Source organism: Anolis carolinensis, unplaced genomic scaffold, assembly GCF_035594765.1.
Source record: "Anolis carolinensis isolate JA03-04 unplaced genomic scaffold, rAnoCar3.1.pri scaffold_8, whole genome shotgun sequence".
Classification (NCBI taxonomy): Eukaryota; Metazoa; Chordata; class Lepidosauria; order Squamata; family Dactyloidae; genus Anolis; species Anolis carolinensis.
Genome location: NW_026943819.1, coordinates 30,597,807 through 30,658,754, shown reverse-complemented (window position 1 = coordinate 30,658,754; position 60,948 = coordinate 30,597,807). Strand labels below are relative to the sequence as shown.

The following is a 60,948-nucleotide window of genomic DNA, read 5'->3' as shown; positions in this document are numbered from 1 at the left end:
TTCTCCCTGAGCAGCTCTGCGTCAGAAGCATTTGCAAGCTGCTTTTCCTCGTACAGTCTCCGAACTTCAGAGACGAAAGAGCAGGCCGACATGCGGTGCACCCACACTGTGGAATTAACGCCTCCTGAAACCGCTTTGACGACCCTGGATCAATGCCGTGGCATCCTAGGCGGTGCAGGTTGGCTCAGGACCACGGAGGACTACAAAGTTATGAATAACTTTTCAGTAACTTTAAAGCATAGGTTCTTTTTATTGCAATTTCAGTGTGAGAGGTATATCAGAATTTTACAGAACAGCATTTAGATATACAGACTAGAAGTGTGCACGAAAATGTAGGAAATGTAGGTACCGCTTTATGCGGGGAGGCTAATTTAACTAATTTACGACACCATAAAAATTTCCAGCAGCATGCGAAAGAATGAGGAAGTACTCCATCAAGGACTCAGTGTCACAAGTGGACAATGAAGCGGCAGCTCCCCCTGTGGCCGGAATCGAGTATACTCTCATGAAGGCTGGAAAATGTTAAATTGCCTCTGTGTCTGTCTATATGTTGTATGTCTAATGACAGTGAATGTTTACCATGTCTATGTTTATTGTAATCCGCCCTGAGTCCCCTTTGAGGTGAGAAGAAAGGGCGGAATATAAATACTGGAAATAAATAAATAAAATTTAATTACAATTCAGTAAGCAGGCAGTTAATCGTTGCAGGCCTTAATATTTTAATACTGTCTTCAAGAAACTGATTAAAATATGAAAAAAAATAATGCGTATTGAATTGCTTCTTCTGTCAAATTTGTTGTATAACATGATGTTTTGGTGCTTAATTTGTAAAATCATAACCTAATTTGATGTTAAATAGGTTTTTCCTTAATCCCTCCTTATTATCCAAGATATTCGCTTATCCAAGCTTCTGCCGGCCTGTTTAGCTTGGATAAGTGAGACTCTACTGTATTAGGTTTCATTCATTCATCCCTTCCCTTCCATTCATTCATACCCACAGATATTAAAATCCACATTAATCAAATCTGCAAAATCAAAATACAAGCAATGATAAAATATAAAACATCAAAGGACAAAAACAAAAACCAATAATAAAATATACACAATAGGTGAAAAAACACAACACAGAATTAAAACATCAAATTAAAAACAATGAGGTTGCAATAGTGGATAAGCAAGGTGCACATTGTGAGTAACAAATTCGTAAATAGATAAAGTGCATTAGAATCATTTAAGGTCACATTAGGTAGAGAGGAGTCTTGAATAATATCAAGCCATCAGGAATCAGGGGAAGATGATTCAAGTTAACATCAGATTTAAAAGTAAAGAAGGGATTATGGGGGGGGAGGGGGATGACTTTGAAGGTATTTGGAGAAAATTTCTAGAAAAATTATTGGAAAGAGAAGACGGGAATTTACCTCTAAATGAAGAATTGAACTTTTGGCAGGACTTTAAAAGAAGAGATGGCTCTGGAGAAGAGGAGCACAGGGGTGAATGTAAATAAAAGGGGGAAATGTATAGAATATGCTTATATAACAATAAAATTAATAACAACAATAAAAAAGATGCACCCAGGGAAGAGGCAAGGTGAGCCCCGGCTGGTTTTGCCGCCTTTGCGATGCTCTCGTTCGGCCTGAAAGTCCTTGGCATTGGCTCGGAGAGAAGCAGAAGCAGCTTCACACCTGGATGTTTTGGAAACGGGAGGAAGCTGCAATCTGGACGCCTTCCATTGAGGCCGATGAACGGGCTCCCAGTCCAGGAAAACACAGGTGTCTGGGCTGAACACAACTGCCTCCAGTTCTGGGCAAAGCGGCTCAAGAAGGAGACGGGCATGGTGGAAACTATATATATCTCTAATCTGTATAAAAGATTTGCAAATTCATATATAAAATTAATGTATATAGATAGATACACATACAGTAGAGTCTCACTTATCCAACACTCACTTATCCAAGCTTCTGGATAATCCAAGCCATTTTTGTAGTCAATGTTTTCAATATATCATGATATTTTGGTGCTAAATTCATAAATACAGTAATTACAACATAACATTACTGCATATTGAACTAGTTTTCTGTCAAATTAAGCACCAAAACATGAAGTTTTGGTGCTTAATTTGCAAAATCATAAGCTAATTTGATGTTTAATAGGCTTTTCCTTAATCCCTCCTTATTATCCAAGATATTCACTTATCCAAGCTTCTGCCGGCCCGTTTAGCTTGGATAAGTGAGACTACACTGTATAAAGGTACTTAGAGATTGCAAAAGCTTGCAAAGGGTTAATGCCTATATATCTGTAGGAGAGTTTAACAAATATTTCAGAGGAAAATGCTTTCATAAAATTAATGAATATATATTTTTCTTCTTCCTGACTTGCAAGGGTGTCTTTCTCTTTTCAAAACATTCCCTTGATTAAGAGTGAGGGAGGCTTTGCAAAAGAAAACACACTCATAAGGGAGGAGAAGAGAGAAATAGATTACATATTGCAAGCAATAGCCTGCAGGCTTTGCAAAAGAAAACACACTCACAAGGGAGGAGAAGAGAGAAATAGATCACATATTGCAAGCAATAGCCTGCAGGCTCTGTTGCCAGCCTTGACCTTGACCCGATTATAAGCCAAGGGAGGCTTTTTCAGCTCATAAATAAAGGCTGAAAAACTCGGCTTATCTTCGAGTATATACGGTAAGTAAGTAAGTAAAGTATGTACTCATTGGAAATGCCATTGGTGAGGTCTAGATTAGTCATTGAAGGGGTCATTGGCCATTGGTAAGATCTTAGCTTGATTGCTCATTGATAAGGTCTTGGTTTCTCATCAGAAATGTCATTGATGAGATCATTGGTGACCGGTAAGGTCTTAAGTTGATTGGTCATTGATAGGGTTTTGAGTACTCATTGGAAATGTCATTGATGAGATAGATCATTGGTCACTGGTAAGGTCTTAGCTTGATTCACAAGGCCTAGATTAGTCATTGGAAATATCATTGGTGAGTTTATTGGTTATTGGTAAGGTCATAGATGAAGTCATTGGTCTTCACTTTGTAAGGAGAATTGCTGAGGCATGCAACTCAGAGGAAATTCCACTTTCAGAGTCAAAATGGGAACGAGGGAAGAAATAGTCCCCTTAAATTTGAGTTTGATGCTTATCTGGCATTAAAACTGTTGGGAATCATCCTGGAGGACTCAAGTCTAGATGTAGTTGGATAGATGATAGAATTAGATTGAGGGAATCCTTTCCCTGTTTCCAAAGCATGCCTAGACAGGCTTTAGTGTGTTTCACTCTATCCCTTACTTTGAAGTTAGTAGAAATGTGAATCTTCAGGGAAACTAACTTCTCATTGGTCAGAATGTTTTATGGCCCCAATAACTGGACCATGAGGTTGGAACCATTTTGGTTCCTTCTTCTCCCTTTGTTCTTCTAGCTAACAAGAAGCATCTTGCAGCCTCTCCTGGCAAAATGTAACTATTTAGATGTTTGTTATTTTTCCTTTCTTATTTTTCCTTAGAAACCAGTCTAGAGTAGACTAGACAGCTCCCAAGCCTTTCTATCTACAATGGAGTTCTTTTTACCTGAATAAACACTTTTTGAACTTTTACTGAGACTCTGCAGTCCACTGCAATCCTAAATGGTCAAAGGCTTCTCTTTGCTCGCCCCATGTAAGTAAGTGTTGCATTTGAAAACTTTGCTTTTGCTACTCTGCTGATTTTTGGTGGAATCTCCCCCAGAGAGGGTTAAATTGAGTCTAACCGCTCAGAGATTAACACAACAAAAACTCAATCTTTTCTTTTTCAGAACGCTCTCACCCCTCCCGCTTGGCCCAGGAAGGTGTTGACAGCGGCATTTTCGTCCCTTGTTTGGGGAATGATCTGGAAGGTGGATCCAGGATGAAGTCACCGTGCCTCCCGTCTATTGCATTTAATTAGATCCAATACAATTAGCTCACAAGGAAAGAGCCACAACACACACACCCAGTGGTGATATGTTTCGCTTAGGTGGCAATCTGAGATGACTTTAATCAACCGCTTAACAAAACGCCGGCCAATATTTGCTGTGAGTTCCCCAAGAAAAAAGCAAAGTGCATTAGGAGGCTCTCCTGCTGATTGGGAACGGCTTCCAAACGATGCTTCTCCAGCGCTCGCCATTACCAAACAGCCCAAAACGGCGAACAAGCAATATAGGAAATAAATAGCCAAAGAGTACAGTGAGCAATCTGTTTGCAAGGAAACACATTTCCTCCAGCACTTTGGAGACTGAGACGGCCTGAAATGCTTTGACATCCTCCTTTTTTCATTGAAGATCACTGACCTAATCTATAGGCATTACTGGGATTCGGCTTCCACGGCATTTTGGCAATGCATTGAGTTAGTTAGGAATTTGAGTTTTGCATTTGCTTGCTCTGGGAAGCTTTGGAAGTGGGGAGCTGAGTGGGGAGCTGTTCACCCACAAATATTGTGAGTTTGGGGGTTGGACTGCAGGGACGATGGGAAATGTAGTCTGACAGCATCATTCTCATCCCATTGGAAGGTCCTGATTGATGGGTAGCTGTTGGCAAAACCCTATGGTTGGAAGGCAATCAGGCTCGGACACAAGGGATTGCCAATGAGGATGATGATGAGGATGATGATGATGATGATGATGCAGGAAGACACAATCCAAGCCCTCCGACAGATGGCCAGGCAGCCTCCAGAGAAAGAGGCGCTACCAGACTTCCAAGCCATCTACCGTATAAACTCGAGTATAAGCCGACCTGAATATAAGCCGAGGCACCTAATTTTACCACAAAAAAACTGAGAAAACAATGACTCTGGTATAAGCCCAGATACCAATAAAATTACATTACCATATATACTCGAGTATAAGCCAACCCGAATATAAGCCGAGGCACCTAATTTTACCACAAAAAACTGGGAAAACATTGACTCTGGTATAAGCCCAGATACCAATAAAATTACATTACCATATATACTCGAGTATAAGCCAACCCGAATATAAGCCAAGGCACCTAATTTTATCGCACACACAAAAAAAACCTGGGGAAACACTGACTCCGGAATAAGCCCAGATACCAATAAAATTACATTACCATATATACTCGAGTATAAGCCGACCCGAATATAAGCCGAGGCACCTAATTTTACCACAAAAAACTGGGAAAACATTGACTTCAGTATAAGCCAAGATACCAATAAAATTACATTAATTGAGGCCTCAGTAGTTTAAATGTTTTTTAATCTTTACATCAAACTGTAATTTAAGATATGACTGTTCAACTCTCATTAAATCATCATTTTCATCTTCTTCAATGTCAATGTGCTTATGTATCCCTACCAGTATTCAAATTTGGGCGTATCGGGCATTTGTGCCAAATTTGGGTCCAGTGAATGAAAATACATCCTGCATATCAGATAATTTACATTATGATCCATAACAGGAGCAAAATGAGAGTGATGACGTAGTAACGAAAATAATGTTGTGCTTGGGGGTCACCACAGCACGAGGAACTGGGTCAAGGAGTGGCGGCCTCAGGAAGGCTGAGGACCACGGCCTTAAAGGCTTGTGTCGCGTTATAGGAGCTGGCGTGCCTTTTGTGGTCTGCTGTTTTGCTGAAAATAGCCGGCCCAACAATGAAAAGGTTTATTGTTATTTTTTCCCCTTCTCTTTTGTGGAAAGGGAAGGAGTGCCGCTCGAGACTGAATGCCTGGCCAACTTGTTTGAAGTCCTTGACAAGAAGACATCGCTTCTCCCGCGATTTAAGTTCTCATGACAACAGACGTGGGGTATTTTTATCTCCCTGTTTAGTGCCGAGAGAGAGAGAGAGAGAGAGAGAGAGAGAGAGAGAGAGAGAGAGAGAGAGAGAGAGAGGCCAAGCAGTTGCAGAAAGATCCATAGGATAGAATCATAGAGTTGGAAGAGACCTCATGGGCCATCCAGTCCAACCCCATTCTGCCAAGAAGCAAGAAATCGCATTCAAAGCACCCCCGACAGATGGCCATCCAGCCTCTGCTTAAAAGTCTCCAAGAAAGGAGCCTCCACCACAGTCTGGGGCAGAGAGTTCCACTGCCAAACAGCTCTTCTCACAGTGAGGAAGTTCTTCCACATGTTCAGGTGGCACAGCTGGCTAATAACCAGCTGCAATAAATCACTACTGACTGAGAGGTCATGAGTTCGAAGCTTGGGTCAGGTTAAGCCTCCAACCATTAAATAGCCTGGCTTGCTATTTCCCTATGCAGCCTCAAAGACAGTTGCATCTGTCAACTATGAAATTTAGGTATGCTTTATACAGGGAGGCTAATTTAACTAATTTACAACACCATAAAACTTCCAGCAGCACATGGAAAGGAATGAGGAAGTACAGCACTCGGTGTCACTAGTGGATGGTGAAGCAACAGCTCCCCCTGTGGCCGGAATCGAGCATACCCTCATGAAGCTGGAAATGTTAAATTGCCTCTGTGTGTGTGTGTCTATACTGTATGTTGTTTGTCTGTTGTTTGCCATATATATGTTCATTGTAATCCGCCCTGAGTCCCCTTTGGGTGTTGAGAAGGGCGGAATATAAATACTGTAAATAATTAATTAGAAATTTCCTGTCATTTGAAGCCATTGCTCCATTGCGTCCTGGTCTCCAGGGCAGCAGAAAGGAAGCTCCCTCCCTCCTCCCCTCAGGATAACAGAAAAGCATCAGCATGCAATGTAAAATATGCAAACTCAATAATATATAATGCATTTCAATCCGTACTATAATGGCAGTGTAGATGGGGCCTTTGGGTCGCCCCAAACTGGAAAAGATTTGAAGGCTCACAACGACAACAAAGGAAGAAGCGATGCGTTTGAGTCAAGCATATCCTTTCCCAAGCTTTGCTGCCGACACCTTGGGATGGAAACGAACGGAATTATTATATTTTTGTGAAGCAGATGAAACAGCACTAAATGCGCAAAGGGAGCGTCGTGGCTCTTTGTCCGCTGGGCTCCGAGGAGGGAGATGAAATGTCTTTTTGGAAACCCTTCAGGGCTCCGGACCGGTATCGCCGAGAAACAGGCCTCGCCTCCAGCCGAGCCTGAAGGCGGTCCAAAGGCATCCGGATTGTAATCGTTCGCAGGCAGACACAGAAGGCAGCCGGCCGGCCGGCCGGCCAGTGGGGCAAGAGGCGGGCAACGTGCCCACGTCAGAGCTTGGAAAACCATCCTGGGAAAGGCTGCCTTCATCTCTGCATCTCCAGCAAAAGGCAGGAGATCATCGTCACTGATGGCAGATGGGCTTAGGGAAGAATACGAAGCCATGGCTGCCGGTCAGAGTTGGCAATACTGGCCTAGATGGAATAAAGATCCAAATGGACCCAATAAAAATCCTATTTTGCATTTATTTAAATACTGGCCTACATAGAACAAGGATATGAATGGAGCTAAGGCAATTATTTTGCATTTATTTGGATGGGAAAACATGACAGTAGATTAGGGAAGAATATGAAGCCATGGCTGCCAGTCAGAGTTGGCAATACCGGCCTAGACGGAATAAAGATCCAAATGGACCCAAGACAATATCCTATTTTGCATTTATTTAAACGCAAAATATAGCAGACCAATATAGCAGATTCGTTTAGGGAAGATCCCAAAGCCAAGGCTGCTGCTCATGCTTTTCCAGGGTGAAGAAACCCATTGTTAGGTGCCCTGAGCCTCTTTTAAGGGAGAAAAAGCAGTGTATTATGATGATGATGATGATGATGATTATTATTATTATTATTATTATTTAATGGCATTCTAGCCAGGAGGACTTTCTATATTTCTGCATTTTCCTAATCCAAGACCAGCTAATGAATAAAGATATCCCATATTCAGAGGAGAGAGCTGTGGCCTCGTGGGCAAAGTGTGGCCTTCCAGCTGTGGAAGAGCTGCAGATCCCAGCATTCTTCACATTGCAGGACGATAGGAGTTGCAGTCCATTTGGAGAGATGGCTGTTGCTTCGCCTCCAAAGACTTGCATGGGATGCAAGAGACGGACACGGAGAAGGGCAATTAAATGGTTCCCCAACACAATTAATTGTGTTGGCTCCTGTGGTTGTTGTCGTCCTCCTCCTTCTCCGTATTGGCCTCCCTGGTTGCTCCAGCAATGTAATTAACACATTGAAATGAATAGGAGCTTATGGCAAAGAGCTGGCTTGCAACCAGAGTCCAGAGGCAGGCTAGGAAACATCTGCTAGGAAAACACAGAGCGGTTTAATTACATATACAGTATATGCGTATCTATACATATATATCTATATACGAGGGATATCCGGAAAGTAGATTACGTTTTGGAATTAAAAATGAACAAAGTATAGGAGAAAACATTTACCGTATGCAGTTGAAAGCCACACCCAAATACCACTTCTCAACATAGTCGCCATTCAAATCTAGGCACTTATCATATTGATCAATGAGCTTGGCAACTCCTTCCCCACAAAACTCTGCCGCTTGTGTCCTCAACCAGCCAGTCACCCCTTTCCGCAGCTGCGCATCGTTGGCAAAACGCTGCGTTGAGGACACAAGCGGCAGAGTTTTGTGGGGAAGGAGTTGCCAAGCTAATTCATCGCTATGATAAATGCCTAGATTTGAATGGCGATATGTTGAGAAGTGGTATTTGGGTGTGGCTTTCAACTGCATATGGTAAATGTTTTCTCCTATACGTTTTGAAGGCGCAAGCGGCAGAGTTTTGTGGGGAAGGAGTTGCCTAGCTCATTAATCGCTATGATAAGTGCCTAGATTTGAATGGTGACTATGTTGAGAAGTGGTATTTGGGTGTGGCTTTCAACTGCATATGGTAAATGTTTTCTCCTATACGTTTTGAAGGCGCAAGCGGCAGAGTTTTGTGGGGAAGGAGTTGCCTAGCTCATTCATCGCTATGATAAATGCCTAGATTTGAATGGCGACTGTGTTGAGAAGTGATATTTGGGTGTAGCTTTCAACTGCATATGGTAAATGTTTTCTCCTATACTTTCTTCATTTTTAATTCCAAAACGTAATCTACTTTCTGGATAACCCTCATATATATAATTCATTATTTGGCAGGAGCTTCCATGTCAATGGAGCAGTGAATCCACTCCGGGTATTGGACCAAGCCTTCAAAGGCATGCATCCAAAGCAATAAACTTATTAGGATTCAGCCCTTTGGACGGGGCCCCCAGTGACACAGTGGGTTAAACTGCTGACCTGAAAGTTGCCAGTTCGAATCCATCCTGGGGAGAACGTGGATGAGCTCCCATCCGTCAGCTCCAGCTCCATGCAGGGACATGAGAGAAGTCTCCCACAAAGATGGTCAAAACATCAAAACATCCAGGCAGCGTCCCCTGGGCAACATCCTTGCAGACGGCCAATTCTCTCACACCAGAAGTTCCTCTAGTCATTCCTGACATGAAAAAAAGCACTTTGCATGGTAAACAATGAATCAACACAGATAATATATTAACTTTCAAGGCTCAATTACCTTGTTAGGAGAGGTTTTGGATGACTGCCCATTGGGAAAGTCATTGGGGTTTCTTCTGTCGTGCAAAGGCTCATCCACACTGCAGAGTTAATGCGGTTTGACGCCCCTTGGGATCCAGACTTTGCATCCCTGACAGGGACAAGTTTTGCAGGATCCGGTTCTTCCTCCTCCTCCTCCTCCCACGTTTTCCTCTTGCCATTAATATGCCTAAATTAATTACTCGTAGACCATCAGCCTTCTGGTGTAATGAGATGGACGTTGACGAATCCCTTCAGCCGGCCGTTCAAAACGGAGGGTTTTTTTAGGGCAGAAAATCAGTTTAGAGGGAAGCAATTGAGAGGGCCAGCCATCAAGACAAAGGAAGTCGGCGGAAATCGAGGAGGAAATGGACACAATGGCTGTTCACCAGCATTTCTCATCAGTTTTATTGGTTTTCAGCATGCTCTTCTGATAAATGCTTAATTCTGTTTGAACGTTTGCATGCGTGCTTTGGATTTTAATCTACAGGTTGTATGTGTTTTTAGGGTTCGCTGCTTTGAGTCTCCTTTGGGAGAGAAGAAGCAGAATAGAAGTACATAGCAGTGGGAAAATATTATTATTATTATTATTATTATTATTAGAAGAAGAAGAAGAAGAATATAAATACATTGAATCTGGATGTTATTATCATTATTATGCAGAATATAAATTCATAGAAACTGGATATATTAATATTAAGCCCCTGGTGGCACAGCGGGTTAAACTGTTGAGCTGCTGAACTTGCTGACCAAAAGGTCGGTGGTTCGAATTGGGAGAGTGGAGGGAGCTCCCGCTGTTAGCCCCAGCTTCTGCCAACCTAGCAGTTCAAAAACATGCAAATATGAGTAGATCAATAGGTCCATTCCAACGGGAAGGTAACGGCGCTCCATGCAGTCATGCCTTGGAGGTGTCTGCGGACAACGCCGGCTCTTTGACTTAGAAATGGAGAGGAGCACCAACCCCCAGAGTGTGAGTAGGTCAATAGGTACTGCTCTGGCAGGAAGGTAACGGCACTCCATGCAGTCATGCCAGTGGCCCGTCTCCTGTTCCGTGGTCTGTTCTTACTGTGGCCACTTGGTCTTTATACAGATTTCTCAGGAGACAGACAAGGTGACTTGGTCTCCCCAGACCACCAAGAACATGCCACAGTTTATTATGATCCACACAGTCGAAGGCTTTAGAATAGTCAATAAAGCAGAAATAGATGTTTTTCTGAAAATCCCTGGCTTCCTCCATTATCCACCGGATATTGGCAATTTGGTCTCTCGTTCCTCTGCTTTTTCTAAACCCAGCTTGTATATTGGTATACTTTAAATTGTGTACTAAAGCTTTTCTTTTAAGTCGCTTTGAGTCCCCTTTGTGTAAATAAAGCGGGGTATACATATAACAACAACAACAACAACCAGGGACTGAAAGCAGACATTGCATTTGGATTAAATGCAATCTCTTTTTCTCACTTTGAAGAAAGGAAATGCCCTTTTGCAATCACATGGCTGCAATGCTGCAAAGAGAAATCCTCCTGTATTTCCTGCCAAGGTCCCTTCAGGGCCTCACCTGCGCCAAATGAATGGGAATTGCCTCCAACAACAGGTGAGCTCCGGCTCTTGAGGTGGACGAAGCAGGTGCAGGAATCAGTGATCCAGGCTGGAAATCTCCCTTGCAAAGAAAGCAAACGGAGGGCTTCATGGAGCAAGCGGTGAAACAAATGAGTTGCAGAAGCCTGTTCAGCCCATGATAAACACTGAAGGTAAGCCTTTCATTGCAAAGGTGTATCTGGCAGAATTGTTCCTACTGTTTGTATTTAATTCTGTTTTGGTGTCTGCATATTTTAAATTCTTCTTGGTTGGTGTTGGCCTTGTGTTGGCTTCCTTCTTAACAGCTGTAAACATTTCCTTACCTTGATGTAAGCATTTCTCTTATCACTGTCACAGTTCTTATCACAGTTTACCAGACAGGTCAACTATTTCAGGTCTCATTAACAGGTTTTGATTGCAATTCAGCAAGCAGGCAGTTTGTCATTGCAGGCCTTAATCTTTTTGAATGTGTCTTCAAAATTATTAGCTCTCATTCATTCCTCTTCCATACAGTTCCATTCAAACAATACATACAGTAGAGTCTCACTTATCCAACACTCACTTATCCAATGTTCTGGATTTTTATAGTCAATGTTTTCAATACATCGTAATATTTTGGTTCTAAATTCGTAAATACAGTAATTACAACATAACATTACTGCGTATCGAACTACGTTTTCTGTCAAATTTGTTGTATAACATGATGTTTTGGTGCGTAATTTGTAAATTAAGCACCCCTGTTGTGTGAGAAGGGCGGGATATAAATATTGTAATAAATAAATAAAATAAAATCATAACCTAATTTGATGTTTAATAGGCTTTTCCTTAATCCCTCCTTATTATCCAACATATTCGCTTATCCAATGTTCTTCCGGCCCGTTTATGTTGGATAAGTGAGACTCTACTGTAATATCAAATCAGTACTTCGCATTTTTGTCACATTGCTTCTGTTAAGACTGCCCATCTTCATTACAATTCTTGTTCCTGTGACCATTTCCTCTTTGATGTATATAGCAACAGGGTTTATTCCCATCCCAAGTTGTTCTTTCACAAATATGCAGCAATTTATCAGCTACCTCATGTTTGAATATTCATACCGTGCACTTTGTCCAGTCCGTTTTTTATAACTTTTCTGTGTTTTAGTCATATTTATTAATGTCTGCTATTTTACCTGTATATGTTAATGTTTGATTTTTATAATTGCACTTGTTTTTGTTTATTTGATGTGTTTTTATCTGGGCTCGACCCTTGTAAGCGGCCCCGAGTCCCTTCGGGCAGATGGAGGCGGGGTATAAAAATAAAATAATAATAATAATAATTATTATTATTATTATTATAAATGCACACACCTTTCTTGCCTCCTCCTTCGCCCAGTGCGCGCCTTCCAGTGCTTAGCTTGTGCTTTTTATCACTGTATTTAAAATATGCATTGATTGATTTATTTAATTCATAATTAATTATTAAGGGGTGCTTTGCTTGTGCTTTTGGTGCACAAAAGCAGAAGGGGGTTGGACTAGATGGCCCAAGGGGTCTCTTCCAATCCTCTTTATTATTATTATTATTATTATTATTATTATTATTATTGACAGGAGGACACAGTATAACACAGCAAACGAGATGTCTATGCTGGATTTCATATCACAAAATCACAAGTTGAACACTTCCCAAGCATTTAGGATTGTGTGATGATTTATTATTATTATTATTATTATTATTATTAGCGGTATTATTATTGTTGGGTAATGTTTAAATTTTTATAATTGTGCATGTCTCTTATCTATTGTTGTGTTTTATATTGCTATTGTTTTTATTTGGGCTTGGCCCCATGTAAGCCGCCCTGAGTCCCCTTTGGGGAGATAGACGCGGGGTATAAAAATTATTATTATTATTATTATTATTATTATTATTATTATTATTATTATTATTATCCAAGGGTGCTTGGATTATGTTTTGGTGCACAAAGGCAGAAGAGGTTGAAGTAGATGGCCCAATGGGTCTTTTCCAACCCTGTGTATTACAGTATTGTTGTTGTTGTTGTTGGGTGGCTATCTGCCAGGGGTGCTTTGATTGCGTTTTGGTGCACAAACGCAGAAGGGGGTTGGACTAAATGGCCCAAGGGGTCTCTTCCAACCCTCTTTATTATTTTTATAATGATGATGATCATGATTAACATTGAGGCTATATTTATTCCCATTTTGTTTTTTCAAAAATAAACTTCAAAATAAGATCTGTGCAGTGTGCATAGGAATGGTCTTTGGACCATAATAAAATGTCAATTGATGGATATTATGATTATTATTGACCTCCGGAGGCTTTGTTTCCAAATATGAAGAGGAAATGAGCAGGGCCCGTGGTGCCTGGCGTGGCGTGGCGTGGCGTGGCTGGCCTTCTTTCTCTTTCCCATCTGCTCCTGTGAGCAACCTCCTTTCTTCTCGCCACAAAGAGGCCGCCGGCATTTTAATTAAGGCATTCCTCGTTTGCCTTTTTCTCCCCCTCTCTCTTCATCTTCCAAACAATGGCGGAGGGAAGGGGACGGTTGCCGGAACAAAAGGCCCAGCGTGGCATTAAAAGGGATGCAGATCATTCTGTCTCTGCAATAAAAGGCTTGCAAGCTGCTTCCCCACATCATACGTTTTGGGCCTCTAGCTATCTATATCTCCACATCTATCTTCTACGAGGGTTGAATGAACTGCGGCAGGTCCTGGCTTGTTCAGTAGACTCTCCTCTATAGTTAGTTCCATGTGGCAGGAAACCTTAGCATTGAACGGTTGTGTTGTTAAAGTGCAAAGTATGGAATCCCGCTCAGACAGGGAAGCCTTAGCATTGAACGGTTGTGTTGTTAAAGTGCAAAGTATGGAATCCCGCTCAGACAGGGAAGCCTTAGCATTGAACGGTTGTGTTGTTAAAGTGCAAAGTATGGAATCCCGCTCAGACAGGGAAGCCTTAGCATTGAACGGTTGTGTTGTTAAAGTGCAAAGTATGGAATCCCGCTCAGACAGGGAAGCCTTAGCATTGAACGGTTGTGTTGTTAAAGTGCAAAGTATGGAATCCCGCTCAGACAGGGAAGCCTTAGCATTGAACGGTTGTGTTGTTAAAGTGCAAAGTATGGAACCCTGTTCAAACGGTCAGTCAATGCAACTTAAGCAACGTGCAGTCACTGAATTCTTGACAGCAGAAGGTATCACCCCAAAGGAGATTCATCCGAGAATGCAAGCTGTTTGTGGTGATTGTGTTGATGTGAGTCCTGTGCGTCGTTGGGCGAGTAAGTTTAAAGATGTTGAGGTGGGAATATCTGACTTGCATGAGAAACAAAGAGTTGGATGTCCTGTGACAGCAACCACTGAGTTTCACAAGCAAAAGGTGGACAGATTGATTCAGGATGATCGTTGTATCACTCAGAGTATTTCAAGCCTAATTGGCATTTCACAAGAACGTGTGGGTCACATGATTGCTTTGCTTGGCCATTGGAAGATCTGTGCACGATGGGTCCTGTGAGACGCCAGTTGCGGAAACAGAGTGTCGACTTCTTCCGTGACGGCTTCAGAAAACTTGTTCATAGTTGGCAGAAATGTATCCAATTGCCTGGTGATGATGTGGAAAAGTGAATAGTGGTAGATAAAGAGCACGTTCTAAGGGTTATTTCTGCGTTTGATTTATTAAAATATTCCCATCCAAACCCAAGTAACAAAGGTGGAGGCATTACTTTTCATTCAATCCTCATATACACATAATAAAAACGAAAAGCTTCTTTGTCTCGCCAGGCACACGGATCCACAGGCAGCCACTGGCCAGTACCAATATCTGCTTAATGGGACTCAGTATCCGCGCTTCGGGTTTCGCTATCTGCAGCCAGTTCAAATTGCTGTATTTCATATGTCACAGCATAGGAGGAATGCTGGAAATAACACGTGTGTATATATCTGTCTACAGATATATGCGTTTGGCAGGGGAACGTAAATCCCATCTCTGACAATTAAGTTGTAAAACGTAGTTATGTCGTCAGAGACAGTTTATTTTCCCCTGCCAAATGCATACATCTGTACATATATGCACATATACACACATGTGTACATACACACATACATATAGACACACAGGCATATACAGACATGTACATATACGCACATATACCTATAGACACACACAGACGTATACACATATACATATATTCACAGAGACCTATACATATATACGCACATGTCGCTATATATATATGCATATTTACACACATATATGCACACATATATACACATACACAGATAGATGTACACACACATACATACCATCTTGTGAGGTTTGCTGGAAACCAGGCAAGGGAGGTCCAGAGAAGGAAAGGACTCTTGCCTGGTGGGGGCAGGTGTGGATGTTGCCATTGGCCTCCTTGATTAGCATTGAATGGCCTTGCAGCTTCAAAGCCTAGCTGCTTCCTGCAGGAGGAGGGAATCATAAAATCATAGAGTCATAAAGTTGGAAGGGACCTCACGGGCCATCCAGTCCAATCCTTTGTTGGGAGGTCTTAGCTGGCCCTGATTGTTTCCTGTCTGTGAAAACAGTGGAATTCCAGACAGGAAACGATCAGGGCCAGTTAACGCCTCCCAACAAAGGATTCCCCAAGGCAGCAACCAGCCAGGCTTTGAAGCTGCAAAGCCATTCAATGTTATGATGTGCACTTTGCTATTCTACTATTACAACCTCACTGTTTTTAAATTCTGTGTTTTTAATAAGTGTGTTTTTATTCTTTTTGGTTAATGTGCAAATATTACAATTGGTGCATGTTATTGTTTATTGATGTATTGTATATTATTGTTTTGTATTTGATATTTCTGTGAGCTGCCCCGAGTCCCCTCCGGGGGAGATGGAGGCGGGATACAAATGAACTTATTATTATTATTATTATTATTATTATTATTATTATTATTATTATTATTAATCAAGTCGTCCAGTTGCAACATTCACACTTGCCTCCAGCGGACCAGAGTTCTTTCTTTCTTTCTTTCTTTCTCTTTCTTTCTTTTTCTTTTCTTTCTTTTTCTTTCTCTCTCTTTCTTTCTCTTTCTTTCTTTCTTTCTCTTTCTTTCTTTCTCTTTCTTTTTCTTTCTTTCTTTCTTTCTCTTTCTTTCTTTCTTTCTTTCTTTTTCTTTTCTTTCTTTCTTTTTCTTTCTTTCTCTTTCTTTCTTTCTTTCTTTCTTTCTTTCTTTCTCCCTCCCTCCCTCCCTCCCTCCCTCCCTGGACATTATTATTCCACAGATACTTCCTTAGTTTTCCAACAGACCTACAACCTCTGAGGATGGCTGCCATAGATGTGGGCGAAACGTCAGGAGAGAATGCTTCTTGGGACATGAACAGAGCGCGGAAAACTCCGAGTGAGAGTGGGCGGGGCTTGCGGCGGAGGGGGCGTGTCCTGCCCTTCCCGTTCCCTGTGCCTGTGCCTGTGTCTGCGCGGGGTCTTAGTGCCCGTCGGTGCCTCCGCCTCCGCCTTGGCCGCCATGGGCTGGAGGGGCCTCCGCGCCGCCGCCGCCTCCCCCGCCTACTTCTGCCTCAAGTTCTCCCTCTCGGCCTACGCCACGCTCTTCGCGGTAGGTAGAGGGAGGAAGAGGAAGAGGAAGAGGAAGGAGGGAGGGAGGGGCAGGGAGAAAGAGAAAGAAGGAGGGAGAGAGGAAGAAAGGGAAGGAAGGAAGGAGAGTCAGAGACAAACAGGAAGGAAGGAAGGATAGGCAGGGTGAGAAGAGAGGCAGGAAGAAAGAAGGAGGGAAGAGGAAGAAAGAGAAAGGAGGGAAGGAAGGAAGGAAGGAAGGCAGAGAGAAAGAAAGGGAGGGAAGGAAGGAAGGAAACAAGAGGCAAAGAGAAAGGAAGAGGGAGGGAGGGTGGAAGAAAGGCAGAGAGAAAGGAGGAAGGAAACAAGAGGCAAAGAGAAAGAAAGGGAGGAAGAAAGGCAGAGAAAGGAAGAGGAAGAGAGGAAGAGAGGAGGGGCAGGGAGAAAGAGAAAGAAGGAGGGAGGGAAGGAAGGAAGGATAGGCAGGGAGGGGAGGGGAGGAAAGAGGCAGGGAGAAAGAGAAAGAAAGAAAGAAAGAAAGAAAGAGGGAGGGAAGGAAGGCAGAAGGAAAGGAGGAGGGAGAGAGGAAGAAAGGAGGGGCAGAGAGAAAAACAAAAAGAACGAGGGAGGGAGGGAAGAAAGATAGGAAGGGGCAGAGGAAAAGGAAGGAGGGGGGGAGGAAGGAAGGGCAGAGAGAGAGAGAGGAGAGAGAAAGGGAGGGTGGGAGGGAAGAAAGGCAGCCAGAGGAGTGAAAGAAGGAAGGGAGGAAAGGCAGAGAGAAAGGAAGGAAGGAAGGAAGGGAGAAAGAACCAAGAAAGAGAAAAATGGAGGGAAGAAAGGCAGAGCAAGAGGAGGGAAGAAGAAAGGAAGGAGAGGCAGAAAGAGAGAGAGAGGGTGATGGAAGAAAGGAAAGAAGGAAGGAGAGGCAAAGAGAAAGAGAAAGGGAGGGAGGGAGTGAAGGAAGGAAGCAAAGGCAGAGAGGAAGGGCGGGGTCCTTGAGCCAAGGCTACCGTGTGTGTGTTGTTGCCAGAACCCTGGGAGTTGCAGTTTGCAAGGCCCGCCTCCTTCCCTGCCAAAGAGGGTCGGCAGATGGGCCGAACTACCAGGATGCCATGTAATTATCTGCCCCCCCATTTCTCCAACACTGGTTGAAACTGCGCTAAAAGGTCAGTGTAGACGTGCCCAAATAGTAGGACCAGGTTGTATTCATATTACAATATAAAAACACAATGTCTTTATAGCAGGCACGGGCAAACTTCAGCCCTCCCTCCAGCCGGTAGGCTGTTAGGAATTGTGGGAGTTGGAGTCCAAAACACCTGGAGGGAGGGCTGAAGTTTGCCCGTGCCTGCTTCCTAATGAACTTAACCTGAGGTTGATTCCAGACTCTGAAAGGAGCTGTCCAAGGTCTGTTTCTGCTCCAAGTTTGGGGAAAATGAACAGGTTGCAAGGAAAGCAGGCGTCTGTCTGATCACTCGAGTCTCCTTGTGGAGAGAAAAAGCAGGGCATAAATAATAATAATAATAATAATAATAATAATAATAATAATAATATTTATCATGTCAGAAGCGAACTGAGAGTACAATTGTAATGTACAGTAGAGTCTCACTTATCCAAGCCTCTGGATAATCCAAGGCATTTTTGTAGTCAATGTTTTCAATATATTTTGGTGCTAAATTCGTAAATACAGTAATCACAACATAACATTACTGCGTATTGAACTACTTTTTCTGTCAAATTTGTTGTATAACATGATGTTTTGGTGCTTAAATTGTAAAATCATCACCTAATTTGATGTTTAATAGGCTTTTCCTTAATCCCTCCTTATTATCCAAGATATTCGCTTATCCAAGCTTCTGCCGGCCCGTTTAGCTTGGATACGTGAGACTCTACTGTATTTAAAAACACAAAGTTTAAAAACTGGGCAATTGACCAGTAGCTGGCCCCTTGGAATGAGTGCCTTTATCAGCCACGGATTGAGGTTCCGGGATTTAGCCTGCCACTTTTGGACTCTCGCTTGCTGAGGTGTTCCTGCGAGTATTTCTGTGGATCATAGAAAACTATTTCTTGATTTAAGGCATTGACATGCTGGTTGATACCAGAACAGGATGGGCCGGAGATGTCACTGCCTTGGTCTTTTCATGGCTGTTATTTCTAGCTCCCCTTCTTGCTTGATGGTCAAGCAGTGCTTCTGGTCAGTCAGGGCACGGTCCAGAGTGGCTCCCAGGTGTTTTGTTGTGCTGCGATGATGCTCCAGTGGGATTCCTTCCCAGGCCGCCGTCCTCATATGCCGGCCTTTCTCCCTCTGTGTTGTTGCAGCTGATTGGCCTTGTGGTCCTGTGCGTGGGCATTTACGCCGAGGTGGAGCGGCAGAAGCACCGGACGCTGGAGGGGCTCTTCCTGGCCCCGGCCATCCTCCTCCTCCTCCTGGGCCTCACCATGTTCGCCGTCTCCTTCGTCGGGATGGTGGGCTCCCTCCGCGACAACCGCACCATGCTCAAGACCGTAAGGGCAACACACACACGCATGCACACACGCATGCACACACATGGCCCCTTTGGGCTGTAGCCCTGGCTGGGAAATCTTGGCCTAAGAGGGTGAGGGTGATGAGACCAGACACTCGGGCCTGTGTTATTATGGCGGGCGGCACATGAGCCAACAGTGTGATGCAGCAGCAAAACAGGCCAATGTGGTTCTAGCCTGCATCAAGGAGTATTGTGTCTACGGAAGTCTCTCTCTCTCTCTCTCTCTCTCTATATATATATATATATATATATATATCCTGTGCAAAAGGGATGTGGATGTCTCGGGAGACTCCAAGCTACGCATGAGCCAACAGTGTGATGCAGCAGCAAAACAGGCCAATGCGATTCTAGCCTGCATCAAGGAGTATTGTGTCTAGGGAAGTCTATATATATATATATCCTGTGCAAAAGGGATGTGGATGTCTCGGGAGACTCCAAGCTACGCATGAGCCAACAGTGTGATGCAGCAGCGAAACAGGCCAATGCGATTCTAGCCTGCATCAAGGAGTATTGTGTCTAGGGAAGTCATTTTATATATATATACATATATATATCCTGTGCAAAAGGGATGTGGATGTCTCGGGAGACTCCAAGCTACACATGAGCCAACAGTGTGATGCAGCAGCGAAACAGGCCAATGCGATTCTAGCCTGCATCAAGGAGTATTGTGTCTAGGGAAGTCTACACACACACACACACACATATATGTAGTCTGTGCAAAAGGGATCTAGGAGTTTTATTAGCAGACCCCAAGATGAACATGAGCCAACAGAGTGATGCAGCAGCAAAACAGGCCAATGCGATTCTAGCCTGCATCAAGGAGTATTGTGTCTAGGGAAGTCTACACACACACATACAGTAGAGTCTCACTAATAATAATAATAATAATAATAATAATAACTTTATTTTTATACCCCGCCTCCATCTCCCCGAAGGGGACTCAGGGCGGCTTACATGGGGCCAAGCCCGAATAAAAACAGTAGCAGTATAAAACACAGCAATAGACAACAACTTGCACAATAAAAAAAATAAAAAATAAAAATAAAACATTAGCCAATAAAAAACAAGAACTAATAAAAACATGGATTAAAACTGAGAGATTGTAAAAGTAGACTGGGTAAAGTGCACCATATAAATATTGTAGACACAAGGTGACTGATAAAGTGCTGCAAATTCTGGAAGCGCAAATTGGGATGGGAATAGACCCTGTGTCTATATCGAGTTGACAAAGGTAAAAGGTGCAAACCGGTACAAGAATGGTCACAGATTCAGATTGCTTCTGGATGAGCAATCTTTATCTAAAGGCTTGAGTAAAGAGCCAGGTTTTCAAGCTCTTTCTGAATGCTACCAGGGTGGGGGCTTGCCTGATTTCCCTGGGGAGCGAGTTCCAGAGCCGGGAAGGGGGCCACCACGGAGAAGGAAGGCCCTCTCTCTCGTCCCCACCAACCGTGCTTGTGACGGAGGTGGGAGCGAGAGGAGGGCCTCCCCCGACGAACGAAGAGATCGTGCAGGTTCGTAGGGGGAGAGGCGATCACTAAGGTAGGAGGGTCCCAAACCGTTCAGGGCTTTGTAGGTGATCACGTGCACCTTGAATTGGGTCCGGAAGGTGAACGGCAGCCAGTGGAGCTCCTTAAGCAGGAGGGTTGACCGCTCCCTATAATTTGCTCCAGTTAGAAGCAAGGCTGCCGAACGTTGAACTAGTTGGAGTTTCCGGGCCGTCTTCAAGGGCAGCCCCACGTAGAGTGCATTGCAATAGTCCAGTCTCACTAATCCAAGCCTCGCTTATCCAAGCCTCTGGATAATCCAAGCCATTTTTGTAGTCAATGTTTTCAATATATCGTGATATTTTGGTGCTAAATTCATAAATACAGTAATTACAACATAACATTACTGCGTATTGAACTACTTTTTCTGTCAAATTTGTTGTATAACATGATGTTTTGGTGCTTAATTTGTAAAATCATAACTAATTTGATGTTTAATAGGCTTTTCCTTAATCCCTCCTTATTATCCAAGATATTCGCTTATCCAAGCTTCTGCTGGCCCGTTTAGCTTGGATAAGTGAGACTCTACTGTATATATATGTAGTCTGTGCAAAAGGGATCTAGGAGTTTTATTAGCAGACCCCAAGCTACGCATGAGCCAACAGTGTGATGCAGCAGCAAAACAGGCCAATGCGATTCTAGACTGCATCACGGAGTATTGTGTCTAGGGAAGTCATCATCATCACATATATATATGTGCAAAAGGGATGTAGATGTCTCAGGAGACTCCAAGCTACGCATGAGCCAACAGTGTGATGCAGCAGCGAAACAGGCCAATGCGATTCTAGCCTGCATCAAGGAGTATTTCCCCCGTGTTGCTGCTCTTTCCCCCTTTGTCCTTGCTCCCCTTTGAGTGACACGGGGGAAATCTGTATTTCAAAAGGATATTTAATCAGGTCTTCTCCGCTCCACCGATGGCCCTTTTTGGCATTTCAGCTTCTTGGAATATTCTGCCTGGGTTTCCTTACAGTAATGTGAGATGAAAGGGACGCGAACCCTTCCCAAATATGAATATGGATTTATTGTAATGATTCCAAATGTGGCTGAAACGCCTTCTGTGTCGGAAGCCCCTCTTTAATTCATTTTCTGCCTAAAACCCAGAGATTTGGGGTAAATAGCTTTGCTTCAGGGAACATATTACTAACCTAATTTCATAGTGTTTATATATATATATATATATATATATATATATATATATATATATATATAAAATTTATTTCTCTTTTGCTATTCATCAGCAACCACCAAATCAAATTGAAACCTTGGTATGTTTGAGCTAAACAGTTCATCTAGCAAAAGGCATTGATCAATAATGGGTGCATTTCCCTCTATTTGTTTACCATATATACTCGAGTATAAGCCGACCCGAATATAAGCCGAGAAAATATACTGTATATACTCGAGTATAAGCCTAGTTTTTCAGCCCTTTTTTTAAGACTGAAAAAGCCCCCCTCAGCTTATACTCAGGTGAGGGTCCTGGTTGGCTTATATTTGGGTCAGCTTATACTCGAGAATATATGGCACATTTATTATTTTTCTCTATTATTATTGGTATTATTACATTTATTATTTTTCTCTATTATTGTTGCTACTATTACATTTATTTTACTCTATTATTATTATTATTAAGAATGCATTTATTATTTCACTCTGATTTTATTATTATTGCATTTATTATTTTACTCTATTTATTATTACATGTATTATTTTCCTGTATTTATTATTATTATTATTATTATTATTACATGTATTATTTTACTCTATTATTATTAAAATATTGAAAAAGATGAGAATAATGATTTGATCAGAGTCGGACAGTCTTATCTTAAATTTGAGCTTTATATAAATATTCAAAAACATTTAACCTACTGATGCCTCAGTTAATGTAATTTTTTTGGTATCTATTTTTATTTCTGAAATTTACCACCCTTGGCTTATACTTGAGTCAATGTTTTCCCAGGTTTTTTGTGGTAAAATTAGGTGCCTCGGCTTATATTCGGGTCGGCTTATACTCGAGTATATACGGTATCTGGGTTGTTGCGAGTTTTCCAGACTGTCTGGCCATGTTCCAGCAGCATTCTCTCCTGACATTTCACCCACATCTATGGCAGGCATCCTCAGAGGTTGTGAGGTCCGTTGGAAACTAGGCAAGTGCTATATACGAGGGTTGAATGAAAAGTAATGTCTCCACCTTCGTTACTTGGGTTTGGATGGGACTATTTTAATAAATCAAACGCAAAAATAATCCTTAGAATGTTGCCACTGGCCAGCTTGATTAGCATTGAATGGCTTTGTAGCTTCAAAGCCTGGCTGCTTCCTACCTGGGGGGAATGCTTTGTTCAGAGGTGTTAGTTGATTGATTCATGTGCAGAATTTGTCTGTTTTCAGAGTGTTTGTCCTCGGCAGAATCCTGCTTTCAGTTGCGTTGTTTACGTTTGTTGGTGTCTCTGGGGAAGTCGCAGATCTTCAGGTTGACAGCCCATGCATTTTGCATAGGATTTTGTTTTGTGCGAGGAAGGCTGAGCGGTTGCCAGCTCCTTCCTCTGGAAAACAGCCTGGGGTTCCTTGGCAGGCCTCCTTTGGGACTGCAGATCCCAGCACCCCCCAACCAGCATGGATTTCCTAGTTTCCTTTGGCCAGGAAGGATCAGAGATGATCTGGCCCATTCCTTCCTCTGAAAGCAGGTGGTTGTAACATTGGTGGTCTCCCATCCAAGTGCTTACCAAGACTGGCCCTGCTTAGCATTTTTTGGGACTCCCCTCTGTCTGTGCATTCAGTCCTCTTGCACATTGATCTGTGATCCATGGCGATGTCAAGAGTGTACTAGGGTTTTCTTCTGTTAGTTATATAATGTACTATTTGATAGATGGCAATCAGACTTGGACAGCAATGGCTCCCAAAGTGACCCATTTAAGGTGGAATCAAGTGTCAAAAAGGGATGATGTGTTATTGCCCCAACCTTATTTTTCATCTTCAGCGCTATGTTACTTTCTCTTGTTGATGGGAAGCTTCCCACGGAGTGGAAATCATCTATCGGACAGATGGCAAGCTAGGTAAACTCAGAAGATTAAAAGCCAAAACCAAGGTCACCACAACATCTGTTATAGAACTCCAATATGCCGATGATAATGTAGTCTGTGCACATTTAGCAGAAGACCTACAACATCTGTAGTTATGTTGATGATAACGTAGTCTGTGCACATTCAGAAAACCTACAACATCTGTTATAGAACTCCAATATGGTGATGATAACGTAGTTTGTGCACATTCAGAAGACCTACAACATCTGTAGTTATGTTGATGATAACGTAGTCTGTGCACATTCAGAAAACCTGCAACATCTGTTATAGAACTCCAATATGGTGATGATAACGTAGTTTGTGCACATTCAGAAGACCTACAACAGCTGTGATAGAACTCCCATAAGCTGATCAATTCCTCTGTGAACTGTGTGCCGTAGCCGTAGGAAAGGGTTAAGGGAGAGGCAGCGGGCAGGGTTACGCAAATTAAGGGACCCTGGGATGTTCATACTGGAGGAAAAACAACATGTAGGGTGAAATTGTCCCCGCATGAATGCCTTCACTTGGGTGGGGGGCAGAAGGTGTTTGTTGAGGACACGGGCAGGGCTCTTGGACATGTTTTCATCGCTCGCTGTGGCCTGCAATGTCACTGGAAGGAGGTCATGGGTGTCTCCTGCCCAGTGGTCACTATAGGGGTTTGTGGAGTCTGGAGCCTGTCTGTCTAAGTCACTTTTATCATGTGCATAGATTTGAAAAACTGGGGAAAAGGAAGAAAGCCAGCCATCAAGGCACAAGGGAGGCTGCTTCCACCTGGCTGCTCTGACTCAGGCTGCCGAGGCTGCTTTACCTTCCCTTCCTTTGGATTAAAAAGGGGGAAAGGATTCGGGGCGAAGGAGAGATCTGGGCGGGCAACGACTCATCCCATGACAGGTTGACAGCCAAAGGAGTTTGCAAAACGCCCAGAAAGAGTCAATGTGAGATGGTTTTTTTCCAAATCCTGGCTAGGACTGGCGTTCTTACACATTGCAGACACGTTCTCCTTCCCGGAAGAGAGGGATTTCTTCCCGCTCAGATTGAATTTGTACCGTGTGTGTATTGATGTTCTTCTTTTTTGAATGACATGCACCAGTATAGATGGCATCGTGGTTTGGAGGCTGGACTTATGGGTGCATTTGACGCATTTTGGCATCACTTGACAGCCTGGGAGTTATAGTTCCCCAAGGTCTTGAGCCTTTTCTGCCAAAGAGCAGCTCAGTTCTGCTCTGTTTGTTATGCAGACAGATTTGAAAGGGAAGGGTAGTGGGCGGGGTCATGCAAATTCCACACCAATGGAGAACCCTGGGATGCCTGCCTGTGGTGGAAGAAAAAGCAAAATCTAAGATGAAATTATCCCCAAATGCGAGCATTCCTTGGGTGGGGGGCTGTAGTGTTTGGGAAGGACTTTGGAAGGGGTTGGGATATATGTTCATGGCGCTCGCTGTAACCGTAATGTCAGTGGAAAAGAGTGACTTGGTGGCTCCTCAGAACTGGGAACTATAGCTGTTTGTGGAGGCTGGAGGAAGGCTGTGTGAGTTTTAGATAGGTATAAATATAGAGATAGAGATAGATACAGATACATAGAAGTGTTTGTTTATGCATTACCATAGATACTTGAGTATAAGTCGAGCTGAATATAAACGGCAGGGGATTCCTTCCTAGGGATTTGCGGGGTCCTCCAATGCAACTCTGTTGCAACTTTCTAGGGAGTGGGGAGGTCTTCCAGTGCGGGCTCAACCGATGCCTTAATGCCTGTTTTTCCTCCCCGTGTCCTTCCTAGTTCTTCTGGGTTCTGTTGACCATCTTCATCATTGAGATGCTGCTGCTGTTTATTGAGATCATCTTCGAAAAACAGGTGCGGAGGCTTTTTCTCAAGGGAACATCTATCTATTGTGCTGAGACTTTGGGGTTTCCTTTTTAAATTGCCACCCTCTTCTTTCTTATTTCTATTTCTATTGTGGATTTGGATCTTGTGCGGCACTTTATGTCTCAATCAAGAGATAAAAGTGTTGTTGTTGCTGTTATTTGCAGTCAGTTAACTCAGAAAAAAAGGGAAGATGGTTGCAGATAGTTTTATTTCATCTTGTGAGTCACTTTGTGCCTCAATCAACAAATAAAAGAGGGATTTAGTAATAATAATAATAATAATAATAATAATAATAATAATAATAATAATAAAAGGCCACCCTACTGAGATCTGCATGCATCATCCGAAATACATCACACAGTCCTAGACACTTGGGAAGTGTTTGACTTGTGATTTTGTGATACGAAATCCAGCATATCTATCTTGTTTGCTGTGTCATAATAAAATAAATAATAATAATAATAATGTATGCAGTGTTTTCTCAAACTCTGCTCCCAAAACCATTGCAGCTTGTATTTGTTGCAATTCCCCAAAATCATCTCACCCAACCCTTGCAATGCCTGCGTTTCAAGTTTGTATTGAATTGTGGATTGGTTTGTTTGTTCTAATTCCCCCCCCTTCCCAAGGCGTGGGCCTTTTGTGCGTTATTAGCGCACGCTCTGCCTCTTTCGTGCTGGGTGCGCTTGTGGCCTTTGGGTGCCTCCCCCCCCCCCCCCATTTGCTGTTCTTGCGCTTACTCTTCTGCCTTTCCTTCTCTTGCTTTTGTCAGCTGAGCCCCACCCCTGCAATTTCCTTGTCAGTGTTCATTAAGCCTTCGGTGTGTTTTCAAAGCCAAGGCTTTGGGGCTTGGGCTTGGCAGAAGGGCCAGAAGTGCCTTTGGGGCCACGGAGATGCCCAAGGGGGCAAAGGGGAGGGGGCTGCCCTTCGACGGGGGGGGGGGGGGGCTTGCGCTGGGCAAACCTCCCCCCCTCCTCCTCCTCCCCCTCCCCCTCTTTCCCTCTTTCTCACTAAGTGAAGCCAGGTGCATAATTAAATTAAATTATCCAAAAGCAACTGCTTAAAAATTGAAAAGCAGAACGCTCACCCTGTCCTCCTCCTGAGCATCGTCGTTCAGAAAGGAAGGGAAAATAATCTCCCGGCAGGATCCGTGTTGGCTTTGCAGCAGCACATAAATTATTATTATTATTATTATTATTATTATTATTATTATTATTATTATTATTATTGGCTCAGTTTTGCTTTGGAAACAATGCATGAATTATTATTATTATTAATATGGATTCTCTGTTTGCTTTGAAAACAACACATGAATTGTTAGTATTATTATTATTATTGTCTCATTGTTTGCTTTGGAAACTGCACATGAATTATTATTATTATTATCATCATCATCATATCATTGGCTCTATTATTAATACTACTACTACTACTACTAATACTAATAATAATAGTAATCCATGTTTGGAAACTGCACATGAATTGTTATTATTATTATTATTATTATTTTGTATGACACAGCAAACAAGATAGACATGCTGGATTTCGTATCACAAAATCACAAGTCGAACACTTCCCAAGGGTCTCGGACTGTGTGATGTATTTTCGGATGATGCGCGCAGATCCCAGACGGGTGGCCTTTTGCAGCTGGCAGATCCTGATTTTGTCAATGTCTATTGTTTCCAAATGCCGGCTGAGATCTTTTGGCACGGCACCCAGTGTGCCCATCACCACCGGGACCACCTGCACTGGTTTCTGCCAGAGTCTTTGCAGTTCAATCTTGAGGTCCTGATAGCGGCTGAGTTTTTCCTGATGTTTTTCATCAAAACGACTGTCACCTGGGATGGCAACGTCATTATTATTATTATTATTATTATTATTATTATTATTATTATTATGATGTATGCTGCATTTCCTCTCTACAGAGAGACTCAGAGCAGAGAGCACGGCTGAATACACTACAGTGAATGCAACATTTGCAGCGTGAGGGTCTGGGGTGCGTCTCTATCATAGAATGGATGCAGCTTGGCACACACTTTTGGGATCCTGGGAGTCGTAGTTTGGCAAGGCCTTGAGCCTTGTCTGGCAGGCGTCCACCCTCGGGTGGCAGTCCAGGGGGGCCCAGCCGCATGGGCTCTGCCGTGTGGACGGACGCCAGCGGGGCCGGTCTCTCCCGTTGCAGATGCACTCGGTCTTCCACGCCAGCCTCCGGGACGGGATCAAGCACTACTACGACGACTTGGATTTCAAAAACATCCTGGACTTTGTGCAGCAAAAGGTCGGGCCCTTCTTCCCCTCTGCAGGGCGGGACGGGGACCCCACAGAAGGGGGGGCGGGGTGGAGTGTCCGGTCTGAGACGCAGGCTGCCTTCTTGTGCCTCCAGTTCTCCTGCTGCGGAGGAGACGAGTTCAAGGACTGGCGGGTCAACCCCTACCACGCCTGCAACGGGAGCGGGGCCCTGGCCTGCGGGGTGCCCTACACCTGCTGCATCCACAAGGTGAGCCAGCCACGCCGGGACCCCCAAAGGCCATCCAGTCCGGACCCCCATCCGATCCCTCTCACAGAATCATGGGATTAGAGTTGGAAGGGACCCCAAAGGCCATCTAGTGACGCTTCCCCTTTTCTCTTCTCAGGAGAAAGTCATCAACACGCTGTGCGGATACCGGACCCTGGATAAAGAGGTGAAGAGGCCGGAGCCCCTGCCGCTCCCAAATTCCTATTAATCGGGAGGTCTTGTGTCGCCCTTAATGCTGGGATGGCAAAGAAGGAAAGAAAGAAGCCTTGCCGCTCCAGGTGTTTCCCAACCCCGGCTCCCACTGTCCCTTGCCACGGATAGGCCATGCTGGGGGGGGGGGGGGGGATGATGGGAGATGTTGGAGAAACCAGCTGGAGGGTGTGGAGTGAGTGGATGTGGGTGAACTACAACTCCCATAGGCAAGTCCCATCACCCATGGTCCTTCCCCTCCAAACAGCTCCAGGATGTAGAGTGGGCCATGGGGGCTCAGTGTGCCAAGTGTGGTCTTGATCAGTCATTGGTGGCAGTCACAGTGGTCCCAGGAAGTGAGTGAAGGTATCGCAAGTCCTATCGTTCATGGTCCACCCTCCTCCAAACCACACCAGGGTGTAGAGTGGGTCATGGGTGCTCTGTGTGCCAAGTTTGGTCTTGATCAGCCATTGGTGGGGGGTCACTGTGGTATCAGGAAGTTGAGTGAAGGTACTGCAAATCCCATCATCCATTGTCCATCCTCCTCTAAACTGCACCAGAATGTAGAGTGGATCATGGGCGTTCTGTGTGCTAAGTTTGGTTTTGATCAGCCATTGGTGGCGGTTGCAGTGGTCTCAGGAAGTGAGTGACGGTACTGCAAATCCCATCATCTATTGTGCATCCTCCTCTAAACTGCACCAGGATGTAAAGTGGATCATGGTGGCTCTGTGTGCCAAGTTTGGTCCAGTTCCGTCATTTGTGGGCGTTGGAGTGGTCTGTGGGAGACTTGGATGACGGTACTGCAAATCCCATCATCCACAGTCCCTCCTCTCCAAAACCGCACCAGGACATAAAGTGGGTAACGGGGGTTCTGTGTGCCAAGTTTGGTGCCGGTCTCTCATTCGTGGGGGTCGATTCAATGCGGTTCGAACTGCCTTGTAGGGATTTGCACTGGCTTCTCATGCCTTCTACGGTCAGTGTATTGTCAGACCATTCAGACTGCACAGAGTGATCAACGTGGCCTTATAACGCAGACATGGTCAGTGTAGGTCAAGCGTGGGCAAACCTCTCCACGCCGGCTGTTCTCTCTGCAGCGGCTGGAGCTGGTGGACACCATCCACGTCCGGGGCTGCATCCACGCGGTTGGCCTGTGGCTGAAGGACAACTTCGAAGCCACGTTGGGGATCGTGTGCTCCCTGCTGCTCCCACAGGTTGGTCTATTCATTTATTGATTGGCGGTATGTAGCTATACGTTTTTAAGGTTTTTATAATGTGTTTCATAATGCTGCCATTAGGCACCTTGATTAGCATTTAATGGCCTTGCAGTTTCAAAACCTGGCTGCTTCCTGCCTGGGGGAATCCTTTGTTGGGAGGTGTTAGCTGGCCTTGGTTGTTTCCTTTCTGGAATTCCCATTTTCAGAGTGTTGCTCTGTATTTACTGTCCTGATTTTAGAGATTATATCATTCTGTATTATTATACCACAGTAATCTATATATATAAAAGAGTGATGGCATCACAAAACAGCGGACAAAACAACAAAAGTAAACACCCCACAACCTCGAAAATTGACATCACAACCCCTCATCCATGCCTCTAGGTTGATGCAACAAAAAGAAAAGAAAAATAAATTCCTAATTAGAGGGAGAGGAATAATAGTTTTTATCCAATTGCTGCCAGTTACAAGGCTAAGCTCCACCCACTTGGTCTCCTAGCAACCCACTCAGCCCAGTGTTAATAAAATAATGATAAAAAAATAAATACAAATAATACAATAAAAAATTATAAAAAACACTAAAATAATTAATACAATAAAATACTATAAAAAATGACTAAAAATAATACAACAAAATAATAAAATATAATAAATAAAAAAGATAAGTGACAATAAAATTAATTAAAAAAATACAAATAACGTCAAATAAAAATTCCACAACAAGTTTTAACCAATACCACCACCACTTTGCCACAGCAACGCGTGGCCGGGCACAGCTAGTTATTATATATTATACTAGCTTTGCTCGGCCACGCGTTGCTGTGGCTTATGGGAATCCTTTGTTGGCCAGGTGGAATAGCAGTGAATAGCCTTGCAGCCTCAAAGCCTGGCCGTTTTCTGGAGTAGCTGGAGTTTTTTGTTGTATGAATGTAGAGACATGGATGAGGGGTTGTGCTGCCAAGTTTAGTGTTTCTGGGATGTGTAGTTTTGTTGTTTTGTCCTAGGCAGAAATTTCATTACCCTTTTATATATATAGATTTATATTACCTGCTTAGAACTGGATTATATGAGGCCCCTTCTACACAGCTGTATAAAATGCACACTGAGCTGGATTATATGGCAGTGTGGACTCAAGATAATCCAGTTCAAAGCAGATACTGTGGATTATCTGCCTTGATATTCTGGGTTATATAGCTGTGTGGAAGGGCCTTGAGTCTACACTGCCATATAACCCAGTTCAAATCAGATAATCTGTAATTTATAGGCAGTGTGGAAGAGGCCTGAGGGAAGAAGCCCTGAGCTCCATTGTCTGAGTAGGTTGCTAGGAGACGAAGTGGGCGGGGCCTACCCTTCCAACTGGCAGCAAGGGGGGAAATGGCTTTACCTGGTCCTCTAATTTGGACTTTGTTTTTCTAGGTTTTTTAGTTTGAAAGACCTATTTTGGATGACTATGTCTTTTGTGGCCAAATTTGGTGCGATTTGGTTCAGTGGTTTTGTTGTTTACTCCATAGTAAAACACACATTCCATTTTTATATATATAGATTCCAGTAGTTATACACTATTTTAAGTCTTTATCTGTTGGGCCTCATGCAAAAATCAGAAAAGGGGGGTCAGGACTGCATTCACTCCCCAGTCTTTTTCTGGGAAGAAAACCCCAGGCAGCTCTGGTTGAGTTGATGAGCCACTTTGGGGAAGCACTTCAAGCGGCTTTAATTGACTTTCCAAAGGTGCCCTGATTAATTAGTCAACCGCTCTGCAAAGCATCCTGGCCTTATTTTTGGCACAAGGGCTATTGAGAAATCACCAGGGGGGTGGGGGGTGGGGGGTGGGGGGGGGGGTCTTGGCTTTGTCTTGGTGTTTTGTTTCATTTGATTACATTGGTTGCAGGGCTTTAACTACGCATTTTTAATATCTCAATGTTTAATGATTATGTTTTATGTGTTGTCGATGTTGATGATGTTTTAATTCGCATATCGTTACGGTTTTTAACGTTAACCGCTTTGAGTCTGGCAAAAGAGAAAAGGCAGAGTATAAAGACATTTAAGATTATGCTGGAATTTATTTGAAAATAAATGGATAGGATCCTGAACTCATGCCCTTTGTTTTGGGTTAACATAAATTAGTTCAGGAAAAGAAGAAATAAATGTGTCATAATAGCAATAATCATAATACAATAGCAGTAATAATACCAACAACAATAATAGCAATAATAACAATAGTAATAATAGCAATAATAATCATCATCATCATCATATAATAGCAAAGCAGTAATAATACCAACGACAATAATAGCAATAACAACAATAATAATAGCAATAATAATCATCATCATCATAATAGCAAAGCAGTAATAATACCAATGACAATAATAGCAATAACAACACTAATAATAGCAATAATAATAATAATCATCATAATATAATAGCAAAGCAGTAATAATACCAATGACAATAATAGCAATAACAACCATAATAATAGCAATAATAATCATCATCATCATAATAGCAAAGCAGTAATAATACCAATGACAATAATAGCAATAACAACACTAATAATAGCAATAATAATAATAATCATCATAATATAATAGCAAAGCAGTAATAATACCAATGACAATAATAGCAATAACAACACTAATAATAGCAATAATAATAATAATCATCATAATATAATAGCAAAGCAGTAATAATACCAATGACAATAATAGCAATAACAACCATAATAATAGCAATAATAATCATCATCATCATAATAGCAAAGCAGTAATAATACCAATGACAATAATAGCAATAACAACACTAATAATAGCAATAATAATCATCATCATCATCATAATATAATAGCAAAGCAGTAGTAATAGTAATAATCATAATAATAGAAATAATAGCAATAATCATAATATGATAGCAGTAATGATAGCAATAACAATAAAAGAAATAATAGCAATAACAACAATAATAGCAATAATCATAATAATCATCATCATAATATAATAGCAGAGCAGTAATAATAGTAATAATCATAATAATAGAAATGGCCCATCTCTGGTGCAAACTACAACTCCCAGGATACCATACAATCTAAGTCTCGATTCCCGCCCTTTGTCTCTGGCCATTTCGGCTAATGGTTCCAGCTGCTGCGTCTTCCTTTCCCCACTTAATAGACTCTTAGATATTAAATGGAGGCAATGCCATCTAATTGACAGGGCATTTTAAACACATCCGGCATCGTTTACAAAGTTGTTTACGAGGCTGATTGGAAGCAAACAAACTCATTAGCAGCCCGTCTTTTGCAGCAAAGCCAAGACGAGGCGCGAAGAGTGTAAGCTGGATAGAATACGCATTGCCCTGGGCACGGAATTGTTTTCCATTTCTGTGCATGGAAGCTGGAAAGGAGGAAAGTCAACCCCATAAACGGGTCCAAAAGCAGCCCAGGATTGCAAGGAAAGTGGATGGAAGTGGAAGCTTCATTAGCCTTGAGTCACCACGAAGTTTGCAAGACATGAACAAAACTCTGGATGATGCATGGCTTGGAGCTGCCACATTCCCTGCATCGCCAGGAATCTGAGTTAACGCCAATTGCAAACAACAGTGGATCCGGGGACACACAGCAACTAGGAAGAGCATGGCCATCATTAAAAACTTCTTGCCTGGCAAAAAGGGGTTGGACTAGATGGCCTTTGGGTGCCCCTTGCAATGCTATGCGCCTGCAGAAGGGAGTTGGACTAGATGGCCTTTGGGTGCCCCTTGCGATGTTGCGATCCTGAAAAGGGGGGTTGGACTAGATGGCCTTTGGGTGCCCCTTGCGATGTTACGATCCTGGAAAAGGGAGTTGGACTAGATACCTTTGGGTGCCCCCTTGCAATCCTATGATCCTGGTTAAGGGATTGTGTGTCCCTTGCAATGCTATGCTCCTGCAGAAGGGGTTGTACTAGATGGCCTTTGGGTGCCCCTTGTAATGTTTTGATCCTGCAGGAGGGGGTGGACTACATAGCCTTTGGGTGCCCCTTGCAATGCTATGATCTTGCAGAAACGGGTTGGATTAGATTACTTTTGGGTCCCCTTGCAATGCTATACTGCAGAAGGGGTGGGACTAGATGGCCTTTGGGTGCCCCTTCCCACCCTGTCCTCTCCTTACAGGTCCTGGGCTTGGTGATGGCCTGGCTGTACTGGCAGGAGCTGGACGAGATGCACGAGAGCCTGGACATGGTGGACTTCAAGCGGCTGGACTTGAGCAGCTTCGACTTGGAGGCGCTGGACCTGACTGGGGCCGGGTGGTGCTGGTGCCTGCCCAGGGAGGGGGGCTACCTGCCGGTCCGAGACACCGAGGAGGAGGAGGAGGAGGAGGAGGGGGGGACCGGAGTGGACGTGGTGGGCCACGCCGAGGTGGAGGACGAAGGGCCTGGCGGGATGGACGGCGCAAGGGCCGAAGTGGCGGACGAGGCCCCGTTGGACACAGTGGACGGCGCAGAGGCGCACTTGGTGGACGACGGTGCCGTTGGCCAGAGCGTTGTATGAATGACCCAGCGTGGGTTGTCCAAAGGAGCGGCCTCCAAGGGCTGACCGGCCAAAAGCTCGAGAAGGGTCAGTGAGGGTCAGCCTGAGATGAGGGTCAGCCAAGCGCTTTGGGGCTTTTAGTAGAGCGAGGAGTAGGAGCCGTGGGTGCAGTGGGTCCGGAGGAAGGGTGTCCGTTCCGGCGCAAGTGGCCAGTGTGGCCGCAGGGCATTTCTGCTGATGGCGGGGTGTTTTTGTAAGGCAAAGGTTGGCGCATGACATTAAAGGTTCTCTTTTTTGCCCCTTTTGTACGGCCGGTTTCCGTGCACCTTTTCTTCACATCTCAAGGTACAATAGAATCTCACTTATCCAACATAAACAGGCCGGCAGAATGTTGGATAAGCAAATATGTTGGATAATAAGGAGGGATTAAGGAAAAGCCTATTAAACATCAAATTAGGTTATGATTTTACAAATTAAGCATCAAAACATCATTGGAAAAAGTAATTCAATGCGCAGTAATGCTATATAGTAATTACTGTATTTACGAATTTAGCACCAAAATATCACAATGTATTGAAAACATTGACTACAAAAATGCGTTGGATAATCCAGAATGTTGGATAAAAAGTGTTGGATAAGTGAGACTCTATGTGATGGAATCCTGGGAGTTGTAGTTTTACAGCATCTTCAGCCTTGTGTTGTCGATGGCTCTCATGGCTGGGATCACTAGGTTTCTGTGAGTTTTCCAGGCTCTCTGGCCATGTTCCAGAAGCATTTTCTCCTGATGTTTTGCCCTCATCTATGGCAGGCATCCTCAGAGGTTGTGAGGGGATGTCCAGGGTGGGAGAACAAAAGAACTCTTGTCTGTCGGAGGCAAGTGTGGATGTTGCCGTTGATCACCTAGATTAGCATTTAATGGCCTTGCAGATTCAAAGCCTGGCTGCTTCCTGCCTGGAGGAAATCTTTGTTGGGAAGGTGTTAGCTGGCCCTGACTGTTTCCGGTCTGGAATTCCCGACAAAAGGATTCCCTCAGGCAGGAAGCAGCCAGGCTTTGAAGCTGCAAGGCCATTCAGTGCAGATCAAGGTGGCCAATAGCAACATTCCCACTGGCCTCTCAACAGACAAGAGTTCTTTCTTCCTCCCACCCTGGACATTATTGTTCCACAGATAAATATATAAACCCCACTGACCTCGTTTCCAACAGACTTCGCCACCTCTGAGGATACCAGCTAAAGCGGTCTCAAACTGGATCAATTCCGCCGTGTAGCTGCATCCTTCGTGCCCCTTTGCGCCCCTGATTGTGGCACCCTTGAGCACCCCTTCCTCCTTTTCCAAACCAACAGAGCAATGGAAATCCTTGGGCACTTTCTTTTAATATCTCACCTTTCTGGTCCATATTCAGCTGGCTGCAGTGCCGCATTGGTTTGCATGGCATCCTCCGAAGACAAAACGGCCGGACTTCAGGTGAGGACTTTCCCCACATGTTGGCTTCCCAGAGGAATGTTTCGTCTTCCAAGTGCAAAATAAGCAGCGAAAAGGGTCCCAGTGGCCTCTCCTGCTTTTCTTGCTCAATGAGGAGAACAACACACGGGGCTTTGGCTTCACCTGGCGGTGCAAAAAGGAACGGCGCACAGTGGGATTTGCATGTGCTGATGTGGGCTGTCACTTTCCATGGTGTCCTTCTTCGTGAACATGGCATTCCCTGGAAATACTATTTACCCGTATATACTTGAATATAAGCCGACCTGAAGATAAGCTGAGATATCTAATTTTACCACAAAAAATGGAGAAATCATTGACTCAAGTATTAGCCGAGTGTGGGAAATTTCAGAAATAAAAATAGATACCAATAAAAGTACATCAGTACTTTTATGGATCTAATTTACTTATGTTTTAATATTTATAATGTATTTTAATGATGTATTTTTATAGTTTTAATTGATTATATGTACTGTTTTTGTTTTATTATTATGTTCTTGGCATTAAATGTTGCCAACTGTTGTAAGCCGCCCTGAGTCCCCCCGGGTGAGAAGGGCGGGATATAAATTCTGGAAATAAATAAATAAATAAATAAAAATTAAATGATTTTGAATATTTACATCAAGCTCTAATTTAAGATAAGACTCTCCGACTCTGATAAAATCATTATTCTCAAAAATGTACTTATGTATCCTTTTAATAATAGACTAAAATAATACATGTAATAAAAATAATAAATAAATAAATAATACAGGAAAATAATACATGTAATAATAGAGTAAAATAATAAATGTAATAATAATAAGATCAGACTGAAGTAATAAATGTACAGTAGAGTCTCACTTATCGAACATAAACAAGCCGGCAGAACGTTGGATAAGTGAAAATGTTGGATAATAAGGAGAGATTAAGGAAAAGCCTATTAAATACCAATTTACGTTATGGTTTTACAAATCAAGCAACAAAACATCATGTTTTACAACAAATTGACAGAAAAAAGCAGTTCAATACACGATAACGTTGTATAGTAATTACTGTATTCACAAATTTAGCACCAAAGTATCGCAATGTAATTGAAAACATTACAAAAACATTGACTACTAAAAGGCAATCTGCGTTGGATAAGCGGAGGTTGGATAAGTGAGACTGTACTGTATTAATAATAATAAAAAATAGCGTAAAATAAATGTAATAGTAGCAACAATAATAGAGAAAGATAATAAATGTAATCATACCAATAATAATAGAGAAAGATAATTAATGTAATCATACCAATAATAATAGAGAAAGATAATAAATGTAATCATACCAATAATAATAGAGAAAAATAATAAATGTAATCATACCAATAATAGAGAAAAATAATAAATGTACCCTATATTCTCGAGTATAAGCTGACCCAAATATAAGCCAACCAGGATCCTCACCCGAGTATAAGCCGAGGGGGTCTTTTTTAGTCCTAAAAAAAGGGCTGGAAAACTAGGCTTATACTTGAGTATATACAGTATGTTTCATGTCTGCTGTACGGGTTTCATTGTTTTGCAAATCTTTAAAATACTTCCTATTGTGATTGCATTTGCCGGTCATTTGCCTTCTATGGTGTTGCCATGTTGACATGCTATCTGGATAACGTATGGCCCACGGCTCTCCCCCGACCTCCTCCTCCTCCTCCTCCGCGTATTCCTGCCTCCGCTTGGCAGGCTCTGCTCCAACAACGAGGCCACCGCTTCCGGCCAGCCGCCCGTCGATGGCAGCAAGGGCACCGTGGACTCCCAGCTGAAACCGGGATCGATGCCTCCAAAGCGCAGGCGGCAAAGGGGTCACGGGGCACGGCCGGTCGATCCCCACACGTAGAGGCCCGCTTCGGCAAAAAGACCAAACGCTCAGAGGCGGGGCGGAAGACCTTTGTGGAGGGCAAGCTGAACATGGGCCAAGGGTGTGGTGATGCTCCGCAGGTGGATCCCCAAGCTGCAATAAAGCCCGCCAGCCGGAAGGTTGAGAGTTCGAAGCCCGGGTCAGGGTGAGCTCCTGACCTTTTGAGCCCAGCTTCTGCCTACCTAGCGGTTCGAAAACAAATATGAGTAGGTAAATAGGAACCACATTCTCCTATCTCAAGCGTAAATTGAAAAAGAAGAATGCACAAAAAGGTATAGAATTACTACAAAAGAGACAAAACTTCAATTCCTGAGTATACTAAAGCTATCAAATATGAGAAGAATTAGGGAAGGCAAACTCTTGCAGTACAGGCATTTAAAGCGGGTTGGAATCAGTCTGCAGGGCTGTTTGTGTTCTTTGATTCATGCCTGGGCCATGCTGCTGCATTCGGAAGTCGGAAGAAGGGAAACTCCAGACCGCAAACAACCAAATGTCCCTGTGTAAGCTGCCCCGAGTCCCTTTGGGGAGATGGGGCGGGGTATAAGAATAAAGTTTTATTATTATTATTATTATTATTATTATTATTATTATTATTATTAAGTGCCAGTTAACACCTCCCAAACAGAGGGTGCCTCCAGGCAACAGCAGCCAGGCTACCTCTATGCGGATACCTTCACTGATTGACTTGGCAGCTTCATGGCTACTCAATGCTAATCATAGAATCCTAGAGTTGGAAGAGAGCTCATAGGCCATCGAGCCCAACCCCATTCTGCCACCCAGCCTCTGCTTCAAAGCCTCCAAAGAAGGAGCCTCCACCACGCTCCGCAGCAGAGAGTTCCATTGCCAAACAGCTCTCACAGTCAGGAAGTTCTTCCTAATGTTCAATCAAGCTTGCTCATTGCAACATCCACACAGAAAGAGGTTCTTTGGACATTATTCCACAGGTATCTCTACCAGAGTAGGGGCCGGTATTTGTTTCATATGCCTCATCCGTGCTTTTGTACCACACCGTTCATTCATATTGCATGGTACAGTAGACCCCTCCCCACACGGATGGAGCGGTGAAACGAAAGTGAAAGCAGCACAAACGCGTTTGCTTTGCAGCTGTTTGTTCTTCTGCCTTCCTGCCTCTGTCCTGCCTCGTGCCTGCCTTGCCGCCTGCTTATTCTTTAACCTTGGGTCTCCTCCGCAGATTGAGAGTAAAACGTCTCAGAATCATTGGTATCTTAAGTCCTGAGATTAGAGGGCAGGACCAGCGGGGAAAGAGGGAATGTTTTTAAGGAGGTTTTATTACAGAAAGAAAGAAAAATCCCTAAAATGTGTAGGATGATCCAAACCTTGTGAGACTTGGAGGACTAAACATGGTAGATATGCCCTCCATCCGTGGTGATTTTCACCCCTCTAGCCCTAAAACTGAGCAGAAGGGAACCTAGGCAGCCTGCCCATTTCTGCCAATGGGAGAATGCGTTTGTATATTCGGATGGTGAAACGGAAGAGCTCATTCGGGTGGGCACTGGTTTCGAAACGGGGCCATACGAATGGAACAAACTGAAGCAGGTAGCGATTTTATACAAATACACAAGACTAATATCTACACTCCACTTTCTTCACTCTGAAGATGCCATACAAATGGAACAAACCGAAATAGATAGCGATTTTATGCAAGTGCACAAGACTAATATCTACACTCCACTTTCTTCACTCTGAAGATGCCATGCGAATGGAACAAACTGAAGCGGGTAGTGATTTTATACAAATGCACAAGACTAATATCTACACTCCACTTTCTTCACTCTGAAGATGCCATGCGAATGGAACAAACTGAAGCGGGTAGTGATTTTATACAAATGCACAAGACTAACATCTACACTCCACTTTCTTCACTCTGAAGATGCCATACGAATGGAACAAACCGAAGCGGGTAGTGATTTTATATAAATGCACAAGACTAATATCTACACTCCACTTTCTTCACTCTGAAGATGCCATACGAATGGAACAAACCGAAGCGGGTAACGATTTTATACAAATGCACAAGACTAACATCTACACTCCACTTTCTTCACTCTGAAGATGCCATTTGCCACAGATGCAGGTGAAACGTCAGGAGGGAATGCTGCTGGAACATGTCCATACAGACCGAGAAACTCACAGCAAGCCAGAGACTTGTATGGCTAAGTGTATGAGTTCTGAAGAGCCTTCCCTGCAGATGCGCCCGCAGTTGGCCCGCTTTTGGTGGCCGTGACGCGGGGCCTCTACTCCGTCCAGGGATCGATCTGGGCTTCGACTGGGAGGCCGTTGGGAGTCAATGCTGCCCCTGCGTCACCCACCGCTGCCTCCCCCTCCTCCCATCTCCCTTCTCTTCACTCCGGACCGGACGGACGGAGACCCAAGCCCGGTGTTGCCCAGATGCTCCCGGAGCCTTGAGTCGCCTCTTCGCTCCTTCCAAGGTAAGTTCCGCCTTCAGCCCTTTTCCTCTTTTTCACAGGGTCTGGTTTTGCTTTCCGAAAGCAAATGAGCAGATTGATGTGGGGCAAATGTTGTGTCCGTACTCTCTTCTCCCTTGCTTTTTTGGGGTGGAAAACAGGTACCTAAGTCTCCAATCGGATCCCCTCTTTTGCTCGCCTGGCCCCATCCAATGTCCGTCCAATTGCAGGAAGGGTGAAGTGTCCCGGAGTTCAAGGGGACTTGGTTCATTAGGAAGGATCCCTTCCACACAGCTGTATAAAACCCACAGTGAACTGGATTATCTGTCAGTGTGGACTCGGATATCCCAGTTCAAGCAGATATTGTGGGTTATTACGGTCTTACCATTTATGTGTTTTCAATGCAATTTTATATCCTTGTATTGTTATTTTAATTGATACATTGTATTACTGTTTTATCTTTTTTATATTGTGATTTGTATTATGTTGCTTATATTTTGTCCTTATGTTGTTTGGGCCTCTGCCCCATGTAAGCTGCCCCGAGTCCCCACGGGGAGATGGTGGTGGGGTATGAATAAAGTTTTATTATTATTATATTATATTATATTATATTATATTATATTATATTATATTATATTATATTATATTATATTATCGGCCTTGATGTTATGGTTTAGATGGCTGTATGGAAGGTCCTTCGGATACTGCATCCCACAAGCAAGCTATTGGTTGGGAATTAGGGGTCGCTTGAATAGTTTAGGTTTTGGCACAAGTCCCATGGGGTCACACTCTCTCAGCCTCATAGGAAGACAACGGCACACTGTCTTTATTTATTTATTCATTTATTTATGTACAGTATTTATATTCCGCCCTTCTCACCCCGAAGGGGACTCAGGGCGGATCACTTTACACATACAGTAGAGTCTCACTTATCCAAGACTCTGGATAATCCAAGCCATTTTTGTAGTCAATGTTTTCAATATATCGTGATATTTTGGTGCTAAATTCATAAATACAGTAATTACAACATAGCATTACTGCGTATTGAACTGCTTTTTCTGTCAAATTTGTTGTAAAACATGATGTTTTGGTGCTTCATTTGTAAAATCATAACCTAATTTGATGTTTAATAGGCTTTTCCTTAATCCCTCCTTATTATCCAAGATATTCTCTTATCCAAGCTTTTGTCAGCCCATTTAGCTTGGATAAGTGAGACTCTACTATATAAGGCAAACATTCAATGCCTTAACATAGAACAAAGACAAAGACAAACGCAGGCTCCGAGTTGGCCTCGAACTCATGACCTCTTGGTCAGAGTGATTTGTTGCAGCCGGCTGCAGCTGGCTGCTCACAAGCCTGCGCCACAGCCCACCCTTTGACAAGGTCATGCCTCTGAGATGGAGTCTTATAGGGATTTGAGTGTTGGAGAGGGCGATGGGAGACCTGCAATCAAATCCCCGATCTGTTAAGGAAGCCTGCTGGTTGGCCTTGGGTGCGAGTCACACTCTCTCAGCCTCAGAGGAAGGCAAGGGAGCCCCATGGTTGGTTCACAGCGGGGCCACCATAGATGGTAAACAGCAACAACGGCCGTTAGAGTGCACCTTGGACTCCCAGGTGAGCCAGTTCTGGTGGCCCAGCCTTCACGCTTGCACGGGGCCAGCCCTGCGCTTCTGCCTCTGAAGGGGCAACCGGACCCTCCCAAAAGTGGGCCTGGGTCTGGGCAGCGACTGCCAAAGGAGGGGTGGGATCAACAGATGGATGGACGGACGGACGGACGGACGGATGGATGGCGGGGCCCTCTCTCTCTCTCTCTCTCTCTCTCTCTCTCTCTCTGTCAAAGTCACTTTGGAAAGATTGATTTTGCTGCCAGGGAGGGTCACTGTTGCCTCTCCAGTCGGCCATGAAGGGCAGGTGGAGCACAGGCAGGCGGGCAGGCGGGCAGCCGGTCCGAAAAGAACAGAAAGAGGATGGAGCGAGGGATGGAGGGAGGGAGGGAGGGAGGGAGGGAGGGAGCGAGGGATGGATAGGCAGGCAGGCAGGCAGGCAGGCAGGCATACTAACTGACTGGATCAGTGGTTCCTAACCTTTTTCTGACCACTCTCCCACTTTAATACCAAAAAGATTACCAATCAGTTTTTGGTCAACTTGAGATTTGGTTTGTTTATTTGAGTCACTGATTCAGAAAATGGCATTGGATGATAATAATAATAATAATAATAATAATAATAATAATAATAATAATAACAATAATAAACTTTATTTTTATATCCTGCCCCATCTCCCCGAAGGGACTCGGGCCGGCTCACAACAGGGACAAGCCCGAAACAATGACACAACATATTTGACAAAAACTTAAAACATTTCAATGATACACAAAATAAAATAATGGACAATACATTAAAATCCAAGCAGATAGACCACATCAGCTCTCGTTTCTGATACAGAACATATGCCATCCAGTAGTCGCCATTTGCTCACCCACAGAAAACCCTATTTAATCATCTAGAGCTGGTGTGGTCTCTCCAATGCAATTTTCGGAATTAGCACCCTAGATAACCAAACTGAATCCCTTTTGACCCCGGGACCACTTTGACCAGGGACCACTCTCCAACATTAGTACCAAAAGGCTTACGAATCATATTTTGGTCCACTTTATTTTGGTTTGTTTATCTGAGCTGCTGATCCACAAAATTGCACTGGATAGACCACATCTGCTCTGGTTTCTGATACAGAACATATTCCACCCAGTAGTCGCCAACTGGTTGCCCACAGAAAACCCTGTTTAATCATCTAGAGCTGGTGTGGTCTCTCCAATGCAATGTGGACTTAGTGCAGTTTGACACTGCTTTAACTGCTATGGCTCAGTGCTACGGAATCCTGTGAGTTGCATTTTGCAAGCTTTGGCAGAGAAGAGCTTCAAAAACTACAGCTCCCAGGATCCCATAGCATTGAACCAGGGTGGTTAAAGTGGTGTCAAACTGCATTTTTACTGCTGTGTGGATGCACCCTTTGGCGGGGAGATAGAAATAACCTAAAACTCCCCAAGCAATCCATTAGGGTTTAGCTGGGCATCGTGTGTTAACTTGTTTAACATGACAAAAACAAGAAGCCGGAGGAGTTTTGTGTCTTGTGTGCCGAGAGTGACCCACAGCGGCGCATGAAAGAACTTCACTGTGGGTGGCTTAAAGCCTTTTTCGTTACATTGCTCTAATTTAGGGTCGATGGAAGGGGAAACCAGGGTCAGAATGCAGACAAGTATTTCATGTTTCCCCCATTTACCTTTATTCCTCCGAAGCGCCCGTTGTGCAGCCATGATGGACGACGAAGACGCCCTGAGCGAGCGGGGCATCAACGCCTCCAGGATGAGATACGACGACGAAGAAGGTAGGCAGGCTCACTTGCTTGCTCGATCGCTCTTTGGGACGGGTTTCTCCTTCCCGTGCTGCGTCTCCCCAACAGTTTGCACTTCCCTTCATAAAGCTCCCAAGGCTCTTGCCAAGGAGGGGGATACTGGGCCCATAACCCTTGTCACAGGATGCTGGCACATGAAGTGATGTATAGTTTCCAAATCACGATCAACTGCAAGCTGGATAGCAAGTGTCCCAGAAGTAAGCACAAGTACAGCAAACATATGCTACAGAGTCCAGCGGCCCTCACTGGGCCTTGTCTACAGGGCAGGCCCAAAGCAATTTTCAAGTGTAGGCGAACTGAATTTTGGCACACACACCCCCAAAACCAATAACTGAAAAATAAAAGCGTTGAATAAGCAAAAATGTTGGATAATAAGGATGGATTAAGAAAAAGCCTAAATAAAGATCAACACTCTGAAAACAGGGGAATTCCAGACAGGAAACAATCAGGGCCAGCTAACACCTCCCAACCAAGGATGCCCCCAGGGAGGAAGCAGCCGGGCTTTGAATCTGCAAGGCCATAAAATGCTAATCAAACTGGCCAACCGCAACATTCACACTAGCCTCAAACAGACAAGAGCTCTTTCTCCTACCCTGGACTTTCCACAGATATATAAACCCCACTTACCTAGCTTCCAACAGACCTCACAACCTCTGGGGATGCCTGCCATAGGTGTGGGCCTGGCCCCGGAGGCCGGGTGCAGGCCTTGGATGCCGAGTGGGCCCAGAGACCGAAGCCGAGGGGAGGCGGGGGTGGGCCTCTACTGCGCCCCCAACAGACTGGCGCCACAGGCAAGTGCCTGGTTCGTCTAGCGCAGGGGTCCCCAAACTAAGGCCCGGGGGCCGGATGCGGCCCTCCAAGGCCATTTACCTGGCCCCTACCCTCAGTTTTAGATTTAGGCTCACCCAAAGTCTGAAATGACTTGAAGGCACACAACAACAACAATCCTACTTGATTATCTCATTGGCCAGAAGCAGGCTCACACTTCCCACTGAAATCCTGATAAGTTTACAGTATATTGGTTAAAATTATTTTTATTTTTAAATATTGTATTGTTCTTTCATTTACTAATATTGTAAATGAAATATTGTAAATGAATGATATGGTAATAATATAATATATTGAGTATACATATAATATTGATAATAATATTATAATGTAATACAATATAATATTTATTTATTTATTACAGTATTTCTACCCCACCCTTCTCACCCAATAGGGGACTCAGGGCGGCTAATAATACAGCAGAGTCTCACTAATCCAAGCTAAACGGGCTGGCAGAAGCTTGGATAAGCGAATATCTTGGATAATAAGGAGGGATTAAGGAAAAGCCTATTAAACATCCAATTAGGTTATGATTTTACAAATTAAGCACCAAAACATCATGTTATACAACAAATCTGACAGAAAAAGTAGTTCAATACGCAGTAATGTTATGTTGTAATTACTGTATTTACGAATTTAGCACCAAAATATCACGATATATTGGAAACATTAACTACAAAAATGGCTTGGATTATCCAGAGGCTTGGATAAGCGGGGCTTGGATTAGTGAGACTCTACTGTAATACAATATAATAATATTGTATAATATAATAATATTAATTATATATTATATATTAAATGTAATGTTACTAATAATATTACGTTATAATGGTATAGTAGAATATAGTAATATATAATGCTAATATTGTGCTATGCTAATAATATAATATATTGTATGTACATACAACTTGTAAGCTGCTCTGAGTCCCCTTCGGGATGAGAGAGGGTGGGGTATAAATGTAGTAAATACTGTAAATAAATAAATGTTGGGGTTTTTTTTTTTGCATTATAAATAATACATGTGCTGTGAGCATAGGAATTTGTTCGTTTTTGTTTTTCAAATGATAATTCGGCCCCTCAGCAATCTGAGGGACCATGAATCGGCCCTCCACTTCAAAAGTTTGAGGACCCCTGGTCTAGCGGTTGAACCGCCTCTGCTTATCTACACACGCTTTAGTAAACTCATGGATTCAGGTTTTCATCCAAAATATCCAGAGGCTTTAATGTTCACCGTTGTAATATATACAAACATATAATCAGGATTCTCAGATCCCCATTCCTTGTACTTGCAATCAGTCATCAGATAGTCAGCTCATTTTATGTTCTTATTGCTGTGTTTTTCATGTGTTTCATAATGATTGTGATTTTTTTAAATGCCTTTTAAATTTATTTGTGTGTTTTTGTATTTGATATTTATATTTGATATCACTGTATGCTGATTTTATATCTGTGAGCCGCCCCGAGTCCCTCTGGGGAGATGGTGGCAGGGTACAAAAATAAAATAATAATGATAATAATAATAATTATTATTATTGTCCAAGTAAAGAGGTCTGACCAAAGCAGAATAGAGAGGCGCGCCATGGCTTCCCTCGATCTGGACACTCGGCTCCTTCTGATGCAGCCCAGAATCCCATTGGCCTTTTGAGCTGCTGCATGACGTTGTTGGCTCATGTTTAACCTGCCCTCCTCCCAGACTTCCACTCCATCTACATCGGGGTCCCCGTCCCTCGCGGATACCGGAGGAAGCGGCGCCGGAGGCGGTCAGTGTCCAGCCGGGACAAGGTCACAGAGAGCGAGAGGCACTACGAGCGGCAGGACCGGTCCGACACGGACGAGGGCGGGCGCATGGGCTACGAGAACGGGAACGACAGTGCCAGCCGGACCAGTGAGTGGGGCCGGGGGTGGGGCGGGCCCACATCGGGCAACACTTGGGACCTTTGCCTTTCTGGCCTTGTATGGATTGCCTTTTATTCCTCACTTTCCCACCTGAACGTTAGGAAGCACTTCCTAATCAAAGAGCTGCCCAACAGTGGAACTCTCTGCCTCAGGCCTCTTCCACACAGCTGCATAAAATCCACACTGAACTGGATTATATGACAGTGTGGACTCAGACAGCCTGGTTCAAAGCACATATTGTGGATTACCTGCCTTGATATTCTGGATTGTATGGAAGGGCTCTCAGAGTCTGGTGGAGGCTCCTCCTTTGGATGGCTGGATGGCCATCTGTCAGGAAGGTTTTGGTTGTGCCTTTCCAGCCTGGCAGAATAAAGGGGGTTGGACGGCATGGCCCTCTTTGGGGTCTCTTTCCAACTCCAGGTTTCCATGACGCAGTATACAAGGAAGGAAAGAAACAAAAAAAAGCAACAAGCTAGCCATTGGCAATAAATTTGTGAAGAAATAAGTAATAATTAAAAGAAAAACAAATTAATAACAATAATAAAAAGATACCCAAAGCAACTAACAATGCTAATAATGATGCATTATTATTATTGTTGTTGTTGTTATTGTTGTTGCAACATCTACTAATCCCCATGGGTGCCATGGGTTAAGTGAGAATCTAACTACGTCTTCCTTATTATTATTGTTATTCCTATTATTATTATTATTATTATTATTATTATTATTATTATTATTATTGTTGTTGTTGTTGATCAAACATCTACCAATCCTGATGAGTGCCATGGGTTAACTGAGAGGCTATAGTATTATTATGATTACTCCAACATCTACCAATCTGCATGAGTACCATTTGACTGAGAGTTTACATAATCATTATTATTGTTGTTATTCCTATTATTATTTATTCAATGTTTACCAATCCTCATGGGTGCCATGGGTCAACTGAAAAGCTATTGTATTATTATTATTATTATTATTATTATTATTATTATTATTATGATACAGCAAACAAGATAGATATGCTGGATTTCATATCACAAAATCTCAAGTCGAACACTTCCCAAGTGTCTAGGACTGTCTGTGTGATGTATTTTCGGATGATGCGTGCAGATCCCAGCAGGGTGGCCTTTTGCAGTTGGCAGATCATAATTTTGTCAATGTCTATTGTTTCCAAATGCCGGCTGAGATCTTTTGGCACGGCACCCAGTGTGCCCATCGCCCCCGGGACCACCTGCACTGGTTTCTGCCAGAGTCTTTGAAGTTCAATCTTGAGGTCCTGAGAGCGGCTGAGTTTTTCCTGTTGTTTTTCGTCAATGCGACTGTCACCTGGGATGGCAACATCAATGATCCAAACCTTGTTCTTTTCCACAACTGTGATGTCTGGTGTGTTGTGTTCCAGAACTTTGTCAGTCTGGATTCGGAAGTCCCACAGTATCTTTGCGTGCTCATTTTCCAATACTTTTGCAGGTTTGTGATCCCACCAGTTCTTTGCTGCTGGGAGGTGGTACTTGAGGCATAAGTTCCAATGGATCATTTGGGCCACATAGTTGTGCCTCTGTTTGTAGTCTGTCTGTGCAATTATTATTATTATTATTATTATTATTATTATTATTATTATTATTGCTGCTGCTGCTGCTGCTGTTATGACTACCATTCCTCCCCTGCAGTTGGAAATCAGAACTAAGTATTGATGGGAGATATTAAGGGAGAATTTTTAAAATAAACCAGTCACAGAAGAAGGAAGGAAGGAAGGAGAGAAGAAAGGAGAGAAGAAAGAAAGGGAAATACTATGACAGAAGGGAGGGAGGGAGGAAAAAGAGAAGGAAGGAAAGAAAGAAAAAGGGAAGGAAGGAAGGAAAGAAAAAGGGAAGGAAGGAAGGAGAGAAGAAAGGAGAGAAGAAAGAAAGGCAAGAAGGGAGGGAGGGAGGAAGGAAGGAAGGCTTCTCAGTCTGATGGCAGGTTGCCTGATGCCAGCGGTGGAGACGGGTTCTGTCCTCCGTCTCTCCTTTTTCTAGCCGGACTTCAACAGAGTGGCCTTGGCCCAGGACCGCATAGTGTTTGCAATGGAAGGGGCAGGTCACACAGGAGGGGGCAAGAAGGGAAGGGGGGTCCTGTCCCCCTGGACCCAAAGGAGCGAGTGCGGATGGCGAGGAGGCCGGGCTCCCTTTTTGTGGAGAGCGAGGCAGAAACCAATCCGTTCATTTGTTCGTTTGCTGGCCCGCCCGCCCGTAAGCTCCTTAGCCAAGCTTAGCGTTTTGCATACCAAAATAGTTGTCTGCTTTCCATGGAGGAACTTTGCTTGGGTTTTGCAAAACAAGGGGCACAAGGGGCAGCAGCGCAGGGGCCGCAGCACAAAGTGGCCGCCCAGGCCAAGCGCCAGCCAACAGCACAGAGACCCTCGGGAAGAGGGGGTTCACCCACAGTCCCCCAAAGGCCGTCCAGTCAAACCCTATTCTGCCTGGCAGGAAAAGCACCATCCGATCCCTTCCCACAGGTGGCCATCCAGCTGCCAATTAATAATAAAAATAGTAGTAATAATAGAATCCTAGAGTTAGAAGAGACCCCCCCAAAGGCCATCCAGTCCAACCACATTTCTGCTAGGCAGGAAAAGCAATAATAATAATAATAATAATAATAATAATAATAATAATAATAATACCTTGCGTAAGATATACTGCTGGCATTATAAATTGGACACAGGCGGAACTGGACAATTTGGACAGAAAAACAAGAAAACTCATGACCATTCATCTAGATAGATAGATAGATAGATAGATAGATAGATAGATTTATTTATTAGACTTGTATACCGCTACTCCCAGTTTGGCTCGGAGCGGTTTACAAAAATAGATTAAAACAATACACTTAGCTTTAAAATAACAATAATAACAATAAAAACAACAATAAAAACAACAACAAAAACAACAATAAAAACAGACATAGCTCCAGGTTTTTCACCCATCAAAAGCTTGTCGGAAGAGCAAGGTTTTGCAGGCTTTCCGAAAGGCAAGTAGGTAGAGATAGATATGGAGAGATGGCTGGATAGAGAGAGATAGATAGATAGATAGATAGATAGATAGATAGATAGATAGATAGATAGGGAGAGATGGCTGGATGGATGGCTGGATGGATGGCTGGATAGATACTTGCGCCACAGCCCAGGCTGTGGCGCAAGCTGGTGAGCAGCCAACTGAAGCCAGCTGCAACAAATCACTCTGACCAAGAAGTCATGAGTTCGAGGCCAGCTCAGAGCCTGCGTTTGTCTCTGTCTTTGTTCTATGTTAAGGCACTGAATGTTTGCCTTATTAGTGTAATGTGATCCGCCCTGAATCCCCTTCAGGGTGAGAAGGGCGGAATATAAATAAATTGTAAATAAATAAATAAATAAATAAATAATACTAGATGGCTGGGTGGTGGATCTAAGGTTGGTCCCTGCACCATTTGGGGTTCAACCAACCAAGCCAGATGTATCCATGGATGAAGCTTTGAGGGCACATTCCTTCTGTGGAGGGTGCTTTTGAAGGCCAAGTGCAAGGTGCATGTTTAGGGAATGCACCTGTGCTTGGGTGGTCTCCTCCCCCCTCCCCCCCCCTTGGTTCCCCTCCTTCCGTCCGCCTTGCAAACGCCTCCTCCTCTTTCCTTCGGGACCGCGTTGATTTGGTAACTTCATGTCATGAGAGCGAAGGAAAGGGCTTCCTGGGCCCTATAATCTGCTTATGAAGCGGCGGAGTTTAACCAGACTGGCTGGGTAAAATAAGTTGGGAGGCATTATTATTCCCTTGTGCTTTTGGGGAAGGCGGAAAGCGGGGCTCCGGGCTCGAGGAAAGTTGTGCCGACGTGTGGAAGTCCCTTTGGTCGGAGGTGAACATGGGCGAAAAGCTCCAAATGTCTCCAGGTAGGAAAACCCGCTTTTTCTTGCATTTTGTGCAACGTTGCGCTTGGCAAGGTTGTTCAGTTCGGGATCAGTTTCTCTTTGAAGTTTCACCAGAGAGTGTGACTACACGGTAGAACTGATGCAGTTCAGAAACACTTTCAATCCTCATTATGGGATCCTGAGCGTCGTAGTTTGGTGAGTGAGGTCTCTAGGAGTGTCTCAACACTGCGGAATGAATGCAGTTTGGTGGTTTTGTAATGGCGTCGAGCTGCGTTAATTCTAGAGTGCAGATGCACCCTCGGTGTTCACCTTGGAGGGCCTTTCTCCACCAGCTTCCAATTTGGCTTCAAGGTTGGAGGCCCCGCTTGGCTGGGAAACCTCTTGGGCAGGTCACACTCTCTCAGCCAAAATGGTAGGAAACCTCCTTCCGAGTTTTACTGAGAAAACACTAGAAGAGTGTCGCCATATGGGAAGCAGCACCATTTACTGCTTTGAGTGTTGGGCTGAGGCATCGAAGAGCACAAAATATTATTATTATTATTGTTATTATTATTATTGGGAGTCCCAGTGGTGCAGCGGGTTAAACCACTGAGCTGCTGAACTTGCTGACTGAAAGGTCGGCAGTTCGAATCCGGGGAGTGGAGTGAGCGCCTGCTGTTAGCTCCAGCTTCTGCCAACCTAGCAGTTCGAAAATATGCAAATGTGAGTAGATCAATAGATACCGCTTCAACGGGAAAGTAACAGTGCTCCATGCAGTCATGCCAGTGGCTACATGGCCTTGGAGGTGTCTACGGACAATGCCGGCTCTTCGGCTTAGGAATGGAGATGAGCCTCAACCCCCAGAAGTGTGAGTAGATCAATAGGTACTGCATTCCGGCGGGAAGGTAATGGCGCTCCATGCAGTCATGCTGGCACATGACCTTGGAGGTGTCTATGGACAACGCCGGCTCTTCGGCTTAGGAATGGAGATGAGCACCAACCCCCAGAGTGTGAGTAGAATAATAGGTACTGCTCTGGTGGGAAAGTAATAGTGCTCCATGCAGTCATGCCATAATGGCCATGTGACCTTGGAGGTGTCTAAGGACAATGCCGGCTCTTTGGCTTAGAAATGGAGATGAGCACCAACCCCCAGAGCCGGACACGACTGGACTTAACGTCAGGAGAAACCTTTACCTATTATAGAAACCTATTATTATTATTATTATTATTATTATTATTATTATTATTATTATTGACGTTGAGATGGAAGAGAAATGGAGAGGCTGCTTCCTTTGATTCTCCCAAAAGGTCTGCCTAGTCGAACGGCACCAGGAGACACTGTGCAAAAGTGCCAGCGTTGATGTCGGAATGGGGCTCTGCATAATGTTGCAAGTAACTTCTTGCCGCTCTCGGAGACCCCGATGCAAAGAGGCTTCCAGGCAAGGCAGGGGGGTGGGGTGACCCCCAAATACTCTCCACTGTAGGGTGTAAGAGGTGGGCCCTTTTGCAGGGAGACCCCCGTAAAGCACAAAGCCTCCGCCCGGCCACCGAGATTACAGGCTGCGCGTAGACAGATCGGCTTAGGCCTTAAGCCGGGGAGAAGAAGGAGGACCAGGAAGGGAACCTCGACTTTGCTCAGTCCTTTGTTTGCTTCCCTGGTGGAGGGCTGTTATGGGGCGCTTTTAATGTGGGGGAGCCCCCGGTGGCACAGCGGGTTAAACCCCTGAGCTGCTGAACTTTCCGACCGAGAGGTTGGCAGTTCAAATCCAGGGAGTGGGGTGAGCTCCCGCCATTAGCCCCAGCTTCTGCCAACCTAGCAGTTCGAATAACAATAATAATAATAATAATAATAATAATAATAATAATAATAGTAACAACAACACTTTATTTATATTCCGCCCTATCCCCCCCAACGGCAAACATACACGGCAAACATTCAATGCCGCTTGGACAGATAGGACAGGACAGAACAGACAGAAAGGAGGTATGTTGTCTCAAAGTCCAGTTTCGATGCCTTGGAGGTTGAGTCCGGATTCAGCCACAGGGGGGCGCTGTTGCTCCATTCTCTATGACGAAGAGCCACCAGGACTTCCTCCTTCCACCTTCCTTTCTGGTCTTGTTCTTTCTGGTGTCGTAAAATGCCTCTCCCACTGATTAGCGGCACCTAATTTCTCCACTTTCAGCTCTAAACTGTTTTAGGTAAACTGAACTGGGATTGACGGTTGAGTGCTCAACCCAACTGGGCTTCGAACTGGCCACCTTTCGGCTGGTAGATCTTATTGCTGTGGGTGATTTGCCAGCTGTGCTAAAGCCCAGCCCTCGAAAGCATGTAAATGTGAGTAGATGAATAGGTACTGCTCCAGCAGGAAGGTAACGGCACTCCATGCAGTCATGCCAGCGGCCACATGACCTTGGAGGTGTCTGTGGACAACGCTGGCTCTTCGGAGCACCAACCTCAGAGTCGGACCCGAGTAGACTTCACGTCAGTAGAAAACCTTTACTTTTCCTTTAATGTGGGGCTTTCCGTTTGCAATGGCATTGGGACACATGCATGTTTGGACATTCCTTCCAGATTATTTCAAGGCAACGTTACCGTTTGGAGTTCACGTTAGAAATGCAGTGGACCCCGAATCCGTGGATGCCGGAGCTTCTGGGGAAGGTGCGTTGCTTTCAAGCGGGAAGAACAAAGGCCGGCTAATTCCCAGAAAGAATAGGATGTCCACGGCATTAAGGACTAAGCCCACTTAAGCCGACTAAGAGCCTTAAAGTCAAACCGCCGGCCGGGCGGCCAAAGGTGCTATCTTCCAGGGTTTAGTGCACATCAAAGGCTCGGCCCGGCTTAGTCCCGGTTTAGGGCTTGTATCACCGAGGCGTCCCGGCCGGGCCTTTAAGGAGCTTTGGAGAACGAAGACGGAGCAAGGATCGGCCGGAGGGTCTGCCAAAGCCAGGTCAAGCAAGGCGTTCGCTTTGCAAGAGAAGATGGCCTTTCGAGATTGACTTCTGGACTTTTGAGTGCAAAGACTTACAAAAACATTCTAGCTTGAGGTTCTGGACCTTTCCAAGCAAAGACTGGTGGTTCTTTTAGCCAGACTTCTGGACTTTTGGATGCAAAGACTTACAAAAACATTCTGACTTGACGTTTTGGACCTTTCTAAGCAAAGACTAATGGCCTTTCTAGCTGGGCTTCTGGATCTTTCCAAAGATTGATGGTCTTTCTAGCTGACTTCTGGGCTTTTCAAACCAAAGATTGACCAAATCATTCCAACTGGAGGTTCAGGGCCTTTTCAAGCAAAGATTGATGGCCTTTCTAGCTGGATTTCTGGACTTTTCCAAACAAAGATTGATGGCCTTTCTAGCTGGACTTCTGGGCCTTTTGAACTAAAGATTGACTAAATCATTCTAACTCTAGGTTCGGGACCTTTCTGAGCAAAGATTGACGGCCTTTCTAGCTGAACTTCTGGAGTTTTCCAAACAAAGATTGATGGCCTTTCTATCTGGATTTCTGGAGCTTTTCAAAAAAAGATTGATGGCCTTTCTATCTGGATTTCTGGACCTTTCTGAGCAAAGATTGGTGGTCTTTCTAGCTGGACTTCTGGGCCTTTTGAACTAAAGATTGACTAAATCATTCTAACTCTAGGTTCAGGACCTTTCTGAGCAAAGATTGACGGCCTTTCTAGCTGGACTTCTGGACTTTTCCAAGCAAAGATTGATCACACCTTCCAAAATCAAGTCCGTAGTTGTTCCACTGACTATTCCTTACGATCTTATTGCACGACGGGCTTTGCTGCCTGAAATCAGGTGCATTTTGCAGGCGCCTTTCCATGCAGGGTTCCCTTTTGCAGGGGAGGAGATCTTCCCTGGGTTTTGCACCAAAGAGCGGTCCCTTCCTGGCCGTTTGGGCTTCTCCTTGATCCCGGATGCAGGTTTCCTCCCTCCTGGCAAAAGGGAAAAGAAACCCAAGCGAGCGAGCGAGGCTCTTGGCCCCTCTCTCTCTCCCTTAATCCCCTTTTTATTCTGATGGGCCCTGAATGGGCATATTGTTTTTTAATGAGGTCCTACCCCAAATAGCTTCTTAACCTCCAGAACAGCCTTGGCGTTGGAGGCCCCGAACAATGGCTGGCTCCAGGCCGCTTTCTGGAACGGGAAAACGGGCAAAAGGCGGAAAAGCCTCTCCTGCAACCGCTGGAACCCCTTCCCAAAAATGGGGGGAAGGTGTTATTTTATGTCCTCTTGATGGTCGTTTTGGTAGTACTGAAATTAAGGCGCATATCACTGTTGTTGGTGCCATGCAGTGGAAGAAGCATGCTCACAGTACATCTATTTATTTATTTGTTTATCTATTTGTATCCCGCTTTTTTCCCCTGGGTGGGATTCAAAGCAGCGTACAATGGTCGAAAACCACAAAATTACACGACATAAATAAACATCATATAAGCAAAGTAATGCACACAACATCGGCCAAATTTAACAAATTAATACATTAAAACATTATCCCATGATCTGTGTATGTCACTATGATATTGTTAGTTTAGTTTGCAATGTTTTTTTTTTATTTTGCCATTATGTGTTACGTTTTTATGCTTGTTTGATTTTATATTTATTGTTGTAAGCCGCCCCGGGTCCATTCAGAGAGGGGGCGGGATGGAAATAAAGTTTAGTATTATTATTATTATTATTATTATTATTATTATTATTATTATTATTATTAAAAAATCCCCTGACCCTCAGGCCATTAAGGTTATCCATAAAAGAGTTATTTCGTGTTAAAAATTTGCTGGTCCGAAATAGAATTCCAAAAGGATACCATTAGGTAAAGGTAAAGGTTTTCCCCTGAAATGAAGTCCAGTCGTGACCAATGTCTCTGGCCAAAGAGCCGGCGTTGTCCGTAGACACCTCCAAGGTCATGTGGCCAGCATGACTTCATGCAGTGCCATTACCTTCCTACTGGAGCAGTACCTATTGGTCTACTCACATTTGCATGTTTTCGAAGTGCTAGATTGGCATAAGCTGGGACTAACAGCGGGAGCTCACTCCGCTCCCTGGATTCAAACCACCAAGCTTTCAGTCAACAAGTTCAGCAGCTCAGCGCTTTAACACGCTGTGCCACCAGGGGCTTCTAAATTATACAGTTTATCCAACCTTCGCTCATCCAATGTTCTGTATTATCCAATGCAGTCTGCCTTTTAGTAGTCAATGTTTTTGCAGTCAATGTTTTCAATACATTGTGATGTTTTGGTGCTACATTCGTAGATACAGTAATTACTACATAATGTTACCATGTATTGAATAATAATAATAATAATAATAATAAGAAGAAGAAGAAGAAGAAGAAGAAGAAGAAGTTTATTTATACCCTGCCTCCATCTCCCCCGAAGGGGACTCGGGGTGGCTCACAGATAATATCAGATAAAAACAGTGACAATAAACAATACATCAGTAAACAAAAACATTCACCAATTATAAAATTTAAACATTAACCTATGAAAATAAAAACCCACTTAATAAAACACGGAATTAAAAACAGCAAGGTTGAGTAATAGACTAGCTAAAGTGCACTTTGTTATAAGTTGTAAACTCAAGATAACAGATAAAATGCTACAAATTCATTGGAGGTCAATTTGGGATGGGAAGGACCCTAAGTTAATATCAAGTTGAACTGCTTTTTCTGTTGATTTGTTGTAAAACATGATTTTTGTTTCTTAATTTGTAAAATCATAACGTAATTTGACGTTTAATAGGCTTTTCCTTATGATCCGACATTTTTACTTATCCAATGTTCTGCCTGCCCGTTTATGTTGGATAAGTGAGACTCTACTGTAGTATCTATCTGGCCATTGCTGATAGATAGATAGACAGATAGGTAGAAAGGACGGTCGGATAGACAGATAGAGATATGGATGAATGGATTGATGGGTGGATGGAGATATGAAAGATAAATAGATAGACAGATAGAGATATTGTTACTCATAATGTGCACCTTGCTTATCTATTGCAACCTCATTGTTTTTAATTTGATGTTTTAATTCCTCGTTGTGTTTTTCCGCCTATTGTGTATATTTTATTATTGGTTTTTGTTGTTGTCCTTTGATGTTTCATATTTTATCATCGCCTGTATTTTGATTTTGCTCTAAGCCGCCCCGAGTCCCCTTCGGGGGAGATGGAGGCGGGAAATAAATAAACATTATTATTATTATTATTATTATTATTATTATTATTATTATTATTATTATTATATAGATGGATGGATGGAGATATGAAAGATAGATAGATAGGAGGGTTAAATAAATAGATAGAGGTATGGATAAATGAATGGATGGATGCACAATTCATAACAGCCGGAATGAAAAATATATAGATTGGAAGGTTGGATAGATAGATAGATAGATAGATAGATAGATAGATAGATAGATAGATAGATAGATAGGATAAATGGATGGTTGGATGGATGGATGGAGATATGAAAGACAGATAGAGAGGAAGTGTCCACCTGGCCATTGCCAAATGATGATCTCAGGAAAGTCCTGGTTCCATAACAAGGTTTTAACCGGAGAGCATTTGTCTCTGCAGAGTGAAGGCACTTGGACACCCCTTTCACTCAAGGCAGTGCAGTCCCGGGAGTTGTCGTTTTGCAAGGTCTCCCAGGTTGTGCAAAAGGCAACTCCCATGATTCTGGAGTATTGGGAGGTGAAAGCGGTGTCAAACTGCATTAATCTAATAGTGGAGATGAGCTCCTGGAACCCTGGTCAGGAAACCCTTCCAAGTCTCCAGGTGAGACGCACCTGTGAGCCAGACCTGCCTGACTTCTTTTCTGTGTGTGTGTGTGTGTGTGTGTGTTTCTCCTTTCCGGTTCAGTGTCTCCGGCGGCGGAGCGGCTCCGCTACATCCTTGGAGAAGACGATGAGCCTCCGAACCCCACGCTCTTCACGGAGATGGACACCCTGCAACACGACGGGGAGGAGATGGAGTGGAAGGAGTCCGCCAGGTACCGCAAATCCTTGGCTGTCTTGAAGACTGCAACTCCCACCAGTCCTAACAGCCTTCAAGGAGCTCTCCAAGGTGCTGAACCTGGTTTGCTGGTAGATTTCAGCACCTTGGAGAGCTCCTCCAGTAGTTTTCTTTAAAGCAAAGCTGGATCACAGGGTTGTTGTATGTTTTCCGGGCTGTCTGGCCATGTTCCTGAAGCATTCTCTCCTGACGTTTCGCCCACCTCTATGGCAGGCATCCTCAGAGGTTGTGAGATATGGAGAAACTAAGCAAGGAAGGTTTATATATATCTGTGGGAAGTCCAGGGTGAGAGAAGAACTCTTTGTCAAGTTGGAGGCCAGTGTGAATGTTGTAGTTAATCACCTTAATTAACATTGAAAAGCTTCATCTCCTGGCTTTTCCTGCCTGGGGGCATCCTTTGTTCAGAGTCATTAGCTGCCCCTGTTTGCCATGTCAGGAACTCCTCTGTTTTCAGAGTGTTGCTTCTTATTTACTGTTCTGATTTTTGAAATCAACTTGGAATCCTTGATTTGGGATTTCCCCCAATGGAGCTGCATGCGGCCTGTTTGTACGTGTTGTGTGTGTCTGTGTGTGTGTGTTGTGTGTGTCTCTGCGCTGGATCCTTCCCTCCCCATGCCGCCGCCGGAGAATGCTTTCGGATCCCTCCCGTTGTTGAATGTGGGCTTATTGGAGCTTTGCTTCCCTTTGAAGCGCAAATGAAATCCACTTGGAATGTCCTCCTCCTTCTGGCCCATTATTTTGCATTATTATTAGTATTAGCGGCATTAATACGGGATCCCGGCTGAGCCTCTCGCGCAGGAGGAACAAAGGCCCCGTTTTTGCCGCTCGCAAAGCAGATCAATGCTCTGAGGTCAGGCGGCTAATGACACGGATTCCTTCCCCGTCGTGATTATCGCGGTTCGCTTGCCCGGAGCGTCCACATGGACAGCCACGAAACGCCCTTGGCGGCATCCGCACTGCAGAACCCATGCAGATCGGCCCCACTTTAACTGCTTAATGCTGTGGAATGATGAGATTTATAGTCCGGTGAGGGGGCGAATGTAGATTGATGCTGTGGAATGATGAGATAACTTATATATCTGTGGAAGTTCCTGAGTGGGGGGAAGAACTCTTGTCTGTCGGAGGCCAGTGGGAATGTTGTAATTAATCACCTTTGTTAGCCTTAAATGGCCTTCCCAGCCTCACATCCTGGCCTGGGGGAATACTTTGTTCAGAGTCGTTAGCTGCCCCTGATTGATTCCTGTCTGGCGGAATCCTTTGTTCAGAGTCGTTAGCTGCCCCTGATTGATTCCTGTCTGGGTGGAGATACTTTGTTCAGAGTCGTTAGCTGCCCCTGATTGATTCCTGTCTGGGGTGAATCCTTTGTTCAGAGTCGTTAGCTGCCCCTGATTGATTCCTGTCTGGCGGAATCCTTTGTTCAGAGTCGTTAGCTGCCCCTGATTGATTCCTGTCTGGGTGGAGATACTTTGTTCAGAGTCGTTAGCTGCCCCTGATTGATTCCTGTCTGGCGGAATCCTTTGTTCAGAGTTGTTAGCTGCCCCTAACAGAATTCTTCTGTTTTTAGAGTGCTGCTCCTTATTTACTGTTCTGATTTTGGAGTTTTTTTTAATACTGGTGGCCAAATGTTGTTCATTTTCATAGTTTCCTCCTTTCTCTTGAAGTTGTCCACGTGCTTCTTGTGGATTTCAATGGCTGCTCTGTGCCGTCTGACGTGATCGTTGTTGGAGTGGTCGAGCCTTTCTGTGTCCTCAGATAACACGCTGTGTCTGTCTCCGTCCTGTGTTCCAGGTGGATCAAGTTTGAGGAGAAGGTGGAGGAGGGCGGGGAGCGGTGGAGCAAGCCGCACGTGTCCACGCTGTCCCTGCACAGCCTCTTCGAGCTCCGCACCTGCCTCCAGACCGGCACCGTCCTCCTCGACCTCGACGGATACTCCTTGCCGCAGATCATCGGTATTTCTTCCCCATTGTTGTTATTGCAACCCTTGATCCACCCTCTCCGCCTGAATTGCAGGGTTTGATATATACTTACGGCCCGGTGGACATGGGCCAACTTTGGCCTTCCACCCAGGTGTTTTGGGCTTGGAGATGGAAGAGATAGAACATTCTTATTTTGGTCAATGACCAGCATTCAAAGGACCAGTAAGACATACATTTGGGTCTAAACCGTTAAAAAGTGGGTTTTAAAAAACAGCGTTATGCACTGTGTGTAAGACTTAAAACATCATTAAAGGCACAGGCAGACTTCAATTCCCACAGTTCCAAACCACCGGTAATAATCACAATGTAGTAATAGTGATATAATATAATATAATATAATAATAAGAACAATAAGAATAATAGTATAATAAAATATAATTAAATAATCTCTTATCTCTTTATCTGGAGAGATAAAGCAGGGTATAAATAAATAAATAGAATAATAATAATAATAGATACATAGCCACTTTGAGTCTTCTTCGGGAGAGATAAACATAATAATAATAATAATAGCCACTTTGAGTATCCTGCAGGAGAGACAAAGTGAGGTATAAATAATAACAATAATAATAGATAGATACATAGCCACTTTGAGTCTCCTTCTGGAGAGATAAACATAAACATAATAATAATAATAATAATAATAATAATAATAATAATAATAATAATAATAATAAAAAATACATAGTTGCTTTGAGTATCCTTCAGGTGAGTTAAAGCAAGGTATTATTATTATTATTATTATTATTTATAATTTATAATAATAATAATAATAATAATAATAGATATATAGCTCCTGAGTATCCTGCAGGCGAGATATAAATAAGGTATAAATAATAATAATAGATACATAGACACTTTGAGTCTCCTTCTGGAGAGATAAAACAGAGTATAAATATAATAATAATAATAATAATAATAATAATAATAATAATAATAATAATAATAGCAACAACAATAATAGTGGGCACTCTATTCACCCCAGACACGTATGACGGTCCTTAGGTCAACTTCCCTCTTCCTAGCAATTTCTGCGCTAGCTGCTGACCATCAAAACCATCCAGTTTTTTTGTTCACTCTCCTGTATGGAAGCTGGAAATTAATATTGGTCTCAATAGTAGACAGATGAGAATAACAGTAAGTGTCCTTCCTTCCTTCCTTCCTTCCTTCCTTCCTTCCTTCCTTCCTTCCTTCCTTCCTTCCCTGCAGACGACGTGATTGACAAGCAGATAGAGGACGGCTTGCTGAAGCCGGAGCTGAAGGAGAAGATCAGCTACGTTCTGCTGAGGAAACACCGGCACCAGACCAAGAAGCCCATCCACCGCTCCCTGGCCGACATGGGGAAGTCCGTCTCCAACACCAGTGAGAAACAAACAGGCCGCGGATGGGGCAGAGCGTCCGCTCCGGAGTGCAGTCCGAACATTAGCCGCTCGGGGCGGAGGCAGCCAGGCTTGCTAAGGCTGCTCCAGGAGTCCCACGGCTAAGAGTTTGGCCCCGATCTCCTGCTAGGCTCCAGATATGGGGGGCGTCTACACTGCAGGCTTAGCCCAGTCTGATCCCGCTTGATTTATTTATTTATTTATTTATTTATTTACAGCATTTATATCCCGCCCTTCTTTCTCACCCCGAAGGGGACTCAGGGCGGATCACATTACACATATAGGCAAACATTCAATGCCTTTTAACATAGAACAAAGACAAGACAAACATAGGCTCCGAGCAGGCCTCGAACTCATGACCTCCTGGTCAGAATGATTCATTGCAGCTGGTTGCAGGTGGCTTGCTCTCCAGCCTGCGCCACAGCCTGGGCTGTTGAGTTGTGGGTCGGTTTGGAGAGGCTCCAAGCTTTGCGCAATGCAGTGTGTTGTCGTTTTGTGACACCCGTTGGCCTTGCAAAACTGCCACTCCCATGCTTCTGTAATTTTATTATTGTGGGGAAAATATTAGATTATTACTGATTATAATATTACTGTTATGTAACAACAACTATAGACAACGGCGGCTTTTTGGCTTAGAAATGGGAAGAGCACCAACCCCCAGAGTCAGACATGACTGGACTTAACGTCAGGGAAACCTTTACCTTTTTAACAACAACAACAACAACAACAACAACAGTACTTTATTTATAACCTGCCCCATCTCCCCAAGGGGACTCGGTGGTTTTCACACAAAAAATGGCAAACATTCAACACTATTAATGAGAAACACAAACCAAA

General features: G+C 43.8%; 2 protein-coding genes and 1 long non-coding RNA gene across 15 annotated transcripts in view; 2 read left to right on the top strand and 1 right to left on the bottom strand.

The window, feature by feature from the left end:
• Positions 1 to 8,606: 8,606 nt before the first annotated feature.
• Positions 8,607 to 16,079, bottom strand: LOC134293468 (uncharacterized). Its single transcript, XR_010000420.1, has 3 exons — positions 15,330 to 16,079; positions 11,027 to 11,128; positions 8,607 to 9,998 (listed from the first exon to the last, which is right to left on the bottom strand). It is a non-coding gene; the product is annotated as an uncharacterized LOC134293468 (long non-coding RNA).
• On the top strand, positions 10,978 to 34,288 carry LOC103277501 (tetraspanin-15). Of its 5 annotated transcripts, none has more exons than XM_062961093.1 (8): positions 10,978 to 11,219; positions 18,896 to 19,081; positions 25,482 to 25,556; positions 27,748 to 27,843; positions 27,949 to 28,062; positions 28,199 to 28,246; positions 29,364 to 29,480; positions 33,624 to 34,288. In XM_062961093.1, the coding sequence occupies exons 2-8, from the start codon at positions 19,016 to 19,018 to the stop codon at positions 33,999 to 34,001; spliced, it is 894 nt and encodes a 297-aa protein (XP_062817163.1). In that variant the 5' UTR covers positions 10,978 to 11,219; positions 18,896 to 19,015; the 3' UTR covers positions 34,002 to 34,288. The 5 variants fall into 5 exon arrangements, with proteins under 5 accessions (XP_062817163.1, XP_062817164.1, XP_062817160.1 ...); XM_062961094.1 differs by lacking the exon at positions 10,978 to 11,219 and adding an exon at positions 16,390 to 16,622; XM_062961092.1 differs by lacking the exon at positions 10,978 to 11,219 and adding an exon at positions 17,291 to 17,745.
• Positions 34,289 to 39,510: 5,222 nt separating this feature from the next.
• The window catches only part of slc4a5 (solute carrier family 4 member 5), a 52,082-nt gene continuing 30,644 nt past the window's right edge, over positions 39,511 to 60,948 (top strand). For 2 of the 9 annotated variants that reach the window (XM_062961078.1, XM_062961077.1), the window contains exons 1-5: positions 42,025 to 43,144; positions 45,693 to 45,884; positions 56,604 to 56,733; positions 58,545 to 58,705; positions 59,942 to 60,094. In XM_062961078.1, coding sequence (XP_062817148.1) covers positions 42,982 to 43,144; positions 45,693 to 45,884; positions 56,604 to 56,733; positions 58,545 to 58,705; positions 59,942 to 60,094 — 799 coding nt within the window. In that variant the 5' untranslated portion in view covers positions 42,025 to 42,981. Of the gene's footprint in view, positions 39,785 to 42,024; positions 43,145 to 45,692; positions 45,885 to 49,033; positions 49,794 to 56,603; positions 56,734 to 58,544; positions 58,706 to 59,941; positions 60,095 to 60,948 lie in introns of those variants that run through there. The other 7 variants (XM_062961072.1, XM_062961079.1, XM_062961075.1 and 4 more) reach the window with 5 other exon arrangements.

Bases quoted from the DNA above. Each gene is read 5' to 3' on its own strand.
- LOC103277501 (XM_062961094.1), top strand. From the start codon at position 16,533: ATGGGCTGGAGGGGCCTCCGCGCCGCCGCCGCCTCCCCCGCCTACTTC. The intron at 19,082-25,481 runs GTAAGGGCAACA...TGTCCTTCCTAG, and splicing joins ACCGCACCATGCTCAAGACC to TTCTTCTGGGTTCTGTTGAC. The intron at 27,844-27,948 runs GTCGGGCCCTTC...TTGTGCCTCCAG, and splicing joins TGGACTTTGTGCAGCAAAAG to TTCTCCTGCTGCGGAGGAGA.